At 47.9% G+C, this 60,000-nt stretch overlaps 2 protein-coding genes across 3 annotated transcripts in view; both read left to right on the forward strand.

The window, feature by feature from the left end:
* The first annotated feature begins 2,768 nt into the window (after positions 1–2,768).
* Positions 2,769–49,380, forward strand: ttc29 (tetratricopeptide repeat domain 29). The gene is given in 13 exon segments (XM_090183344.1): positions 2,769–3,089; positions 6,596–6,679; positions 8,128–8,187; positions 8,653–8,816; positions 19,913–20,098; positions 20,850–21,062; positions 21,184–21,254; positions 23,636–23,742; positions 29,527–29,546; positions 29,549–29,649; positions 30,482–30,571; positions 48,813–48,957; positions 49,259–49,380. Coding segments are annotated over 13 exon segments (1,344 nt in total). The 5' UTR covers positions 2,769–3,000; the 3' UTR covers positions 49,273–49,380.
* An 8,773-nt stretch (positions 49,381–58,153) lies between these two features.
* Positions 58,154–60,000, forward strand: part of slc10a7 (solute carrier family 10 member 7) — a 71,832-nt gene continuing 69,985 nt past the window's right edge. For both annotated transcript variants that reach the window (XM_090183345.1, XM_090183346.1), the window contains exon 1: positions 58,154–58,463. In XM_090183345.1, the coding sequence (XP_090039471.1) occupies positions 58,364–58,463 (100 nt within the window). In that variant the 5' untranslated portion in view covers positions 58,154–58,363. The remainder of the gene's footprint in view (positions 58,464–60,000) is intronic.

A 60,000-nucleotide genomic window follows, 5' to 3' on the forward strand; every position in this document is an offset into this window, starting at 1 on the left:
GCATGAATAAAAACCTAGCAAGGTATAGCTAGCTGGTAGCCTGGCTTTAGCTTGAATAAAAACCTAGCAAGGTATAGCTAGCCTTTTTACCTTCCCACATCTCCATGTGAAACAATCATATATATATATTTTGCATATATATATATATTTATACATACATATATGCCCTGGCAAATATTTTTCTACTTGCCGGTGTAACCTTAAACAATATACCAGTTTTAATATGATGATTGTGTCTTCATTCCCATATCAGCAATGGGGGGGGGGGGCACATGGCTATCATTTCACAATAGCCTGGAATCACTAGTTGTTACTTATCAACAAAATCTATCTTTTTTGGGGGGGTGGATTCTTGTTGTTTGGTTTAGTGTTTGAACAGTGATTATAGTTGGTTCTTAATGCAAAACAGGCTACTTTGATGAATTGAATCCCCCGAGCTGACAAGGTAAAAATCTGTCGTTCTGCCCCCTGAACAAGGCAGTTAACCCCACTGTTCCCCGGTAGGCCGTCATTGTAAATGAGAATTTGTTCTTAACTGACTTGTTAAATAAAGGTAAAACGTAATAGATCAGATTAAAGAACCAAGCGACATCACTCCCCCCCCCCCCCCCCCCCACACGGCTGTGGAAGGACTAACACGGCTGCGGAAGGACTAACACGGCTGTGGAAGGACTAACACGGCTGCAGAAGGACTAACACGGCTGCGGAAGTACTAACACGGCTGCGGAAGGACTAACACGGCTGCGGAAGGACTAACACGGCTGCGGAAGGACTAACACGGCTGCGGAAGGACTAACACGGCTGCGGAAAGACTAACACGGCTGCGGAAGGACTAACACGGCTCTTCTCAATTTTCAAGACGTATAAAAGTAGTCAAATGCCTGAGTGTATTACGACACTGTGCACCTATCTTTACAGTATCGTCAACCTTTCACCTTTAACCCCTGAGCTTCCAGTGCTTATCGACCATTGGCTGTTGACCCTCTGGGGGTCGCCTGCCATTTAAGTCATTTAGCAGACGCTCTTATCCAGAGCAACTTACAGGAACAATTAGGGTGACGTGCCTTGCTCAAGGGCACATCGACAGATTTTGTACCTAGTCAAGTCAGAGATTCGAACCAGAAATATTTTGGTTACTGCGCTATTAACCGCTAGGCTACCTGCCTTCCCTGTTCTACTCTGCTCTCCTCTGTTCTGTTCTGCTCTGTTCTGTTCTGTTCTGCTCTGCCCTGCTCTGCCCTGTTCTGCTCTGCTCTGTTCTGCTCTGTTCTGTTCTGTTCTGTTCTGCTCTGCCCTGCTCTGCCCTGCTCTGCTCTGCTCTGCCCTGCTCTGCCCTGCTCTGCTCTGCTCTGTTCTGTTCTGCTCTGCTCTGCCCTGTTCTGTTCTGTTATGTTCTACTCTGCTCTGCTCTGTTCTGTTCTGCTCTACTCTACTCTGCTCTATACTCTTCTGAAGACATGGTACCGATGAGGAAAATGTCTTAAATCAAATTAGGATTTTATATCAACCAGACAACTTCCCTTTTGATATAAATCTTATTGGCTTCCTTGAACAGCAACAAATTAGATTTATTTTAGGAAAATAACCAAAGCAGTCTGATTTCACTGCTAATTAAAAGCTAACAGGCTAACATATTACACCACTTCAATGGTGATCTCATGTCTTTGAGCTAGCAGCTGATCCACTATATAGGTTTCATTAGAGGAACCGCATCTGTTAGGTTGGTTCTTTTAGTTCCACCAGTGTGTGTGTGTGTGTGTGTGTGTGTGTGTGTGTGTGTGTGTGCGTGCGTGCGTGCGTGCGTGCGTGCGTGCGTGTGTGTTGTCCTTATTAGTTTTACCAGACTTAGTATGACTAATCATAAGCAGCATGTTTCCCATAGCAGACCTCAGCACCCCAAACCACCAGTGGAACCTACTTTCTGGTAGCAGTTCCCAGTCACACAGTTATAAAAAAAACAAACCACTTCATCTGTATAGTATTGAGTTGTGAATTAAAAAAAAAAAAATGTTTCTCTTCATCTAGTGTTTGTTATTAATATCATAAACTAGACTGGCGCCTGGTGATTTTCTGTTAGTGTGATGGTGGTGATGTTCTGAGAGTCTTACTGCATGCCAAATGGCAGCCGTTTGGACCTATGGGGCCCTGGTCCAAAGTAGTGAGCTAGATAGGGAGAACAGACAGCCGCTCACCCGTCAGACAACAAGTCACAGAAGTCTAGTTTACTGGTCTAAACACGGGGGGGGGGGGGGGGGGTGAAGATATATAAAAACACAAGTTGATTAAATTGGTTTCTAATTACATCCTGCTTTTGTTGTTTAAATTAACGAATTAAAATCTTGTTATTTTTTATTTGAAAGCACATTTATGTCTATTGTAACATCTATTTGAAGAAATTGCCAAATATTTATAGAATGTGCAGCTAAATTAATATACATGCCAATTTAATTTGAACACACACACACACACACACACACACAATGAGTGAGAGAGAGAAAACGAGAAAGAAAGAGTGTGAGAGAGAGACAGACAGAGACAGCCACACACACAGTTCCCCCAAAATAGAGTAGGCTTTTGTTACATTTGGCAGCCTGTAATAAACATACTCTCCCTCCCATGTCCCATGGGTCAACGTTTTGTAAGTGATTCGTCTTTCTATGTGATTTTTTTTTCAAAGAAGAAAACAATTAGGAAGAGATCGAGGAAGGCAGTTCAACAGTATTGGAACAAGGCCAAAAGTGTAGAACTTTCCTTGCGTTCCCGGAAGTGTTGCTATAGCGACTGCCTCGGCTGGATCAACGCACAGAGAAAAACCCGGATTTGATCAGGAAAGTTTTCGAACTTTTTTTTTGAAAAGTGTCCTAAACTACTTTTACAATATCGTTAACAGCTTAGGTTTCAATTTCCGAATTATAATGCAAAAGCGGTCTAATTTCAAAATTACAACATTGATTGGATAAATCCACGTTTTCATACTTTGGGCAAAATTAACTGGAGAGGATGAGTGCAGAATTCACACCGAGACAAAAAGTGACCTTCCTACCAGACATCAACAAACCGGGCCAAGAGCGGACCAGTCCAAGGTCCAGGTGGGTCGATATAACAATTAAACCTTTCATTTATTTATTTGTATCCTCAAATACACAAGTAGGCCTAACTATAATTAAAAAAAAAAAAAAAAAAAAAAAAATATATATATATATATATATATATATATATATATATATATATATAATACGTTTGATGCTTGCTGTAATCGATAAAAGCCTATTTAGAGAAGATCTAGTGGCCAGCTGCCTAAACTATAATCGATATCATAAACTGGGTGGTTCGAGCCCCTGAATGCTGATTGGCTGACTGTCATGGAATATCAGACCATATACCACTGGTATGACAAAACATGTATTTTGACTGGTCTAATTACGTTGGTAACCTGTTTATAATAGCAATAAAGCACCTCCCGGGTTTATGATTCATGGCCAATATACCACGGCTATGGGCTGTTTCCAGAAATAAGAACAGCCCTTAGCCTTTGGCCAGCCCTTGGCCATATACCACACCTCCTCGGGTGTACGCACACACCTTTAGGCGCAGCATGGGGGGGGGTCTAACTTGGCCACATCTACTCCATTCATAGATGCTAACTGCTTTAGCGCCTGACTGATAGTCAGAAGATGTGTCGTGAATCCGGATGGCCAGATGACTAGCAACAATGACAAGAAGCTGACATGAGGGGAATCGTAGGTGGTTTGTTTCAGCTAGTTGTCTCCAACAGAGGGGACTGTGGACCTTTCTCTCTCTCTCTCTCTCTCTCTCTCTCTCTCTCTCTCTCTCTCTCTCTCTCTCTCTCCCCCTCTCTCTCTCCCCCTCTCTCTCTCTCTCTCTCTCTCTCTCTCTCTATCTCCCCCTCTCTCTCTCTCTCTCTCTCTCTCTCTCTCTCTCTCTCTCTCTCCCCCCCTTAGTATGTTTGTACATTAGTCAGTCACATGTGATATCTCAGACAGCATTGGTCCAACCCATAGCCATAGAGAAATCCAATTTATCATAGAGATCCGGTGTTTACAACATGACCCTAATTGTCCCCAAGGGGATTAGCTATAGTCATTAACTGAAATGTGTTAGTCACACGCAATATCTCAATTGGCCCAAGGGGGAGAGGGGGCTGTGTCATTCGTGGGGAACGACATTACTGTTGCCTTGTTTTATCTTCTTTAATTATTATATTTTTTTCAATTAATAAAAATAATATCTTCTTCATTTATCTTCTTGTTCCTGTATTTAATTTTTTTTTTAAACTGATGTCACATCTCTGCTAATATGGCTCAAATTCTCAAACTAGCCAACAACTGTAATGATGTATTAGCTAGCCAACAACTGTAATGATGTTGTATTAGCTAGCCAACACCTGTAATGATGATGTATTAGCTAGCCAACCACTGTAATGATGATGTATTAGCTAGCCAACCACTGTAATGATGATGTATTAGCTAGCCAACCACTGTAATGATGATGTATTAGCTAGCCAACAACTGTAATGATGATGTATTAGCTAGCCAACCACTGTAATGATGATGTATTAGCTAGCCAACCACTGTAATGATGATGTATTAGCTAGCCAACCACTGTAATGATGATGTATTAGCTAGCCAACAACTGTAATGATGTATTAGCTAGCCAACCACTGTAATGATGATGTATTAGCTAGCCAACCACTGTAATGATGATGTATTAGCTAGCCAACAACTGTAATGATGTATTAGCTAGCCAACCACTGTAATGATGATGTATTAGCTAGCCAACCACTGTAATGATGATGTATTAGCTAGCCAACAACTGTAATGATGTATTAGCTAGCCAACAACTGAAATGATGTATTAGCTAGCCAACAACTGTAATGATGATGTATTAGCTAGCCAACAACTGTAATGATGTATTAGCTAGCCAACAACTGTAATGATGTATTAGCTAGCCAACACCTGTAATGATGATGTATTAGCTAGCCAACCACTGTAATGATGTATTAGCTAGCCAACACCTGTAATGATGATGTATTAGCTAGCCAACCACTGTAATGATGTATTAGCTAGCCAACCACTGTAATGATGATGTATTAGCTAGCCAACAACTGTAATGATGTATTAGCTAGCCAACAACTGTAATGATGTTGTATTAGCTAGCCAACAACTGTAATGATGTATGAGCTAGCCAACAACTGTAATGATGTATTAGCTAGCCAACAACTGTAATTATGATGTATTAGCTAGCCAACAGCTGTAATGATGTTGTATTAGCTAGCCAACAACTGTAATGATGTTGTATTAGCTAGCCAACAACTGTAATGATGTTGTATTAGCTAATAAAGTAGTTAGTTGATATCAGACATTACCTGTCTATAATAAAGTAGTTAGTTGATATCAGACATTACCTGTCTATAATAAAGTAGTTGATATCAAACATTACCTGTCTATAATAAAGTAGTTAGTTGATATCAGACATTACCTGTCTATAATAAAGTAGTTAGTTGATATCAGACATTACCTGTCTATAATAAAGTAGTTAGTTGATATCAGACATTACCTGTCTATAATAAAGTAGTTAGTTGATATCAGACATTACCTGTCTATAATAAAGTAGTTAGTTGATATCAGACATTACCCGTCTATAATAAAGTAGTTAGTTGATATCAGACATTACCTGTCTATAATAAAGTAGTTAGTTGATATCAGACATTACCTGTCTATAATAAAGTAGTTAGTTGATATCAGACATTACCTGTCTATAATAAAGTAGTTAGTTGATATCAGACATTACCTGTCTATAATAAAGTAGTTAGTTGATATCAGACATTACCTGTCTATAATAAAGTAGTTAGTTGATATCAGACATTACCTGTCTATAATAAAGTAGTTAGTTGATATCAGACATTACCTGTCTATAATAAAGTAGTTAGTTGATATCAGACATTACCTGTCTATAATAAAGTAGTTAGTTGATATCAGACATTACCTGTCTATAATAAAGTAGTTGATATCAGACATTACCCGTCTATAATAAAGTAGTTAGTTGATATCAGACATTACCCGTCTATAATAAAGTAGTTAGTTGATATCAGACATTACCCGTCTATAATAAAGTAGTTAGTTGACATCAGACATTACCTGTCTATAATAAAGTAGTTAGTTGATATCAGACATTACCTGTCTATAATAAAGTAGTTAGTTGATATCAGACATTACCTGTCTATAATAAAGTAGTTAGTTGATATCAGACATTACCCGTCTATAATAAAGTAGTTAGTTGATATCAGACATTACCTGTCTATAATAAAGTAGTTGATATCAGACATTACCTGTCTATAATAAAGTAGTTAGTTGATATAAGACATTACCTGTCTATAATAAAGTAGTTAGTTGATATCAGACATTACCTGTCTATAATAAAGTAGTTGATATCAGACATTACCTGTCTATAATAAAGTAGTTAGTTGATATCAGACATTACCTGTCTATAATAAAGTAGTTAGTTGATATCAGACATTACACTCTGAAAGTCATATCAGAGAACGATCTTGACCAAGGCCTACACATGTTTTTAGGATGCAGAAGAAGGGAAAAGAGACTGAAACAGCTCAGCCTGCAAGAAGCCAGACCCCAACAGTTTCCAAGGATGAAATCGCCCTGTAAGTCAATTAATTTGCCTTTAATCAGTTGAATCGCCCTGTAAGTCAATTAATTTGCCTTTAATCAGTTGAATCGCCCTGTAAGTCAATTCATTTGCCTTTAATCAGTTGAATCGCCCTGTAAGTCAATTCATTTGCCTTTAATCAGTTGAATCGCCCTGTAAGTCAATTCATTTGCCTTTAATCAGTTGAATCGCCCTGTAAGTCAATTCATTTGCCTTTAATCAGTTGAATCGCCCTGTAAGTCAATTCATTTGCCTTTAATCAGTTGAATCGTCTTGTAAGTCAATTCATTTGTTTATTATGTGTGTAGGTCTGAGCACTTCGCTGCTCAGCTCAATTCAGTGCAGTTTACACGTTCACCAGTAGAGGTCACCACAGACCAATGCTGGGTGATTGTCTACTTCACTTTAAAGCCATGTTCTTCTGTCTGTCCACGACTGCCATCAACTAAAGGTAGTGATGGGGGAAACAAAGCTTCCTGAAGCATTGAGGCTTTTCAGCCAATTGGGTAAAAAATAAAATAAAATAAAAGGTTTAATTTCCCTAGGTTTCATTATCCGGTTACAGTGCACTTTAGTGACATCTGCTGGTCAGCGATAAATAGCAACGTGTGATTCGTAGTTTTTTCCCCATGCTGATATTATCAAAACTCCGAAGCGCAGCGCTAAACTGTTGGTTTTAGTAGCCTGTAGTTAGTTGGATTGCCAGGTTAGTAGCCTGTAGTCTGTTGGATTACCAGGTTAGTAGCCTATAGTCAGTTGGATTACACTCTAACCACTAGGCTACCCTACCGCCTCTACACTCTAACCACTAGGCTACCCTGCCGCCTCTACACTCTAACCTCTAGGCTACCCTGCCGCCTATACACTCTAACCACTAGGCTACCCTGCCGCCTCTACACTCTAACCTCTAGGCTACCCTACCGCCTCTACACTCTAACCACTAGGCTACCCTACCGCCTCTACACTCTAACCTCTAGGCTACCCTACCGCCTCTACACTCTAACCACTAGGCTACCCTACCGCCTCTACACTCTAACCACTAGGCTACCCTGCCGCCTCTAAACTCTAACCACTAGGCTACCCTGCCGCCTCTACACTCTAACCACTAGGCCACCCTACCGCCTCTACACTCTAACCTCTAGGCTACCCTACCGCCTCTACACTCTAACCACTAGGCTACCCTACCGCCTCTACACTCTAACCTCTAGGCTACCCTGCCTTGAATTGAGATTCGACCTCACGTCCCTGAAAGTTCCAGAGTTGCCCACTCTACCTGCTGAGCTGTGTAGAAAATCCTAACTAGATGTATAAGTATGGTATCCAGTCACTAGGTAACTAGATTCCAGTACAGGTGGGTGTTTGAAAGCAGCAACAGGAAGTTGTTCTTCAATGTTTTTGTTGTTTTTTTTGTTCAGGTTTTAAATCTTCTCTGTCTGTTGTCAGGTTCCGTAACAGCGTGAGACAGAACGCCTGTGTAGAGATGCTGCGTGGAGGGTTCCACAGGTCAGAAACACACACAAGCACACACAAGCACACACACACACACACACACACACGCACACGCACGCACGCACGTACGCACACACACACACACACACTTCATAACTAATTTGACATACACATTTCATAACTAAACACAGGTACACACTTCATAACTAATTAAACACAGGTACACACTTCATAACTAAACTGTCTCCCTCTCTCTTTCTGTCTGTCTGTCTCTCTCTGTCTGTCTCTCTCTCTCTCTCTCTCTCTCTCTCTCTCTCTCTCTCTCTCTTTCTGTATCTCTCTTTCTCACTCTCTCTCCCTCTCTCTCTCTCATCCCTCTCCCTCGCTCTCTGTCATCCGTCTCCCTCTCTCTGTCATCCGTCTCCCTCTCTCTCATCCGTCTCCCTCTCTCCCTCTCTCTCTCTCTCTCTCTATCTCTCTCTCTCTCTCGCTCTCTCTCTCTCTCTCTCACTTCTCCAGGTCATTCTCTGAGCTATTCTCTCTGCTACAGCGCTGGAAGGAGATCAGGTTAGCAGCAGGTCCTGGATCAGCTATCTGGCAGCATAAATCACTGGAGGAGCAGCCAGCCAAACTACACACCCTACAACACTACCTGACTAAGGCTGAGACAGCTCTCAGAGCAGGTAGACACTACGACACTACCTGACTAAGGCTGAGACAGCTCTCAGAGCAGGTAGACACTACGACACTACCTGACTAAGGCTGAGACAGCTCTCAGAGCAGGTAGACACTACCTGACTAAGGCTGAGACAGCTCTCAGAGCAGGTAGACACTACGACACTACCTGACTAAGGCTGAGACAGCTCTCAGAGCAGGTAGATACTACGACACTACCTGACTAAGGCTGAGACAGCTCTCAGAGCAGGTAGACACTACGACACTACCTGACTAAGGCTGAGACAGCTCTCAGAGCAGGTAGACACTACGACACTACCTGACTAAGGCTGAGACAGCTCTCAGAGCAGGTAGATACTACGACACTACCTGACTAAGGCTGAGACAGCTCTCAGAGCAGGTAGACACTACGACACTACCTGACTAAGGCTGAGACAGCTCTCAGAGCAGGTAGACACTACGACACTACCTGACTAAGACTGAGACAGCTCTCAGAGCAGGTAGACACTACGACACTACCTGACTAAGGCTGAGACAGCTCTCAGAGCAGGTAGATACTACGACACTACCTGACTAAGGCTGAGACAGCTCTCAGAGCAGGTAGATACTACGACACTACCTGACTAAGGCTGAGACAGCTCTCAGAGCAGGTAGATACTACGACACTACCTGACTAAGGCTGAGACAGCTCTCAGAGCAGGTAGACACTACCTGACTAAGGCTGAGACAGCTCTCAGAGCAGGTAGATACTACGACACTACCTGACTAAGGCTGAGACAGCTCTCAGAGCAGGTAGACACTATCTGACTAAGGCTGAGACAGCTCTCAGAGCAGGTAGATACTACGACACTACCTGACTAAGGCTGAGACAGCTCTCAGAGCAGGTAGACACTACCTGACTAAGGCTGAGACAGCTCTCAGAGCAGGTAGACACTACGACACTACCTGACTAAGGCTGAGACAGCTCTCAGAGCAGGTAGATACTACGACACTACCTGACTAAGGCTGAGACAGCTCTCAGAGCAGGTAGACACTACGACACTACCTGACTAAGGCTGAGACAGCTCTCAGAGCAGGTAGACACAACGACACTACCTGACTAAGGCTGAGACAGCTCTCAGAGCAGGTAGATACTACCTGACTAAGGCTGAGACAGCTCTCAGAGCAGGTAGACACTACGACACTACCTGACTAAGGCTGAGACAGCTCTCAGAGCAGGTAGATACTACGACACTACCTGACTAAGGCTGAGACAGCTCTCAGAGCAGGTAGATACTACCTGACTAAGGCTGAGACAGCTCTCAGAGCAGGTAAACACTACGACACTACCTGACTAAGGCTGAGACAGCTCTCAGAGCAGGTAGACACTACGACACTACCTGACTAAGGCTGAGACAGCTCTCAGAGCAGGTAGACACTACGACACTACCTGACTAAGGCTGAGACAGCTCTCAGAGCAGGTAGACACTACCTGACTAAGGCTGAGACAGCTCTCAGAGCAGGTAGACACTACGACACTACCTGACTAAGACTGAGACAGCTCTCAGAGCAGGTAGACACTACGACACTACCTGACTAAGGCTGAGACAGCTCTCAGAGCAGGTAGACACTACCTGACTAAGGCTGAGACAGCTCTCAGAACAGGTAGACACTACGACACTACCTGACTAAGACTGAGACAGCTCTCAGAGCAGGTAGACACTACGACACTACCTGACTAAGGCTGAGACAGGTCTCAGAGCAGGTAGACACTACGACACTACCTGACTAAGACTGAGACAGCTCTCAGAGCAGGTAGACACTACGACACTACCTGACTAAGGCTGAGACAGCTCTCAGAGCAGGTAGACACTACGACACTACCTGACTAAGGCTGAGACAGCTCTCAGAGCAGGTAGATACTACGACACTACCTGACTAAGGCTGAGACAGCTCTCAGAGCAGGTAGATACTACGACACTACCTGACTAAGGCTGAGACAGCTCTCAGAGCAGGTAGATACTACGACACTACCTGACTAAGACTGAGACAGCTCTCAGAGCAGGTAGACACTACGACACTACCTGACTAAGGCTGAGACAGCTCTCAGAGCAGGTAGACACTACGACACTACCTGACTAAGGCTGAGACAGCTCTCAGAGCAGGTAGATACTACGACACTACCTGACTAAGGCTGAGACAGCTCTCAGAGCAGGTAGACACTACGATACTACCTGACCAAGGCTGAGACAGCTCTCAGAGCAGGTAGATACTACGACACTACCTGACTAAGGCTGAGACAGCTCTCAGAGCAGGTAGACACTACCTCACTAAGGCTGAGACAGCTCTCAGAGCAGGTAGATACTACGACACTACCTGACTAAGGCTGAGACAGCTCTCAGAGCAGGTTGATACTACGACACTACCTGACTAAGGCTGAGACAGCTCTCAGAGCAGGTAGACACTACGACACTACCTGACTAAGACTGAGACAGCTCTCAGAGCAGGTAGACACTACGACACTACCTGACTAAGGCTGAGACAGGTCTCAGAGCAGGTAGACACTACGACACTACCTGACTAAGACTGAGACAGCTCTCAGAGCAGGTAGACACTACGACACTACCTGACTAAGGCTGAGACAGCTCTCAGAGCAGGTAGATACTACGACACTACCTGACTAAGGCTGAGACAGCTCTCAGAGCAGGTAGATACTACGACACTACCTGACTAAGGCTGAGACAGCTCTCAGAGCAGGTAGACACTACGACACTACCTGACTAAGGCTGAGACAGCTCTCAGAGCAGGTAGATACTACGACACTACCTGACTAAGGCTGAGACAGCTCTCAGAGCAGGTAGATACTACCTGACTAAGGCTGAGACAGCTCTCAGAGCAGGTAAACACTACGACACTACCTGACTAAGGCTGAGACAGCTCTCAGAGCAGGTAGACACTACGACACTACCTGACTAAGGCTGAGACAGCTCTCAGAGCAGGTAGACACTACGACACTACCTGACTAAGGCTGAGACAGCTCTCAGAGCAGGTAGACACTACCTGACTAAGGCTGAGACAGCTCTCAGAGCAGGTAGACACTACGACACTACCTGACTAAGACTGAGACAGCTCTCAGAGCAGGTAGACACTACGACACTACCTGACTAAGGCTGAGACAGCTCTCAGAGCAGGTAGACACTACCTGACTAAGGCTGAGACAGCTCTCAGAGCAGGTAGACACTACGACACTACCTGACTAAGACTGAGACAGCTCTCAGAGCAGGTAGACACTACGACACTACCTGACTAAGGCTGAGACAGGTCTCAGAGCAGGTAGACACTACGACACTACCTGACTAAGACTGAGACAGCTCTCAGAGCAGGTAGACACTACGACACTACCTGACTAAGGCTGAGACAGCTCTCAGAGCAGGTAGATACTACGACACTACCTGACTAAGGCTGAGACAGCTCTCAGAGCAGGTAGATACTACGACACTACCTGACTAAGGCTGAGACAGCTCTCAGAGCAGGTAGATACTACGACACTACCTGACTAAGACTGAGACAGCTCTCAGAGCAGGTAGACACTACGACACTACCTGACTAAGGCTGAGACAGCTCTCAGAGCAGGTAGACACTACGACACTACCTGACTAAGGCTGAGACAGCTCTCAGAGCAGGTAGATACTACGACACTACCTGACTAAGGCTGAGACAGCTCTCAGAGCAGGTAGACACTACGATACTACCTGACCAAGGCTGAGACAGCTCTCAGAGCAGGTAGATACTACGACACTACCTGACTAAGGCTGAGACAGCTCTCAGAGCAGGTAGACACTACCTCACTAAGGCTGAGACAGCTCTCAGAGCAGGTAGATACTACGACACTACCTGACTAAGGCTGAGACAGCTCTCAGAGCAGGTTGATACTACGACACTACCTGACTAAGGCTGAGACAGCTCTCAGAGCAGGTAGACACTACGACACTACCTGACTAAGACTGAGACAGCTCTCAGAGCAGGTAGACACTACGACACTACCTGACTAAGGCTGAGACAGGTCTCAGAGCAGGTAGACACTACGACACTACCTGACTAAGACTGAGACAGCTCTCAGAGTAGGTAGACACTACGACACTACCTGACTAAGGCTGAGACAGCTCTCAGAGCAGGTAGATACTACGACACTACCTGACTAAGGCTGAGACAGCTCTCAGAACAGGTAGATACTACGACACTACCTGACTAAGGCTGAGACAGCTCTCAGAGCAGGTAGATACTACGACACTACCTGACTAAGGCTGAGACAGCTCTCAGAGCAGGTAGACACTACGACACTACCTGACTAAGGCTGAGACAGCTCTCAGAGCAGGTAGATACTACGACACTACCTGACTAAGGCTGAGACAGCTCTCAGAGCAGGTAGATACTACGACACTACCTGACTAAGGCTGAGACAGCTCTCAGAGCAGGTAGACACTACGATACTACCTGACCAAGGCTGAGACAGCTCTCAGAGCAGGTAGATACTACGACACTACCTGACTAAGGCTGAGACAGCTCTCAGAGCAGGTAGACACTACCTCACTAAGGCTGAGACAGCTCTCAGAGCAGGTAGATACTACGACACTACCTGACTAAGGCTGAGACAGCTCTCAGAGCAGGTAGATACTACGACACTACCTGACTAAGGCTGAGACAGCTCTCAGAGCAGGTAGACACTATCTGACTAAGGCTGAGACAGCTCTCAGAGCAGGTAGACACTACGACACTACCTGACTAAGGCTGAGACAGCTCTCAGAGCAGGTAGATACTACCTGACTAAGGCTGAGACAGCTCTCAGAGCAGGTAGACACTACGACACTACCTGACTAAGGCTGAGACAGCTCTCAGAGCAGGTAGACACTACGACACTACCTGACTAAGACTGAGACAGCTCTCAGATTAGGTAGATACTACGACACTACCTGACTAAGGCTGAGACAGCTCTCAGAGCAGGTAGATACTACCTGACTAAGACTGAGACAGCTCTCAGAACAGGTAGACACTACGACACTACCTCACTGAGGCTGAGACAGCTCTCAGAGCAGGTAGACACTACGACACTACCTGACTAAGGCTGAGACAGCTCTCAGAGCAGGTAGATACTACGACACTACCTGACTAAGGCTGAGACAGCTCTCAGAGCAGGTAGACACTACGACACTACCTGACTAAGGCTGAGACAGCTCTCAGAGCAGGTAGACACTACGACACTACCTGACTAAGGCTGAGACAGCTCTCAGAGCAGGTAGACACTACCTGACTAAGGCTGAGACAGCTCTCAGAGCAGGTAGACACTACGACACTACCTGACTAAGGCTGAGACAGCTCTCAGAGCAGGTAGATACTACGACACTACCTGACTAAGGCTGAGACAGCTCTCAGAGCAGGTAGACACTACCTCACTAAGGCTGAGACAGCTCTCAGAGCAGGTAGATACTACGACACTACCTGACTAAGGCTGAGACAGCTCTCAGAGCAGGTAGATACTACGACACTACCTGACTAAGGCTGAGACAGCTCTCAGAGCAGGTAGACACTATCTGACTAAGGCTGAGACAGCTCTCAGAGCAGGTAGACACTACGACACTACCTGACTAAGGCTGAGACAGCTCTCAGAGCAGGTAGATACTACCTGACTAAGGCTGAGACAGCTCTCAGAGCAGGTAGACACTACGACACTACCTGACTAAGGCTGAGACAGCTCTCAGAGCAGGTAGACACTACGACACTACCTGACTAAGACTGAGACAGCTCTCAGAGCAGGTAGATACTACGACACTACCTGACTAAGGCTGAGACAGCTCTCAGAGCAGGTAGATACTACCTGACTAAGACTGAGACAGCTCTCAGAACAGGTAGACACTACGACACTACCTCACTGAGGCTGAGACAGCTCTCAGAGCAGGTAGACACTACGACACTACCTGACTAAGGCTGAGACAGCTCTCAGAGCAGGTAGATACTACGACACTACCTGACTAAGGCTGAGACAGCTCTCAGAGCAGGTAGACACTACGACACTACCTGACTAAGGCTGAGACAGCTCTCAGAGCAGGTAGACACTACGACACTACCTGACTAAGGCTGAGACAGCTCTCAGAGCAGGTAGACACTACCTGACTAAGGCTGAGACAGCTCTCAGAGCAGGTAGACACTACGACACTACCTGACTAAGACTGAGACAGCTCTCAGAGCAGGTAGACAATACGACACTACCTGACTAAGGCTGAGACAGCTCTCAGAGCAGGTAGACACTATCTGACTAAGGCTGAGACAGCTCTCAGAGCAGGTAGACACTACGACACTACCTGACTAAGGCTGAGACAGCTCTCAGAGCAGGTAGATACTACCTGACTAAGGCTGAGACAGCTCTCAGAGCAGGTAGACACTACGACACTACCTGACTAAGGCTGAGACAGCTCTCAGAGCAGGTAGACACTACGACACTACCTGACTAAGACTGAGACAGCTCTCAGAGCAGGTAGATACTACGACACTACCTGACTAAGGCTGAGACAGCTCTCAGAGCAGGTAGATACTACCTGACTAAGACTGAGACAGCTCTCAGAACAGGTAGACACTACGACACTACCTCACTGAGGCTGAGACAGCTCTCAGAGCAGGTAGACACTACGACACTACCTGACTAAGGCTGAGACAGCTCTCAGAGCAGGTAGATACTACGACACTACCTGACTAAGGCTGAGACAGCTCTCAGAGCAGGTAGACACTACGACACTACCTGACTAAGGCTGAGACAGCTCTCAGAGCAGGTAGACACTACGACACTACCTGACTAAGGCTGAGACAGCTCTCAGAGCAGGTAGACACTACCTGACTAAGGCTGAGACAGCTCTCAGAGCAGGTAGACACTACGACACTACCTGACTAAGGCTGAGACAGCTCTCAGAGCAGGTAGATACTACGACACTACCTGACTAAGGCTGAGACAGCTCTCAGAGCAGGTAGACACTACCTCACTAAGGCTGAGACAGCTCTCAGAGCAGGTAGATACTACGACACTACCTGACTAAGGCTGAGACAGCTCTCAGAGCAGGTAGATACTACGACACTACCTGACTAAGGCTGAGACAGCTCTCAGAGCAGGTAGACACTATCTGACTAAGGCTGAGACAGCTCTCAGAGCAGGTAGACACTACGACACTACCTGACTAAGGCTGAGACAGCTCTCAGAGCAGGTAGATACTACCTGACTAAGGCTGAGACAGCTCTCAGAGCAGGTAGACACTACGACACTACCTGACTAAGGCTGAGACAGCTCTCAGAGCAGGTAGACACTACGACACTACCTGACTAAGACTGAGACAGCTCTCAGAGCAGGTAGATACTACGACACTACCTGACTAAGGCTGAGACAGCTCTCAGAGCAGGTAGATACTACGACACTACCTGACTAAGGCTGAGACAGCTCTCAGAGCAGGTAGACACTACGACACTACCTGACTAAGGCTGAGACAGCTCTCAGAGCAGGTAGACACTACGACACTACCTGACTAAGGCTGAGACAGCTCTCAGAGCAGGTAGACACTACCTGACTAAGGCTGAGACAGCTCTCAGAGCAGGTAGACACTACGACACTACCTGACTAAGACTGAGACAGCTCTCAGAGCAGGTAGACAATACGACACTACCTGACTAAGGCTGAGACAGGTCTCAGAGCAGGTAGACACTACGACACTACCTGACTAAGACTGAGACAGCTCTCAGAGCAGGTAGACACTACGACACTACCTGACTAAGGCTGAGACAGTTCTCAGAGCAGGTAGATACTACGACACTACCTGACTAAGGCTGAGACAGCTCTCAGAGCAGGTAGATACTACGACACTACCTGACTAAGGCTGAGACAGCTCTCAGAGCAGGTAGATACTACGACACTACCCGACTAAGGCTGAGACAGCTCTCAGAGCAGGTAGACACTACGACACTACCTGACTAAGGCTGAGACAGCTCTCAGAGCAGGTAGATACTACGACACTACCTGACTAAGGCTGAGACAGCTCTCAGAGCAGGTAGATACTACGACACTACCTGACTAAGGCTGAGAGAGCTCTCAGAGCAGGTAGACACTACGATACTACCTGACCAAGGCTGAGACAGCTCTCAGAGCAGGTAGATACTACGACACTACCTGACTAAGGCTGAGACAGCTCTCAGAGCAGGTAGACACTACCTCACTAAGGCTGAGACAGCTCTCAGAGCAGGTAGATACTACGACACTACCTGACTAAGGCTGAGACAGCTCTCAGAGCAGGTAGACACTACGGCACTACCTGACTAAGGCTGAGACAGCTCTCAGAGCAGGTAGATACTACCTGACTAAGGCTGAGACAGCTCTCAGAGCAGGTAGACACTACGACACTACCTGACTAAGGCTGAGACAGCTCTCAGAGCAGGTAGACACTACGACACTACCTGACTAAGGCTGAGACAGCTCTCAGAGCAGGTAGACACTACGACACTACCTGACTAAGGCTGAGACAGCTCTCAGAGCAGGTAGATACTACGACACTACCTGACTAAGGCTGAGACAGCTCTCAGAGCAGGTAGATACTACCTGACTAAGGCTGAGACAGCTCTCAGAGCAGGTAGACACTACGACACTACCTGACTAAGGCTGAGACAGCTCTCAGAGCAGGTAGACACTACCTGACTAAGGCTGAGACAGCTCTCAGAGCAGGTAGACACTACGACACTACCTGACTAAGGCTGAGACAGCTCTCAGAGCAGGTAGATACTACGACACTACCTGACTAAGGCTGAGACAGCTCTCAGAGCAGGTAGACACTACCTGACTAAGGCTGAGACAGCTCTCAGAGCAGGTAGATACTACGACACTACCTGACTAAAGCTGAGACAGCTCTCAGAGCAGGTAGACACTACAACACTACCTGACTAAGGCTGAGACAGCTCTCAGAGCAGGTAGACACTACGACACTACCTGACTAAGGCTGAGACAGCTCTCAGAGCAGGTAGACACTACGACACTACCTGACTAAGGCTGAGACAGCTCTCAGAGCAGGTAGATACTACGACACTACCTGACTAAGGCTGAGACAGCTCTCAGAGCAGGTAGACACTACGACACTACCTGACTAAGGCTGAGACAGCTCTCAGAGCAGGTAGACACTACGACACTACCTGACTAAGGCTGAGACAGCTCTCAGAGCAGGTAGACACTACGACACTACCTGACTAAGGCTGAGACAGCTCTCAGAGCAGGTAGATACTACGACACTACCTGACTAAGGCTGAGACAGCTCTCAGAGCAGGTAGACACTACCTGACTAAGGCTGAGACAGCTCTCAGAGCAGGTAGACACTACGACACTACCTGACTAAGGCTGAGACAGCTCTCAGAGCAGGTAGACACTACGACACTACCTGACTAAGGCTGAGACAGCTCTCAGAGCAGGTAGACACTACCTGACTAAGGCTGAGACAGCTCTCAGAGCAGGTAGACACTACGACACTACCTGACTAAGGCTGAGACAGCTCTCAGAGCAGGTAGACACTACGACACTACCTGACTAAGACTGAGACAGCTCTCAGAGCAGGTAGACACTACGACACTACCTGACTAAGGCTGAGACAGGTCTCAGAGCAGGTAGACACTACGACACTACCTGACTAAGGCTGAGACAGCTCTCAGAGCAGGTAGACACTACGACACTACCTGACTAAGGCTGAGACAGCTCTCAGAGCAGGTAGATACTACCTGACTAAGGCTGAGACAGCTCTCAGAGCAGGTAGACACTACGACACTACCTGACTAAGGCTGAGACAGCTCTCAGAGCAGGTAGACACTACGACACTACCTGACTAAGGCTGAGACAGCTCTCAGAGCAGGTAGACACTACGACACTACCTGACTAAGGCTGAGACAGCTCTCAGAGCAGGTAGATACTACGACACTACCTGACTAAGGCTGAGACAGCTCTCAGAGCAGGTAGATACTACCTGACTAAGGCTGAGACAGCTCTCAGAGCAGGTAGACACTACGACACTACCTGACTAAGGCTGAGACAGCTCTCAGAGCAGGTAGACACTACCTGACTAAGGCTGAGACAGCTCTCAGAGCAGGTAGACACTACGACACTACCTGACTAAGGCTGAGACAGCTCTCAGAGCAGGTAGATAGTACGACACTACCTGACTAAGGCTGAGACAGCTCTCAGAGCAGGTAGACACTACCTGACTAAGGCTGAGACAGCTCTCAGAGCAGGTAGATACTACGACACTACCTGACTAAGGCTGAGACAGCTCTCAGAGCAGGTAGACACTACTACACTACCTGACTAAGGCTGAGACAGCTCTCAGAGCAGGTAGACACTACGACACTACCTGACTAAGGCTGAGACAGCTCTCAGAGCAGGTAGATACTACGACACTACCTGACTAAGGCTGAGACAGCTCTCAGAGCAGGTAGACACTATCTGACTAAGGCTGAGACAGCTCTCAGAGCAGGTAGACACTACGACACTACCTGACTAAGGCTGAGACAGCTCTCAGAGCAGGTAGACACTACGACACTACCTGACTAAGGCTGAGACAGCTCTCAGAGCAGGTAGACACTACGACACTACCTGACTAAGGCTGAGACAGCTCTCAGAGCAGGTAGATACTACCTGACTAAGGCTGAGACAGCTCTCAGAGCAGGTAGACACTACGACACTACCTGACTAAGGCTGAGACAGCTCTCAGAGCAGGTAGACACTACCTGACTAAGGCTGAGACAGCTCTCAGAGCAGGTAGACACTACCTGACTAAGGCTGAGACAGCTCTCAGAGCAGGTAGACACTACGACACTACCTGACTAAGGCTGAGACAGCTCTCAGAGCAGGTAGATACTACGACACTACCTGACTAAGGCTGAGACAGCTCTCAGAGCAGGTAGACACTACGACACTACCTGACTAAGGCTGAGACGGCTCTCAGAGCAGGTAGACACTACGACACTACCTGACCCAACGCTGGTAACCTCTAGGCTACCTGGTGCAGATTGAACCCGTAAGTCACCGTTCAGACTAAACGTGTGTGTATCTCTACTCTGCCAGGTGCGTGGAGTGCTGTGTACGACCAGCAGGTGTTTTTGGCCCAGTACTTCAGAGAGCCAGAGGACAGGTGGTTGTCCTGCCACTTCTACCAGACCAGCCTGAACTCGGCCCGCAGGGTCAAGATAGATGGAGGGAGGAAGGAGGCTGAGGCTTTAGCTAACATGGGACAAGTCTACATGGAGCAAGGTAACACACACACACACACATGGAACAAGATAATACACACACACACACACACACACATGGAACAAGGTAATACACACACACACACACACACACACATACACATGGAACAAGATAATACACACATGGAACAAGATAATACACACATGCAGGGTGTAGATACTGTAGCTGGAGGAAGGAGGCTGAGACAGGTCTAAATGGACATTAATGTCTCATCTCCGTCTCTCTCTCCCCCTTTCCCCCTCTCTCTCTCTCTCTCTCTCCCCCCTTCTCTCTCTCTCTCTCTCTCTCCCCCTTCTCTCTCTCTCTCTCTCTCTCTCTCTCTCTCTCCCCCCTTCTCTCTCTCTCCCTCCCCCCTCTCCCCCCTCTCTCTCCCCCCTCTCTCCCTCTCCCCCCCTCTCTCTCTCCCCCCTCTCTCTCCTCCCCCCCCTCTCTCCCTCTCCCCCCCCCTCTCTCTCCCCCCCTCTCTCTCTCCTCCCCCCTCTCTCCCTCCCCCTCTCTCCCTCTCCCCCCCTCTCTCCCTCTCCCCCCCTCTCTCTCCCTCTCCCCCTCCTCTCTCTCCTCCCCCCTCTCTCCCTCTCCCCCCTCTCTCCTCCCTCCCCCCCTCTCTCCCTCTCCCCCCCTCTCCCTCTCCCCCCCTCTCTCTCCCCCCTCTCTCTCTCTCTCTCTCCCCCCTCTCTCTCCTCCCACCCTCTCTCTCCCTCTCCCCCCTTCTCCCCCTCCCCCCCCCCCCCCTCCCCCTCTCTCCCTCTAGGTCAGTTAGACAGTGCCAGGGAGCAGTATGAGTGTTTCTACCAGCTGACAGCAGGGCGGGCATGGCGCAGCGAGGGGGGCAGGTCTCTCCACTGCCAGGCCTGTGAGGGTCTCTGGAGGGTGTACACCCAGCTGGCAGACAGACCACTACAGGCTAACGACTACAGAGCTGCTATAGACACGCTGAGCAAGGCCTTCCAGATGGCCAAGGAAGGTGAGGGAGACCAGTGTGTGGCTTTACAAATAAAACTCACTAAATGTTCTCATTCAATCAATACATGTCTGTCTGTCTGTCTGTCTGTCTGTCTGTCTGTCTGTCTGTCTGTCTCCTCTAGCTGGAGACCATAGAATCGAGGGGGAGGCGGCCTACCGTGTGGGTCTGGCCTATCAGTGTGTCGGCGACCAGGTACCTCTAAATCAGTGTTTCCCAACTCCAGTCCTCACGTCCTCCCAACAGCCCAACTCCAGTCTTACCAACAGCCCAACTCCAGTCCCCCCAACAGCCCAACTCCAGTCCTCCCAACAGCCCAACTCCAGTCCTCCAGGCCTCCAGTCATCCAGTCCTCCCAACTGCCCAACTCCAGGTCTCCAGTCCTCCAGGCCTCCAGTCCTCCCAACAGCCTAACTCTAGTCCTCCAGGCCTCCAGTCCTCCAGTCCTCTTGTTGGGGGGACTGGAGGACTGGAGTTGGGCTGTTGGGTGGACTGGAGTTGGGCTGTTGGGTGGACTGGAGTTGGGCTGTTGGGTGGACTGGAGTTGGGCTGTTGGGTGGACTGGAGTTGGGCTGTTGGGAAGACTGGAGTTGGGCTGTTGGGTGGACTGGAGGACTGGAGTTGGGCTTTTGGGGGAACTGGAGGACTGGAGTTGGGCTGTTGGGTGGACTGGAGTTGGGCTGTTGGGTGGACTGGAGTTGGGCTGTTGGTAAGACTGGAGTTGGGCTGTTGGGTGGACTGGAGTTGGGCTGTTGGGGGGACTGGAGTTGGGCTGTTGGGTGGACTGGAGTTGGGCTGTTGGGAAGACTGGAGTTGGGCTGTTGGGAAGACTGGAGTTGGGCTGTTGGGGGACTGGAGTTGGGCTGTTGGGAAGACTGGAGTTGGGCTGTTGGGAAGACTGGAGTTGGGCTTTTGGGGGGACTGGAGTTGGGCTGTTGGGTGGACTGGAGTTGGTCTGTTAGGGGGACTGGAGTTGGGCTGTTGGGAGGACTGGAGTTGGGCTGTTGGGGGGACTGGAGTTGGGCTGTTGGGGGGACTGGAGTTGGGCTGTTGGGGGGACTGGAGTTGGGCTGTTGGGAAGACTGGAGTTGGGCTGTTGGGGGACTGGAGTTGGGCTGTTGGGAAGACTGGAGTTGGGCTGTTGGGAAGACTGGAGTTGGGCTTTTGGGGGGACTGGAGTTGGGCTGTTGGGTGGACTGGAGTTGGGCTGTTGGGGGGACTGGAGTTGGGCTGTTGGGGGGACTGGAGTTGTGCTGTTGGGGGGACTGGAGTTGGGCTGTTGGGAAGACTGGAGTTGGGCTGTTGGGGGACTGGAGTTGGGCTGTTGGGAAGACTGGAGTTGGGCTGTTGGGAAGACTGGAGTTGGGCTTTTGGGGGGACTGGAGTTGGGCTGTTGGGTGGACTGGAGTTGGGCTGTTGGGGGGACTGGAGTTGGGCTGTTGGGGGGACTGGAGTTGTGCTGTTGGGAGGACTGGAGTTGGGCTGTTGGGGGGACTGGAGTTGGGCTGTTGGGGGGACTGGAGTTGGGCTGTTGGGGGACTGGAGTTGGGAAACACTGCTCTAAATGAATTAAGTGTTTTTGTTTTGTTGCTTTGTTTTTTAATCATTAGATGTTAGTTTTTACCATTACCAGGAGGACCACTTTGGAAAGTGTTTTAATTATACGTGCTCTCTTCTGGGATCTCTCCTCTGGGATCTCTCCTCTGGGATCTCTTCTGGGATCTCTCCTCTGGGATCTCTCCTCTGGCATCTCTCCTCTTGGATCTGGGATCTCTCCTCTTGGATCTCTCCTCTGGGATCTCTCCTCTTGGATCTCTCCTCTGGCATCTCTTCTGGGATCTCTCCTCTGGGATCTCTCTTCTGGGATCTGTCCTCTGGGATTGGTCCTCTGGGATCTGTCCTCTGGGATCTGTCCTCTGGGATCTGTCCTCTGGGATTGGTCCTCTGGGATCTGTCCTCTGGGATTGGTCCTCTGGGATCTGTCCTCTGGGATATATTCTCTGGGATCTGTCCTCTGGGATCTATTCTCTGGGATCTATTCTCTGGGATCTGTCGTCTGGGATCTATTCTCTGGGATCTATTCTCTGGGATATATTCTCTGGGATCTGTCCTCTGGGACCTATTCTCTGGGATCTGTCGTCTGGGATCTATTCTCTGGGATCTGTCCTCTGGGATCTCTCCTCTGGGATCTCTCCTCTGGGATCTATTCTCTGGGATCTGTCCTCTGGGATCTGTCCTCTGGGATCTGTCCTCTGGGATCTGTCCTCTGGGATCTATTCTCTGGGATCTGTCCTCTGGGATCTATTCTCTGGGATCTGTCCTCTGGGATCTGTCCTCTGGGATCTGTTCTCTGGGATCTGTCCTCTGGGATCTATTCTCTGGGATCTGTCCTCTGGGATCTATTCTCTGGGATCTATTCTCTGGGATCTGTTCTCTGGGATCTGTCCTCTGGGATCTGTCCTCTGGGATCTATTCTCTGGGATCTATTCTCTGGGATCTATTCTCTGGGATCTATCCTCTGGGAGCAAATGTTCATCTGGTGTATTATTTTCCCAAATAAATTCTACTAATTTCAGGTGACAGCCAAGCGCTTCCTGAACATGTACATGGAGATGTCAACAGCCCTGGGGGACGCAGGAGGACTGGGGAAGGCCTATAAAGCCATAGCCAAGTCCCTGGAGAGGTAGACTGGTAGTGCTGAGCCATTAACCACATTCGGTTATTATCAACGTCGGTTCAATGACTTCAATTCCATTTAGCTCTGTATTGTTTTATGTGCGCCCAACGTGCCGTTTCTCTAGAGAGAAATCAAGTCCAGCACTATGTGAGACGCTGGGCTGAAGGGAGTTGTAGTTTTCATTAAGCAAATATTCAACCTAGTCCAGCGCCAAAACATGATAATTAACTACATTGACCATAATCCATTGCGGCAGTTTTTTTTGGGGGGGGGGGGGGGGGGGGGTTTAGACAGACCAGAGAGGAAGATGTGAATCGAGAGGTTTCACTCTCTCCAAAATCTGTCCAAAATCTGTACGATTAGTTTCTATGGATTAATTTTGGCTCCCATTGTTAGGGAGGAAACATGAGCATCTTGTCATTACATACAGATCTCTGGATGGATCCACTTTTACCCCTGTTAGGTTAGATACACACAGACCAGATATACCATCTAACAACAAGAGAGAGTGATCCACTGTTATGTTAGATACACACAGACAAGATACACCATATAACAACAAGAGAGAGGAATACAGAGTTACTACAGACAGGTGATTACTACAGACATGTGATTACTACAGACAGGTGATTACTACAGACAGGTGATAGCTACAGACAGGTGAATACTACAGACAGGTGATTACTACAGACAGGTGATTACTACAGACAGGTGATTACTACAGACGTGATTACTACAGACAGGTGATTACTACAGACAGGTGATAGCTACAGACGTGATTACTACAGACAGGTGATTACTACAGACAGGTGATAGCTACAGACAGGTGAATACTACAGACAGGTGATTACTACAGACAGGTGATTACTACAGACAGGTGATTACAGGTGATAGCAACAGACATGTGATTACTACAGACAGGTGATTACTACAGACAGGTGATTACTACAGACAGGTGACTATACAGACAGGTGATAGCAACAGACAGGTGATTACTACAGACAGGTGATTACTACAGACAGGTGATTACTGCAGACAGGTGATTACTACAGACAGGTGAATACTACAGACAGGTGATTACTACAGACAGGTGATTACTACAGACAGGTGACTACTACAGACAGGTGATAGCAACAGACAGGTGATTACTACCGACAGGTGCTTACTACAGACAGGTGATTACTACAGACAGGTGATTACTACAGACAGGTGAATACTACCGACAGGTGATTACTACAGACAGGTGATTACTACCGACAGGTGCTTACTACAGACAGGTGATTACTACAGACAGGTGAATACTACCGACAGGTGATTACTACAGACAGGTGATTACTACAGACAGGTGATTACTACAGACAGGTGATTACTACAGACAGGTGCTTACTACAGACAGGTGAATACTACAGACAGGTGATTACTACAGACAGGTGATTACTACAGACAGGTGATTACTACAGACAGGTGATTACTTTGAGGAATGATAAATAAGAAAGTCACCCAATATAAACTAAGTAATAATCACGATTGAAATATGTTTTTATTTCATAGTAGTTTCCTATGTTTCTATTGATGCCGACCCAATATGAACCTGACAGAGACAATGGAATGTTGATGCCGACCCAATATGAACCTGACAGAGACAATGGAATGTTGATGCCGACCCAATATGAACCTGACAGAGACAATGGAATGTTGATGCCGACCCAATATGAACCTGACAGAGACAATGGAATGTTGATGCCGACCCAATATGAACCTGACAGAGACAATGGAATGTTGATGCCGACCCAATATGAACCTGACAGAGACAATGGAATGTTGATGCCGACCCAATATGAACCTGACAGAGACAATGGAATGTTGATGCCGACCCAATATGAACCTGACAGAGACAATGGAATGTTGATGCCGACCCAATATGAACCTGACAGAGACAATGGAATGTTGATGCCGACCCAATATGAACCTGACAGAGACAATGGAATGTTGATGCCGACCCAATATGAACCTGACAGAGACAATGGAATGTTGATGCCGACCCAATATGAACCTGACAGAGACAATGGAATGTGACGCCGACCCAATATGAATTGACAGAGACAATGGAATGTTGATGCCGAACCCAATATGAACCCGACAGAGACAATGGAATGTTGACGCCGACCCAATATGAACCCGACAGAGACATTGAATGTTGATTCCGACCCAATATGAACCTGACAGAGACAATGGAATGTTGATGCCGACACAATATGAACCTGACAGAGACAATGGAATGTTGATGCCGACCCAATATGAACCTGACAGAGACAATGGAATGTTGATGCCGATCCAATATGAACCTGACAGAGACAATGGAATGTTGACGCCGACCCAATATGAACCTGACAGAGACAACGGAATGTTGATGCCGACCCATATGAACCCGACAGAGACAATGGAATGTTGATGCCGACCCAATATGAACCCGACAGAGACAATGGAATGTTGATGCCGACCCAATATGAACCCGACAGAGACAATGGAATGTTGATGCCGACCCAATATGAACCCGACAGAGACAATGGAATGTTGATGCCGACCCAATATGAACCTGACAGAGACAATGGAATGTTGATGCCGACCCAATACGAACCTGACAGAGACAATTGAATGTTGATGCCGACCCAATAGAACCTGACAGAGACAATGAATGTTGATGCCGACCCAATATGAACCTGACAGAGACAATGGAATGTTGATGCCGACCCATACGAACCTGACAGAGACAATGGAATGTTGATGCCGACCCAATATGAACCTGACAGAGACAATGGAATGTTGATGCCGACCCAATACGAACCCGACAGAGACAATGGAATGTTGATGCCGACCCAATATGAACCCGACAGAGACAATGGAATGTTGATGCCGACCCAATACGAACCCACAGAGACAATGGAATGTTTGATGCCGACCCAATATGAACCCGACAGAGACAATGGAATGTTGATGCCGACCCAATATGAACCCGACAGAGACAATGGAATGTTGATGCCGACCCAATATGAACCCGACAGAGACATGAATGTTGATGCCGACCCAATATGAACCTGACAGAGACAATGGAATGTTGATGCCGACCCAATATGAACCTGACAGAGACAATGGAATGTTGATGCCGAACCAATATGAACCCGACAGAGACAATGGAATGTTGATGCCGACCCAATATGAACCTGACAGAGACAATGGAGATGTTGATGCCGACCCAATATGAACCTGACAGAGACAATGGAATGTTGATGCCGACCCAATACGAACCTGACAGAGACAATGGAATGTTGATGCCGACCCAATACGAACCTGACAGAGACAATGGAATGTTGATGCCGACCCAATATGAACTGACAGAGACAATGGAATGTTGATGCCGACCCAATATGAACCTGACAGAGACAATGGAATGTTGATGCCGACCCAATATGAACCTGACAGAGACAATGGAATGTTGATGCCGACCCAATACGAACCTGACAGAGACAATGGAATGTTGATGCCGACCCAATATGAACCTGACAGAGACAATGGAATGTTGATGCCGACCCAATATGAACCTGACAGAGACAATGGAATGTTGATGCCGACCCCAATACGAACCTGACAGAGACCAATGGAATGTTGATGCCGACCCAATACGAACCTGACAGAGACAATGGAATGTTGATGCCGACCCAATACGAACCCGACAGAGACAATGGAATGTTGATGCCGACCCAATATGAACCCGACAGAGACAATGGAATGTTGATGCCGACCCAATATGAACCTGACAGAGACAATGGAATGTTGATGCCGACCCAATATGAACCTGACGGAGACAATGGAATGTTGATGCCGACCCAATACGAACCTGACAGAGACAATGGAATGTTGATGCCGACCCAATACGAACCTGACAGAGACAATGGAATGTTGATGCCGACCCAATATGAACCCGACAGAGACAATGGAATGTTGATGCCGACCCAATATGAACCTGACAGAGACAATGGAATGTTGATGCCGACCCAATATGAACCTGACAGAGACAATGGAATGTTGATGCCGACCCAATATGAACCCGACAGAGACAATGGAATGTTGATGCCGACCCAATATGAACCCGACAGAGACAATGGAATGTTGATGCCGACCCAATATGAACCCGACAGAGACAATGGAATGTTGATGCCGACCCAATATGAACCTGACAGAGACAATGGAATGTTGATGCCGACCCAATATGAACCCGACAGAGACGATGGAATGTTGATGCCGACCCAATATGAACCCGACAGAGACAATGAATGTTGATGCCGACCCAATATGAACCTGTCAGAGACAATGGAATGTTGATGCCGACCCAATATGAACCCGACAGAGACAATGGAATGTTGATGCCGACCCAATACGAACCTGACAGAGACAATGGAATGTTGATGCCGACCCAAATATGAACCTGACAGAGACAATGGAATGTTGATGCCGACCCAATATGAACCTGACAGAGACAATGGAATGTTGATGCCGACCCAATACGAACCTGACAGAGACAATGGAATGTTGATGCCGACCCAATATGAACCCGACAGAGACAATGGAATGTTGATGCCGACCAATATGAACCTGACAGAGACAATGGAACGTTGACTATTTTAGGTTTTAGAATTTCCATTAACAAGCTCTAAATCATTGTATTGAATTATTTATAATTATATTATAATTCATAATTAATTTAATTTTGAAAAACTATATTGAAACCGAAAATCTAAAACTGATTTTAAATGTTTACATTTTATTTTACACCCCTTTTCGTGGTATCCAATTGTTAGTAATTACTGTCTTGTCTCATCGCTACAACTCCCGTACGGGCTCGGGAGAGACGAAGGTTGAAAGTCAAGCGTCCTCCGATACACAACCCAACCAAGCCGCACTGCTTCTTTAACACAGCGGGCCTCCAACCCGGAAGCCAGCCGCACCAATGTGCCGAGGAAACACCGTGCACCTGGCGACCTTAGTTAGCGCGCACAGCGCCCGGCCCGCCACAGGAGTCGCTGGTGCGCGATGAGACAAGGATTTCCCTACCGGCCAAACCCTCCCTAACCCGGACGACGCTAGGCCAATTGTACGTCGCCCCACGGACCTCCCGGTCGCGGCCGGCTGCGACAGAGCCTGGGCGCAAACGCAGAGTCTCTGGTGGCACAGCTAACCGAACCGACCTCATAAAGCACTAATCGCTCAGCACTATTTTACACACAAAGACACACACACAGAAGGACGGACAGACACACACAGACACACACAAAAGGACGGACAGACACACACAGACACACACAGAAGACGGACAGACACACACAGACACACACTGAAGGACGGACAGACACACACAGATACACACACACACACACAGACACACACTTAAGAACGGACGGACACACACAGACACACACTGAAGGACAGACACACACAGACACTCTGAAGGACAGACACACACAGACACACTGAAGGACAGACACACACAGACACACTGAAGGACAGACACACACAGACACACTGAAGAACAGACACACACAGACACACTGAAGGACAGACACACACAGACACACTGAAGGACAGACACACACAGACACACTGAAGGACAGACACACACAGACACGCTGAAGGACAGACACACACAGACACGCTGAAGGACAGACACACACCTGACAGTTTGTGTTGTTGGACCTTCGGTGGAAGGTTCCTATACAGTTTGTGTGTGTGTCCTAGTGAGGGGAAGCTGAGTGAAACGTCCAGTATCTGGAGAAGTTTGCAGAGGTTTCCCAGGGCAACAACCAATACCACAACCTAGAGGAAGCATGCATGTGTCTAGGAGTCATCTTCAACTCTAGAGTAAGAGAGGGAGGGAGGGAGGGAGGGAGGGGGGGGGGGAGATAGGGAGGGAGGGAGGGGGGAGAGTGGGAGGGAGGGAGGGAGGGTGGGAGGAGATAGGGAGGGAGGGAGGGGTGGGGGGAGATAGGAGGGAGAGAGCATGTGTCTAGGAGTTATCTCAAGTCTAGAGGGGGGGAGGGAGGGAGAGAGCATGTGTCTAGCTAGGGAGTTATCTTCAACTCTAGAGTAAGAGAGGGAGGGAGGGGGAGGGAGGGAGGTGGAGGTAGGGGACAAAATAAGAATCAGAGAGATGGATCGACATTTTACAATTTGACAACATGCATTTATTCCACTTTTCAAATTAAGCATTTTCCCCTCTCTGTCTCTCTGTCTATCCCCTCTCTCTCTGTCTATCCCCCTCTCTCTCTTTCTATCCCCCTCTCTCTCTGTCTATCTTTTCTCTCTCTCTCTCTGTCTATCCCCCCTCTCTTTCTTCCCTCTCTCTCTCTCTCGCTCTCTCTCTCTCTCTCTCTTCTCTCTCTCTCTCTCTCTCTCTCGCTCTCTCTCTCTCTCTCTCTGTCTCTCTATCTCTCTCTCTCTCTCTCTGTCTCTCTCTCTCCGTCTCCCTCTCTCTCTCTGTCTCTCTCTCTCTCTCCGTCTCTCTCTCTCTCTCTGTCTCTCTCTCTCTCTCTGTCTCTCTCTCTCTCTGTCTCTCTCTCTCTGTCTCTCTCTCTCTCTGTCTCTCTCTGTCTCTCTCTGTCTATCCCCCTCTCTTTTCTTCCCTCTCTCTCTCTCTCTCTCTCTCTCTCTCTCTCTCTCTCTCTCTCTCTCACCCCTCACACTCTCTCCTCAGGGTCAGTACGAAAGAGGCTGTACGTACTTTGAACGGGGGTACGAGATCGCCCGTGACCTGGAGGAGGTCCCCCTGCTCCAGAGGGCTCAGGTATGAATGAGGCTCTTTCTATAAATAATGGGGCCCAGTCTGTGACATTGGGATCAACATCTCAAGTAATGCAAAGTGTCCCATAACTCCACAACAACAGGACTATACATCCTATAAGCAGGGGTCATACTAACATTGACAAGTCAAATTCAATTACTTTCAGGGACTTTTTCAAGCAGTTAAAGGTAATTTTCAATGTTATACAATTGTATAATTTATATAATTGTACATATAGGGTCTAATATAAAATAACATGTAAAAGTGTTTTAAAAAGTGGCATTATCACTTTAAGAATACTTCTTTAGGCCTTGACATTCTAATTGATATTCTAATGTATATTCTAATTGACATTCTAATTGATTTTCTATGTATATTCTAATTGACATTCTAATTGATATTCTAATGTATATTCTAATTGACATTCTAATTGATATTCTAATGTATATTCTAATGACATTCTAATTGATATTCGGAATGTATATTCTAATTGACATTCTAATTGATATTCTAATGTATATTCTAATTGACATTCTAATTGACATTCTAATTGATATTCTAATTGATATTCTAGTTGATATTCTAGTTGATATTCTAATTGATATTCTAATTGATATTCTAATTGATATTCTAGTTGACAGTCTAATTGATATTCTGGTTGTTCTTACATTCTAAAACTATGAGGGAATAATGTGGACGTTGCCACTTAAGAATACTTCTTTAGACCTTGACATTCTAATTGACATTCTAATTGATATTCTAATTGACATTCTAATTGACATTCTAATTGACATTCTAATTACTCTACCAACTCACCTTACACTCATTACCCTTCCAACTAACACTACTCTCATTAAAACTCACCACCTCCATTACCCTACCAACTAACCCACCACCTCATTACCCTTCCAACTAACCCTACACTCATTAAAACTCACCACCTCATTACCCTACCAACTAACCCACCACCTCATTACCCTACCAACTAACCCACCACGTCATTACCCTACCCAACTAACCCACCACCTCATTACCCTACCAACTAACCCACCACCTCATTACCCTACCAACTAACCCACCACCTCATTACCCTACCACTAACCCACACCTCATTACCCTTCCAACTAACCCCACCACCTCATTACCCTACCAACTAACCCACCACGTCATTACCCTACCACTAACCCACCACCTCATTACCCTTCCAACTAACCCTACACTCATAAAACTCACCACCTCATTACCCTACCAACTAACCCAACCACCTCATTACCCTACCAACTAAACCCTCCACGTCATTACCCTACCACTAACCCACCACCTCATTACCCTACCAACTAACCCACCACCTCATTACCCTACCAACTAACCCACCACCTCATTACCCTACCAACTAACCCTACACTCATTAAAACCCCCCACCTCATTACCCTACCAACTATACCCACCACGTCATTACCCTACCAACTAACCCACCACGTCATTACGCTTCCAACTAACCCACCACGTCATTACCCTACCAACTAACCCCCCACTTCATTACCCTACCAACTAACCCTACACTCATTACCCTTCCAACTAGACCCTACACTCATTACCCTACCAACTAACCCACCACCTCATTACCCTACCAACTACCCACCACCTCATTACCCTACCAACTAACCCACCACGTCATTACCCTTCCAACTAACCCACCACGTCATTACCCTACCAACTAACCCACCACGTCATTACCCTTCCAACTAACCCACCACGTCATTACCCTACCAACTAACCCACCACGTCATTGCCCTACCAACTAACCCACCACCTCATACCCTACCAACTAACCCACCACGTCATTAACTACCAACTTAACCACCACGTCATTACCCTACCAACTAACCCACCACCTCATTACCCTACCAACTAACCCACCACCTCATGACCCTACCAACTAACCCCCCACTTCATTACCCTACCAACTAACCCACCACCTCATTTCCCTACCAACTAACCCTACACTCATTACCCTACCTACTAACCACCACCTCATTACCCTACCAACTAACCCACCACGTCATTACCCTACCAACTAACCCTACACTCATTACCCTTCCAACTAACAACTACACTCATTAAAACTCACCACCTCATTACCCTACCAACTAACCCACCACCTCATTACCCTTCCAACTAACCCTACACTCATTAAAACTCACCACCTCATTACCCTACCAACTAACCCACCACCTCATTACCCTACCAACTAACCCACCACGTCATTACCCTACCAACTAACCCACCACCTCATTACCCTACCAACTAACCCACCACCTCATTACCCTACCAACTAACCCACCACCTCATTACCCTACCAACTAACCCACCACCTCATTACCCTTCCAACTAACCCACCACCTCATTACCCTACCAACTAACCCACCACGTCATTACCCTACCAACTAACCCACCACCTCATTACCCTTCCAACTAACCCTACATCATTAAAACTCACCACCTCATTACCCTACCAACTAACCCACCACCTCATTACCCTACCAACTAACCCACCACGTCATTACCCTACCAACTAACCTCCACCTCATTACCCTACCAACTAACCCACCACCTCATTACCCTACCAACTAACCCACCACCTCATTACCCTACCAACTAACCCTACACTCATTAAAACCCCCCACCTCATTACCCTACCAACTAACCCACCACGTCATTACCCTACCAACTTACCCACCACGTCATTACGCTTCCAACTACCCCAGTCATTACCCTACCAACTAACCCCCCACTTCATTACCCTACCAACTAACCCTACACTCATAGCCTTCCAACTAACCTACATCATTACTCTACCAACTACCACCACCTAGTACCCTACCAACTAACCCACCACCTCATTACCCTACCAACTAACCCACCACGTCATTACCCTTCCAACTAACCCTCCACGTCATTACCCTACCAACTACCCACCACGTCATTACCCTTCCAACTAACCCACCACGTCATTACCCTACCAACTAACCACCACGTCATTGCCCTACCAACTAACCCACCACCTCATTACCCTACCAACTAACCCCACCACGTCATTACCCTACCAACTACCCACCACGTCATTACCCTACCAACTAACCCACCACCTCATTTACCCTACCAACTAACCCACCACCTCATTACCCTACCAACTAACCCCCCACTTCATTAACCCTACCAACTAACCCACCACCTCATTTCCCACCAACTAACCCTACACTCATTACCCTACCAACTAACCACCACCTCATTACCCTACCAACTAACCCACCACGTCATTACCCTACCAACTAACCCTACACTCATTACCCTTCAGACTAACCCTACACTCATTACCCTTCCAACTAACCCACCACGTCATTACCCTACCAACTAATCCACCACGTCATTACCCTACCAACTAACCCTACACTCATTACCCTTCCAACTAACCCACCACGTCATGACCCTACCAACTAACCCACCACCTCATTACCCTACCAACTAACCCTACACTCATTACCCTTCCAACTAACCCTACACTCATTATCCTACCAACTAACCCACCACCTCATTACCCTACCAACTAACCCACCACTCATTACCCTACCAACTAACCCACCACGTCATTACCCTTCCAACTACCCACCACGTCATTACCCTACCAACTAACCCACCACCTCATTACCCTACCAACTAACCCACCACCTCATTACCCTACCAACTAACCACCACATCATTACCCTACCAACTAACCCACCACGTCATTACCCTACCAACTAACCCACCACGCTCATTACCCTACCAACTAACCCACCACCTCATTACCCTACCAACTAACCCACCACCTCATTACCCTACCAACTAATTACACTCATTACCCTTCCAACTACCCTACACTCATTAAAACTACCCACCTCATTACCCTACCCACTAACCCACCACGTCATTACCCTACCAACTAACCCACCACCTCATTACCCTGCCAACTAACCCACCACCTCATTACCCTACCAACTAACCTTACCCTCATTACCCTACCAACTAACCCTACACTCATTACCCTACCAACTAACCCACCACGTCATTACCCTACCAACTAACCCACCACCTCATTACCCTACCAACTAACCCACCACCTCATTACCCTACCAACTAATTACACTCATTACCCTTCCAACTAACCCTACACTCATTAAAACTCACCACCTCATTACCCTACCAACTAACCCACCATCTCATTACCCTACCAACTAACCCACCACCTCATTACCCTACCAACTAACCCTACACTCATTACCCTTCCAACTAACCCTACACTCATTATCCTACCAACTAACCCACCACCTCATTACCCTACCAACTAACCCACCACGTCATTACCCTACCAACTAACCCACCACGTCATTACCCTTCCAACTAACCCACCACGTCATTACCCTACCAACTAACCCACCACCTCATTACCCTACCAACTAACCCACCACCTCATTACCCTACCAACTAACCCACCACATCATTACCCTACCAACTAACCCACCACGTCATTACCCTACCAACTAACCCACCACGTCATTACCCTACCAACTAACCCACCACCTCATTACCCTGCCAACTAACCCACCACCTCATTACCCTACCAACTAACCTTACACTCATTACCCTACCAACTAACCCTACACTCATTACCCTACCAACTAACCCACCACGTCATTACCCTACCAACTAACCCACCACCTCATTACCCTACCAACTAACCCACCACCTCATTACCCTACCAACTAACCCACCACCTCATTACCCTACCAACTAATTACACTCATTACCCTTACAACTAACCCTACACTCATTAAAACTCACCACCTCATTACCCTACCAACTAACCCACCATCTCATTACCCTACCAACTAACCCACCACCTCATTACCCTACCAACTAACCCTACACTCATTACCCTACCAACTAACCCACCACCTCATTACCCTACCAACTAACCCACCGCCTCATTACCCTACCAACTAACCCACCACCTCATTATCCTACCAACTAACCCACCACCTCATTATCCTACCAACTAACCCTACACTCATTAACCACCACCTCATTATCCTACCAACTAACCCACCACCTCATTACCCTACCAACTAACCCTACACTCATTAACCACCACCTCATTATCCTACCAACTAACCCGATTTTGGACAAAATCTGTCAAGACACCAACCATGAGGTTGGTGGAAGTAGGTTTTAAATCATGTCGTGAAACCAACCATGAGACTGTAGGTTTTAAATCATGTCGTGAAACCAACCATGAGACTGTAGGTTTTAAATCATGTCGTGAAACCAACCATGAGACTGTAGGTTTTAAATCATGTGGTGAAACCAACCATGAGACTGTAGGTTTTAAATCATGTGGTGAAACCAACCATGAGACTGTAGGTTTTAAATCATGTGGTGAAACCAACCATGAGACTGTAGGTTTTAAATCATGTGGTGAAACCAACCATGAGACTGTAGGTTTTAAATCATGTGGTGAAACCAACCACGAGACTGTAGGTTTTAAATCATGTGGTGAAACCAACCACGAGACTGTAGGTTTTAAATCATGTTGTGAAACCAACCACGAGACTGTAGGTTTCAAATCATGTGGTGAAACCAACCATGAGACTGTAGGTTTTAAATCATGTGGTGAAACCAACCACGAGACTGTAGGTTTTAAATCATGTGGTGAAACCAACCACGAGACTGTAGGTTTTAAATCATGTTGTGAAACCAACCACGAGACTGTAGGTTTCAAATCATGTCGTGAAACCAACCATGAGACTGTAGGTTTTAAATCATGTGGTGAAACCAACCACGAGACTGTAGGTTTCAAATCATGTGGTGAAACCAACCACGAGACTGTAGGTTTCAAATCATGTGGTGAAACCAACCACGAGACTGTAGGTTTTAAATCATGTCGTGAAACCAACCATGAGACTGTAGGTTTCAAATCATGTGGTGAATGTTACTGAGCACAGAGCCTTCAGTGTGTATATTCACACCCCTTGCCTTCTTCCATGCTGTTCTGTTACAGACGGAATTTAAAATGGATTCAATTGAGATTTTGTATCACTGTCCTAACCACAATACCCCATAATATCAAAGTGCTATTATGTTTATAGAAATCTTTACGAATTAATGAAAAATGTATAGCTGAAATGTCTTGAGTCAATAAGTATTCAAGTCCTTTGTTATGGTAAGAAGTCTAAATAAGTTCAGGAGTAAAAATGTGCTTAACAAGTCACATAATAAGTTGCATGGACTCACTCTGTGTTTAATAATAGTGTTTAACATGATGTTATTAATGACATCCTCATCTCTGTACCCCCACACATACAATTATCTGTAAAGGTCCCTCAGTAGAGCAGGGAATTTCAAACACAGATTCAACCACAAAGACCAGGGAGGTTTTCCAATGCCTCACAAAGAAGGGCCCCTATTGGTAGATGGGTAAAAAAATAAAAAGCAGACATTGAATATCCCTTTGAGCACGGTGAAGTTATTAATTATACTTTGGATGGTGTATCAATACACCCAGTCACTACAAAGATACAGGCTTCCTCCTTAGTTGCTGGAGAGGAAGGAAACCACTCAGGGATTGCACTGTGATGCCAATTGTGACTTTAAAACAGTTACAGAGTTTAATGGCTGTGATAGGTAGAAAACCGAGGATGGATCAACAACATTGTAGTTACTCCACAATACGAACCTAAATGACAGAGTGAAAACAATGAAGCCTGTACAGAATTGTGCATCTTGTTTGCTATAAGGCACTAAAGTAAAAAATGTGGCACAGAAATGAACTTTATGTCCTGAATACAAAGCTTTATGTTTGGCACAAATCCAACACAACACATCACTGAGTAACACATCTCATATTTTCACGCATGGTGGTGGCTGCATCATGTTATGGGTATGCTTGTCATCGACAATACCCATAACATGGATAAAAATAAATGGGATACAGCTATAAGCACAGGCAAAATCCTAGAGGAAAACCTGACTCAGTCTGCTTTCAGACAGACAATGGGGGACAAATTCACCTTTCAGCAGGACAATAACCTAAAACGCAAGGCCAAATATATCCTGGAGTTGCTTACCAAGATGACATTGAATGTTCCTGAGTGGCCTAGTTACAGTTTTGACTTAAATCCACTTTAAAATCTATGGCAAAACTTAACTACCAACATGACAGAACTTAAAGAATTAAAAAAAAGAATAATGTGCAAATATTGTACACAGCTCTAAGACTTACCCAGAAAGCCTCACAGCTGTCACCCCACCACCCACTAGAGAAATAGACAACTCATATATGGATTGTGAGAAAGGTCCCTTACCTCTTAGTTTTGGCGCAGGACTTGTCTTGTTTCCCAGCGGGCGATATGGGTTCGGGTCCTGCTGTAGCGATCCGGGGTCACGGCACCAAAAATTGTGGTGGGAAAAATGACTCAGAAGGCAATCCGATCTCAATATTCAAAAGCTTTATGACGAGCATGTACGCAAGGGGAAACTAGAGTCTCTCTTTGTTCTCACAGACATTTATACAGACCCAGGATGGGGGTGTTTCACATGCCCTTGGATTGAGTCGGGTGCTTCTGCTTATCACCACAGTTGGCCTAGAGAAAGACTAATCATACCAGGGACATGTCCACTCCCCCACACGTCCTGGGACAACAGGAACCATTACAGATCGTTTCACAGAAAGTTAGAACAGGACAGTTTAGAAACAGTTATATAACAGGCTGATTATATTACAACTAAACTCAGTAAAAAAAAAGAAAACGTCCTTCTCCACTGTCAACTGCGTTTATTTTCAGCAAACTTAAAATGTGTAAATATTTGTATGAACATAACAAGATTCAACAACTGAGACATAAACTGAACAAGTTCCACAGACATGTAACTCATTCCTTCGATGATAAACGTGAATCCGACCATCACCCCTGCTGAGACTAAACCGCTACTCGTCAGTAAACAGCACTTTTTGCCAGTCCTGTCTGGTCCAGCGACGGTGGGTTTGTGCCCATAGGTGACGTTGTTGCCAGTGATGTCTAGTGAGGACCTGACTTACAACAGGCCTACAAGCCCTCAGTCCAGCCTCTCTCAGCCAATTGCAGACAGTCTTAGCACTGATGGAGGGATTGTGCATTCCTGGTGTAACTCGGGCAGTTGTTGTTGCCATCCTGTACCTGTCCCGCAGGTGTGATGTTCCGATGTATCAATCCTGTGCAGGTGTTGTTACACGTGGTCTGCCACTGCGCGTACGATCAGCTGTCCGTCCTGTCTCCCTGTAGTGCTGTCTTAGGCATCTCACAGTACAGACATTGCCATTTATTTCCCTGGCCACATCTGCAGTCCTCATGCCTCCTTGCAGCATGCCTAAGGTACGTTCACGCAGATGAGCAGGGACCCTGGGCAGAAGACCCTGAGTCAGGAGAAAGGCCTCTTTAGTGTCCTAAACGTTCAAATCAAATCAAATTTATTTATATAGCCCTTCGTACATCAGCTGATATCTCAAAGTGCTGTACAGAAACCCAGCCTAAAACCCCAAACAGCAAGCAATGCAAGTGTAGTAGCACGGTGGCTAGGAAAAACTCCCTAGAAAGGCCAGAACCTAGGAAGAAACCTAGAGAGGAACCAGGCTATGTGGGGTGGCCTGTCCTCTTCTGGCTGTGCCGGGTGGAGATTATAAACCTAGAGAGGAACCAGGCTATGTGGGGTGGCCAGTCCTCTTCTGGCTGTGCCGGGTGGAGATTATAACAGAACATGGCCAAGATGTTCAAATGTTCATAAATGACCAGCAAGGTCAAATAATAATAAGGCAGAACAGTTCATAACTGTGACCTTGATTGCCTAATGTCTGTAAGCTGTTAGTGTCTTAATGACCGTTCCACAGGTGCATGTTCATTAATTGTTTATGGCTCATTGAACAAGCATGGGAAACGGTGTTTAAACCCTTTAGATCTGTGAAGTTATTTGGATTTTTACGAATTATCTTTGAAAAACAGGGTCCTGAAAAAGGGCCGTTTCTTTTTTTTGCAGAGTTTAGAAACAGAGCAACCTTACAGACAAGAGACCCTTCTTCAGGTCATATAAGATAACAGGTGATTCTAACATGTATTATAAACTGTGTGGGTCAAGCCCTGAATGCTGATTGGCTGACAGCCGTGGTATATCAGACCGTATGACAAAACATTTAGTTTTACTGCTCTAATTATGTTGGTAACCAGTTTATTATAGCAATAAGGCACCTCGGGGGTTTATGGTATATGGCCAATACACCACGGCTAAGGGCTGTGCCCAGGCACTCCGCCTTGCATCGTGCCTAAGAACAGCCCTTAGCCTTATACCACACCCGCTTGTGCCTTATTGCTTATTTCACTCAGGGGTGTGAATACTTCTGTAAATTCGATTTCTTTATTTAATTTTCAATGAATTAGCAAACCTTTTCTAAAACCATGTTTTCACTTTGTCATTATGGAGTGTTGTGATGTCATTGTGGAGTGTTTTGATGTCATTGTGGAGTGTTGTGATGTCATTATGGAGTGTTGTGATGTCATTGTGGAGTGTTTTGATGTCATTGTGGAGTGTTGTGATGTCATTATGGAGTGTTGTGATGTCATTGTGGAGTGTTGTGATGTCATTGTGGAGTGTTGTGATGTCATTATGGAGTGTTATGTGTGGATGGGTGTGAGCGAAACAATTTAATCCATTTTGAATTCAGGCTGTAACACAACAAAATGTGGAAGAAGTCAATGGGTATGAATACATTCTGAAGGGGACTTATCAACAGCTGTAACAAGTTGTCCAGCGTAGGACACCCACACTGGCACCCTAGTTTATAGATAGACTCATATACATTATGAATGGGTCCCACACTGGCACCCTAGTTTATAGATAGACCCATATACATTATGGATGGGTCCCACACTGGCACCCTAGTTTATAGATAGACCCATATACATTTTGGATGAATCCCAAATGGCACACTAGTTTATAGATAGACCCATGATCCTTCTTATATAGTGGAAACAGCCTGTGTGACCAGGGCTGATAGGGGACAAAGCCTGTGTGACCAGGGATGATAGGGGACACAGCCTGTGTGACCAGGGCTGATCGGGGACACAGGCTGTGTGACCAGGGCTGATAGGGGACACAGCCTATGTGACCAGGGCTGATAGGGGACACAGTCTGTGTGACCAGGGCTGATAGGGGACACAGCCTATGTGACCAGGGCTGATAGGGGACACAGGCTATGTGACCAGGGCTGATAGGGGACACAGGCTGTGTGACCAGGGCTGATAGGGGACACAGGCTGTGTGACCAGGGCTGATAGGGGACACAGGCTGTGTGACCAGGGCTGATAGGGGCCACAGCCTGTGTGACCAGGGCTGATAGGGGACACAGCCTATGTGACCAGGGCTGATAGGGGCCACAGCCTGTGTGACCAGGGCTGATAGGGGACACAGGCTGTGTGACCAGGGCTGATAGGGGCCACAGCCTATGTGACCAGGGCTGATAGGGGACACAGCCTGTGTGACCAGGTCTGATCGGGGACACATAGGGGCCACAGCCTATGTGACCAGGGCTGATAGGGGCCACAGCCTATGTGACCAGGGCTGATAGGGGACACAGCCTATGTGACCAGGCTGATAGGGGACACATAGGGGACACAGCCTATGTGACCAGGGCTGATAGGGGACACAGTCTGTGTGACCAGGGCTGATAGGGGCCACAGCCTGTGTGACCAGGGCTGATAGGGGACACAGGCTGTGTGACCAGGGCTGATAGGGGCCACAGCCTATGTGACCAGGGCTGATAGGGGACACAGCCTATGTGACCAGGGCTGATAGGGGCAACAGCCTGTGTGACCAGGGCTGATAGGGGACACAGGCTGTGTGACCAGGGCTGATAGGGGCCACAGCCTATGTGACCAGGGCTGATAGGGGACACAGCCTGTGTGACCAGGTCTGATCGGGGACACATAGGGGCCACAGCCTATGTGACCAGGGCTGATAGGGGCCACAGCCTATGTGACCAGGGCTGATAGGGGACACAGCCTATGTGACCAGGCTGATAGGGGACACATAGGGGACACAGCCTATGTGACCAGGGCTGATAGGGGACACAGTCTGTGTGACCAGGGCTGATAGGGGCCACAGCCTGTGTGACCAGGGCTGATAGGGGACACAGGCTGTGTGACCAGGGCTGATAGGGGTCACAGCCTATGTGACCAGGGCTGATAGGGGACACAGCCTATGTGACCAGGGCTGATAGGGGCCACAGCCTGTGTGACCAGGGCTGATAGGGGACACAGGCTGTGTGACCAGGGCTGATAGGGGCCACAGCCTATGTGACCAGGGCTGATAGGGGACACAGCCTGTGTGACCAGGCTGATAGGGGACACATAGGGGACACAGCCTATGTGACCAGGGCTGATAGGGGACACAGTCTGTGTGACCAGGGCTGATAGGGGCCACAGCCTGTGTGACCAGGGCTGATAGGGGACACAGGCTGTGTGACCAGGGCTGATAGGGGCCACAGCCTATGTGACCAGGGCTGATAGGGGACACAGCCTATGTGACCAGGGCTGATAGGGGCCACAGCCTGTGTGACCAGGGCTGATAGGGGACACAGGCTGTTTGACCAGGGCTGATAGGGGACACAGCCTGTGTGACCAGGTCTGATCGGGGACACATAGGGGCCACAGCCTATGTGACCAGGGCTGATAGGGGCCACAGCCTATGTGACCAGGGCTGATAGGGGACACAGCCTATGTGACCAGGCTGATAGGGGACACATAGGGGACACAGCCTATGTGACCAGGGCTGATAGGGGACACAGGCTGTGTGACCAGGGCTGATAGGGGCCACAGCCTATGTGACCAGGGCTGATAGGGGACACAGCCTATGTGACCAGGGCTGATAGGGGCCACAGCCTGTGTGACCAGGGCTGATAGGGGACACAGGCTGTGTGACCAGGGCTGATAGGGGCCACAGCCTATGTGACCAGGGCTGATAGGGGACACAGCCTGTGTGACCAGGTCTGATCGGGGACACAGCCTATGTGACCAGGGCTGATAGGGGACACAGCCTATGTGACCAGGCTGATAGGGGACACATAGGGGACACAGCCTATGTGACCAGGGCTGATAGGGGACACAGTCTGTGTGACCAGGGCTGATAGGGGCCACAGCCTGTGTGACCAGGGCTGATAGGGGACACAGGCTGTGTGACCAGGGCTGATAGGGGCCACAGCCTATGTGACCAGGGCTGATAGGGGACACAGCCTATGTGACCAGGGCTGATAGGGGACACAGCCTGTGTGACCAGGGCTGATAGGGGACACAGGCTGTGTGACCAGGGCTGATAGGGGCCACAGCCTATGTGACCAGGGCTGATAGGGGACACAGCCTGTGTGACCAGGTCTGATCGGGGACACATAGGGGCCACAGCCTATGTGACCAGGGCTGATAGGGGCCACAGCCTATGTGACCAGGGCTGATAGGGGACACAGCCTATGTGACCAGGCTGATAGGGGACACATAGGGGACACAGCCTATGTGACCAGGGCTGATAGGGGACACAGTCTGTGTGACCAGGGCTGATAGGGGACACAGCCTGTGTGACCAGGTCTGATCGGGGACACAGCCTATGTGACCAGGGCTGATAGGGGACACAGCCTATGTGACCAGGCTGATAGGGGACACATAGGGGACACAGCCTATGTGACCAGGGCTGATAGGGGACACAGTCTGTGTGACCAGGGCTGATAGGGGCCACAGCCTGTGTGACCAGGGCTGATAGGGGACACAGGCTGTGTGACCAGGGCTGATAGGGGCCACAGCCTATGTGACCAGGGCTGATAGGGGACACAGCCTATGTGACCAGGGCTGATAGGGGACACAGCCTGTGTGACCAGGGCTGATAGGGGACACAGGCTGTGTGACCAGGGCTGATAGGGGCCACAGCCTATGTGACCAGGGCTGATAGGGGACACAGCCTGTGTGACCAGGTCTGATCGGGGACACATAGGGGCCACAGCCTATGTGACCAGGGCTGATAGGGGCCACAGCCTATGTGACCAGGGCTGATAGGGGACACAGCCTATGTGACCAGGCTGATAGGGGACACATAGGGGACACAGCCTATGTGACCAGGGCTGATAGGGGACACAGTCTGTGTGACCAGGGCTGATAGGGGCCACAGCCTGTGTGACCAGGGCTGATAGGGGACACAGGCTGTGTGACCAGGGCTGATAGGGGCCACAGCCTATGTGACCAGGGCTGATAGGGGACACAGCCTATGTGACCAGGGCTGATAGGGGACACAGCCTGTGTGACCAGGGCTGATAGGGGACACAGGCTGTGTGACCAGGGCTGATAGGGGCCACAGCCTATGTGACCAGGGCTGATAGGGGACACAGCCTGTGTGACCAGGTCTGATCGGGGACACATAGGGGCCACAGCCTATGTGACCAGGGCTGATAGGGGCCACAGCCTATGTGACCAGGGCTGATAGGGGACACAGCCTATGTGACCAGGCTGATAGGGGACACATAGGGGACACAGCCTATGTGACCAGGGCTGATAGGGGACACAGTCTGTGTGACCAGGGCTGATAGGGGCCACAGCCTGTGTGACCAGGGCTGATAGGGGACACAGCCTATGTGACCAGGCTGATAGGGGACACATAGGGGACACAGCCTATGTGACCAGGGCTGATAGGGGCCACAGCCTATGTGACCAGGCTGATAGGGGACACATAGGGGACACAGCCTATGTGACCAGGGCTGATAGGGGACACAGTCTGTGTGACCAGGGCTGATAGGGGCCACAGCCTGTGTTACCAGGGCTGATAGGGGACACAGTCTGTCTGATCGGGGACACATAGGGGCCACAGCCTATGTGACCAGGGCTGATAGGGGCCACAGCCTATGTGACCAGGCTGATAGGGGACACATAGGGGACACAGCCTATGTGACCAGGGCTGATAGGGGACACAGTCTGTGTGACCAGGGCTGATAGGGGCCACAGCCTGTGTTACCAGGGCTGATAGGGGACACAGTCTGTGTGACCAGGGCTGATAGGGGCCACAGCCTGTGTTACCAGGGCTGATAGGGGACACACCCTATGTGACCAGGGCTGATAGGGGATACATAGAGGACACAGCCTATGTGACCAGGGCTGATAGGGGACACAGGCTGTGTGACCAGGGCTGATAGGGGCCACAGCCTATGTGACCAGGGCTGATAGGGGCCACAGCCTGTGTGACCAGGGCTGATAGGGGACACAGGCTGTGTGACCAGGGCTGATAGGGGACACAGCCTGTGTGACCAGGGCTGATAGGGGACACAGGCTGTGTGACCAGGGCTGATAGGGGCCACAGCCTATGTGACCAGGGCTGATAGGGGACACAGCCTGTGTGACCAGGTCTGATCGGGGACACATAGGGGCCACAGCCTATGTGACCAGGGCTGATAGGGGCCACAGCCTATGTGACCAGGGCTGATAGGGGACACAGCCTATGTGACCAGGCTGATAGGGGACACATAGGGGACACAGCCTATGTGACCAGGGCTGATAGGGGACACAGTCTGTGTGACCAGGGCTGATAGGGGACACAGCCTGTGTGACCAGGTCTGATCGGGGACACAGGCTATGTGACCAGGGCTGATAGGGGACACAGCCTATGTGACCAGGCTGATAGGGGACACATAGGGGACACAGCCTATGTGACCAGGGCTGATAGGGGACACAGTCTGTGTGACCAGGGCTGATAGGGGCCACAGCCTGTGTGACCAGGGCTGATAGGGGACACAGGCTGTGTGACCAGGGCTGATAGGGGCCACAGCCTATGTGACCAGGGCTGATAGGGGACACAGCCTATGTGACCAGGGCTGATAGGGGACACAGCCTGTGTGACCAGGGCTGATAGGGGATACAGGCTGTGTGACCAGGGCTGATAGGGGCCACAGCCTATGTGACCAGGGCTGATAGGGGACACAGCCTGTGTGACCAGGTCTGATCGGGGACACATAGGGGCCACAGCCTATGTGACCAGGGCTGATAGGGGCCACAGCCTATGTGACCAGGGCTGATAGGGGACACAGGCTATGTGACCAGGCTGATAGGGGACACATAGGGGACACAGCCTATGTGACCAGGGCTGATAGGGGACACAGTCTGTGTGACCAGGGCTGATAGGGGCCACAGCCTGTGTGACCAGGGCTGATAGGGGACACAGCCTATGTGACCAGGCTGATAGGGGACACATAGGGGACACAGCCTATGTGACCAGGGCTGATAGGGGACACAGCCTGTGTGACCAGGTCTGATCGGGGACACATAGGGGCCACAGCCTATGTGACCAGGGCTGATAGGGGCCACAGCCTATGTGACCAGGCTGATAGGGGACACATAGGGGACACAGCCTATGTGACCAGGGCTGATAGGGGACACAGTCTGTGTGACCAGGGCTGATAGGGGCCACAGCCTGTGTTACCAGGGCTGATAGGGGACACAGTCTGTGTGACCAGGGCTGATAGGGGCCACAGCCTGTGTTACCAGGGCTGATAGGGGACACACCCTATGTGACCAGGGCTGATAGGGGATACATAGAGGACACAGCCTATGTGACCAGGGCTGATAGGGGACACAGGCTGTGTGACCAGGGCTGATAGGGGCCACAGCCTATGTGACCAGGGCTGATAGGGGCCACAGCCTGTGTGACCAGGGCTGATAGGGGACACAGGCTGTGTGACCAGGGCTGATAGGGGCCACAGCCTATGTGACCAGGGCTGATAGGGGACACAGCCTGTGTGACCAGGTCTGATCGGGGACACATAGGGGCCACAGCCTATGTGACCAGGGCTGATAGGGGCCACAGCCTATGTGACCAGGGCTGATAGGGGACACAGCCTATGTGACCTGGCTGATAGGGGACACATAGGGGACACAGCCTATGTGACCACTGCTGATAGGGGACACAGTCTGTGTGACCAGGGCTGATAGGGGCCACAGCCTGTGTGACCAGGGCTGATAGGGGACACAGGCTGTGTGACCAGGGCTGATAGGGGCCACAGCCTATGTGACCAGGGTTGATAGGGGACACAGCCTATGTGACCAGGGCTGATAGGGGCCACAGCCTGTGTGACCAGGGCTGATAGGGGACACAGGCTGTGTGACCAGGGCTGATAGGGGCCACAGCCTATGTGACCAGGGCTGATAGGGGACACAGCCTGTGTGACCATGCTGATAGGGGACACATAGGGGACACAGCCTATGTGACCAGGGCTGATAGGGGACACAGTCTGTGTGACCAGGGCTGATAGGGGCCACAGCCTGTGTGACCAGGGCTGATAGGGGACACAGGCTGTGTGACCATGGCTGATAGGGGCCACAGCCTATGTGACCAGGGCTGATAGGGGACACAGCCTATGTGACCAGGGCTGATAGGGGCCACAGCCTGTGTGACCAGGGCTGATAGGGGACACAGGCTGTGTGACCAGGGCTGATAGGGGCCACAGCCTATGTGACCAGGGCTGATAGGGGACACAGCCTGTGTGACCAGGTCTAATCGGGGACACATAGGGGCCACAGCCTATGTGACCAGGGCTGATAGGGGCCACAGCCTATGTGACCAGGGCTGATAGGGGACACAGTCTGTGTGACCAGGGCTGATAGGGGCCACAGCCTGTGTGACCAGGGCTGATAGGGGACACAGGCTGTGTGACCAGGGCTGATAGGGGCCACAGCCTATGTGACCAGGGCTGATAGGGGACACAGCCTATGTGACCAGGGCTGATAGGGGCCACAGCCTGTGTGACCAGGGCTGATAGGGGACACAGGCTGTGTGACCAGGGCTGATAGGGGCCACCGCCTATGTGACCAGGGCTGATAGGGGACACAGCCTGTGTGACCAGGTCTGATCGGGGACACATAGGGGCCACAGCCTATGTGACCAGGGCTGATAGCGGCCACAGCCTATGTGACCAGGGCTGATAGGGGACACAGCCTATGTGACCAGGCTGATAGGGGACACATAGGGGACACAGCCTATGTGACCAGGGCTGATAGGGGACACAGTCTGTGTGACCAGGGCTGATAGGGGCCACAGCCTGTGTGACCAGGGCTGATAGGGGACACATCCTATGTGACCAGGCTGATAGGGGACACATAGGGGACACAGCCTATGTGACCAGGGCTGATAGGGGCCACAGCCTATGTGATCAGGGCTGATAGGGGACACAGCCTGTGTGACCAGGTCTGATCGGGGACACATAGGGGCCACAGCCTATGTGACCAGGGCTGATAGGGGCCACAGCCTATGTGACCAGGCTGATAGGGGACACATAGGGGACACAGCCTATGTGACCAGGGCTGATAGGGGACACAGTCTGTGTGACCAGGGCTGATAGGGGCCACAGCCTGTGTGACCAGGGCTGATAGGGGACACAGGCTGTGTGACCAGGGCTGATAGGGGCCACAGCCTATGTGACCAGGGCTGATAGGGGACACAGCCTATGTGACCAGGGCTGATAGGGGCCACAACCTGTGTGACCAGGGCTGATAGGGGACACAGGCTGTGTGACCAGGGCTGATAGGGGCCACAGCCTATGTGACCAGGGCTGATAGGGGACACAGTCTGTGTGACCAGGGCTGATAGGGGCCACAGCCTATGTGACCAGGGCTGATAGGGGACACAGCCTGTGTGACCAGGGCTGATAGGGGCCACAGCCTGTGTGACCAGGGCTGATAGGGGACACACCCTATGTGACCAGGGCTGATAAGGGATACATAGAGGACACAGCCTGTGTGACCAGGGCTGATAGATTCTTCTGTCTTGTATATTCTATGTAATGTCGTCACCATGGTTACATGGAAATGTACTTGGCATGTAAAGGCGATCCCGTCTGGGCCTGGTTCCTCCTCTAGGTTCCTCCTCTAGGTTCCTCCTCTAGGTTTCTTCCTAGGTTCCTGCCTTCTAGGGAGTTGTTCCTAGCCGCTGTCCTTCTGCCAACCTCTGCATTGCTGTCTCTCTTGGGGTGTTTTTTTTTTGGGGGGGGGGGGGGGGGCTGGGTATCTGTAAAAACAGTTTGTGAAAACTGCTGACGTAAAATAAAAGGAATTTATAAAAATAAAAACAACTTTTTTTTATTTTTTTCCCGTTGTGATTGTCAGGTGTTTGTGGGTAGTGCCCGTGCCTACAGTATGATCAGGAAGTACAGTCGTTCCATTGAGACGGCGTCACACAGTGACCTGCTACTCCTGACCGGCTGGAAGGAGAGCAGGCAGAACGTATTTACTGATACAACAGGATCAGCAGGTGAGTCTGGTTACGGGGGGGGGGGGGTATTGTCTGCTTCTTGAAATAGTGTAACGGATGTGAAACGGCTAGCTTAGTTAGCGATGCTAGCGTTTCAATCGGGGACGTCACTTGCTTTGCATGTATCATCTGTGTCGGTGCCATTTAAGGAAACGGCATATAGTGGAGGTCTTCAGAATAGAACGTTTTAATCCCTGTTGTCACTGGAGATAGTTTATATAGGCTAGTAGCATGTTCTACATTTCAAAACGTTTTCTACTGTTTTGCTCCCAACTGAACGTGACCCTGTTGTTTCAAACAGAGGGAAAGATATGAGGAGGAGGAGGAGGAGGAAGAGGAGGACCAGAGGAGGACCAGAGGAGAAGATGAAGTGCATGCTCTTATCACCGCGTTGATAATAATAATAAAACAAATCTAACTCTCTTCATAGCGAAGGTGTTTTATCTTTCATTTTACAATCTGTAGAAACTATGAGAATAGAAAGGTTCAGAACTTTTGTGAAACATTCACAGCACAGTTGGGGGAAAAAATATGGAAATTAGAAATCAAAACTGGATGGTGTTCGGAGATGGGGCGGCAGGTAGCCTAGTGGTTAGAGTGTAGTGGTTAGAGTGTAGTGGTTAGAGGGTAGTGGTTAGAGTGTAGTGGTTAGAGTGTAGTGGTTAGAGTGTAGAGGTGGCAGGTAGCCTAGTGGTTAGAGTGTAGTGGTTAGAGTGTAGGGGCGGCAGGTAGCCTAGTGGTTAGAGTGTAGAGGCGGTATAGTAGCCTAGTGGTTAGAGTGTAGGGACGGCAGGTAGCCTAGTGGTTAGAGTGTAGGGGCGGCAGGTAGCCTAGTGGTTAGAGTGTAGGGACGGCAGGTAGCCTAGTGGTTAGAGTGTAGAGGCGGTATAGTAGCCTAGTGGTTAGAGTGTAGGGACGGCAGGTAGCCTAGTGGTTAGAGTGTAGGGGCGGCAGGTAGCCTAGTGGTTAGAGTGTAGGGACGGCAGGGTGGCCTAGTGGTTAGAGTGTAGGGGCGGCAGGGTGGCCTAGTGGTTAGAGTGTCTGGGCGGCAGGTAGCCTAGTGGTTAGAGTGTAGGGACGGCAGGTAGCCTAGTGGTTAGAGTGTAGGGGCGACAGGGTAACCTAGTGGTTAGAGTGTAGGGGCGGCAGGTAGCCTAGTGGTTAGAGTGTAGGGGCGGTAGGTAGCCTAGTGGTTAGAGTGTAGGGGCGGTAGGTAGCCTAGTGGTTAGAGTGTAGGGGCGACAGGGTATCCTAGTGGTTAGAGTGTAGGGGCGGTATGGTAGCCTAGTGGTTAGAGTGTAGGGGCGGCAGGTAGCCTAGTGGTTAGAGTGTAGGGGCGGCAGGTAGCCTAGTGGTTAGAGTGTAGGGGCGGCAGGGTATCCTAGTGGTTAGAGCGTAGGGGCGGTAGGAAGCCTAGTGGTTAGAGTGTAGTGGCGGCAGGTAGCCTAGTGGTTAGAGCGTAGGGGCGGTAGGAACCCTAGTGGTTAGAGCGTTGGACTAGTAACCGGAAGGTTACAAGATCAAATCCCCGAGTGGGACAAGGTAAAAAATCTGTCCCTGAACAAGGCAGTTAACCCACTGTTCCTAGGCCGTCATTGAAAATAAGGATTTGTTTTTAACTGACTGAGATGGGAGGGGTTGAGGGGAGCTGAAGGATTGGACTGGATGGTGTTCAGAGATAGATGGGAGGGGTTGAGGGGAGCTGAAGGATGGGACTGGGTGGTGGTCAGAGATAGATGGGAGGGGTTGAGGGGAGCTGAAGGATTGGACTGGATGGTGTTCAGAGATAGATGGGAGGGGTTGAGGGGAGCTGAAGGATGGGACTGGGTGGTGGTCAGAGATAGATGGGAGGGGTTGAGGGGAGCTGAAGGATTGGACTGGATGGTGTTCAGAGATAGATGGGAGGGGTTGAGGGGAGCTGAAGGATGGGACTGGGTGGTGGTCAGAGATAGATGTGAGGGGTTGAGGGGAGCTGAAGGACTGGATGGTGTTCAGAGATAGATGGGAGGGGTTGAGGGGAGCTGAAGGATGGGACTGGGTGGTGGTCAGAGATAGATGGGAGGGGTTGAGGAGAGCTGGGACTGGATGGTGTTCAGAGATAGATGGGAGGGGTTGAGGGGAGCTGAAGGATGGGACTGGATGGTGTTCAGAGATAGATGGGAGGGGGTTGAGTAGAGCTGGGTGGGACCAAAAACAAACTAAATATACCTATTGTAAAATAGATTGTGTCTGTAAAATGTATATAGTAGAAGCTGGAAGTGGAAGCCTAAGTGTTGTTGTCCATTAGTTTACTCCAATCAGGGGTGGTGGTAGAGAGTGAGTAGATTACTTTTAAAACTACGGGTGGACATCTTGGATGTGTTATATAAATATTCATACACATAGCTCATATAAACAAAGACATTCCGTCGTAAGAACACATACACCCAGCCATAAGACTGACCCCCTCTTCCTTATATAAACACACATCTCATCTCCCTCTAACTGGCCGGTCCCAAGAGCAAAGCACTTTTGCTGTGCACCAATGGGGCCCGCTCTGGCTAGAGCAAGGCCCGCCTCCAACCCTCCGACCAGTCAAGAAGACCGAAACGACAAGACTCCACCTACTTTATTCTATGTATAAAAATGTATGTAACCATTGTATAGGCCTCTTTTTCACCTGGCTCCTTGCCGAGTTATGTGAACTAGGTCCGTGCACGTAAAACTGCGGGACAAGATATCTCTGACTCATTAAAACTGTCTTTTGTTACAACTGAAATCCACTCTGTCCAGCGTCCGTGATTTGGTCTCAACTCTCCAGTATTTGAACACTAACAAAATTGGTAGCAGAGTTTGGTTGTTCTTGAATTCGATCTATTATAAGTTAGTGTGAGAGGACGAGACTGATCACGGCTAAAAAATCAGACGGAAGAGTGACTTCCCCAGCCATTCATCTTGCCTCAGGAAATCTGATCGGAGCGCTCTATATAAAGGTGAGCAGAGCCCGTTATATCGAAATCTGCATATTGTATTATAGCCTAAACCAAATTTTGATCAGAAAGTACTGGGCGTGAGTATGAATCGGTGCCCAATTTTTTACATAAGAACCTAAGACATTGATCGGGGAGATCTTGTTTTGCTCGTTTTTATTTTTTATTTGTATTTTTATTTTTTATCAATTGGCCTATTATTAGAAGTGTAGTATGCATGTAAAATATCCTATTAAATAAGTGCTTACTGTTTAATTGGTTTTGTTTAGAAGTGTAGTATGCACGTAAAAGTTCCTATTGAATAAGTTCTAAACTGTTTAATTGGTTGTGTTTAGAGATTTAGTTAATTAATAGATCGACTGAATCTGCATGTAAAAGATCCTATTGAATGAGTTGTAAACTGTTTAATTGGTTATGTTAGAGGTGTAGTCGAATAGATATAGGATATGTAAGTTTGGCCTTCCACAAGACAGAGATCGGGAATGATGTGGCTATTGCACATCAAACAATAAACATAATATGAACCAGAGTTGACATTCCATGATTTGGAGATGGGGGAAATTAAATTGACAGAAACGTTTGTCGCGGAGTAGGTTGGGATACGTAACTGGGCTATTAGGCACACAAAGCCACCTTAGTATCGAATGGCCGTGCAATTTTGATTGACATCAGCCGGGCTGGAATACTGATTTTCGTTTTTTTCATTCCTGTTGATATTGCCTAAAGTTTAAAATTATTCTGACAATTGCTATAGAATCGCTGGAATTTACTGATATAAGTTCATAAAGGAACTTACTGAATTGTTTACAGAAAGTATTTAAATAATTCACTGAACAACTCTTAGTTGTCTAGAAATTCTATCTATATTTCCTAAAGAGCTAGAATTACTCTGAAAATTGTTATAGAACCGCATATATTCACTGATATATTGTTCCAAAAGGAAATCGCAGAATCATTTATAGAAAATACCTAAACGAATCGCTGAACAAATTCAAATAAAATACGGGAGAAACAGACACGTGGCGGGCGTCACATACTGATAACCCCCTTTGTCTCGACCAGGGACAGGCTAAGCATACAACGATAGAAATAAACACCACATAGTAAGGATTGAATATACCTAAATAACGCATTATACACATTATCAGACGAACTTAGATAAAATGTCTGCAGCCATCACGCCCAAACAAATGATTGCAGTAGAAACTCAAGACCAAGGGGAGCAGCCAGATAACACTCAGATCGTGGCACAGACTGTCTCTCAGATGATCCAACAGCAGGCAGCCCCACCACCCCATTACCCTCCCCCACAGCGGTATATCCTGCAACGGCAACGGGCTCAACGAGGCCCCTACACTGGACCATACAGAGGGGGAAACTACCAGTGTTTTAACTACGGAATTACCGGTCATTTTGCTAGAGATTGCATGAAACCACTCTCCCCGCAGCAACAGCAATGGAGAGCAAGAGGAAGTGGGGGAAACCCACCTCTGCAACATCAGCAACCAGGACCCACACCCATGCATCAGCAACAGCCAGCATACAACCACCCAGAATCTAGCCACATGCAGCAGGAGCAGCAAGATTACAACCAACCCTCCCACTTCAACACCTGATCACCCAGTAAGAATGATGAGGATGCCACTCCTGCCGATGACCACACTGTCTGAAGCCCAAGAAGTGTACTGGCTAAAATGCCTACCCACAGGGCCTGCCACCCCTCACATCCAGTTTAAGTTCAACCAACTGAAAGCTCAAATCTACACTCTGCACCCATATAAGACTCCCCAAGCTGAGATCCATTGCACACTCAATGCAACAGAAACTGATGACTGCCTCTACACTGCAGACTGGGACGAAGACATGATGCACCTGACCCCACCTATCAGGTGTTGTACCATTGGGTGTGGCCCAGAGGGGGTGGCAGCACCGGTCATCCTACGATCAAGGAACCTCCATGCACCCCTGGCCTGGACGGCTGAAGCATCAACAGCCATAGCACTCCTGAAAACAGATCTATCAGCGGCAGCAGCTCTGACTGCACCTGACTACAAGAACAAGTTCCATTTGGATGTTTCTGGAAGGGAAGGATTCACCTCATCCGTCGTATTCCAGAAACAAGAGGGGGAGAGAAGGGTCTTGATGCACTACTCTTCTAAACTTGACCACATTGAGGTAGAACAGACAACATGCTCCAGATACGTTGCTGCAGTAGCAAAAGCTATTGAAAAAACAGCTCACAGCCATCATCCCTCAACCAGCATCGGCCCAATTAGCTGAAATCATCGGATTGACGCAGGTCCTCATCAGAGGAAAAGGAAAGACTGAATATCTATACAGACTCAGCCCATGCCCATGAAGCAGGCCACACTGATGGACCCAGAACTTTTATGAGAAACACATGGCCCCACACACGAAGGCAAACTAAAGACCCTCCAAAAAGGCCTCGCACATCTGGTGGCACCCTCACATAAAAAATATGACTGACTTATTTTATGACGATGATTTATTTTGTGACGAATGCAATGGTTGTGACAGACACAACCCAAAGAAACCATATCAAACACCAATGGGCTCATACGTAATACCTAATGCATGTTTTCAGGATATTAGTATAGACTACACCGACATGGGCCCCGAAAATTTATCTAAAGGCAAACTCTATCTCCTAGTCATAGTAGATAGGTTCTCCAAATGGGTAGAGGCAATACTAACAAAAGGGGAGGATGCTAGGTCAGTCTTTGAGTGGCTACAAACCAAACTAATACCCAGGTATGGCATCCTAAGACAAATCAAATTTGACAAATGGCTTACATTTAACAAACACCTGAGACAGGTGGAAGAAAGATTTGGCATAACCCACAGTTTTGGATCTGTGTACAGGCCCCAATCCCAAAATCTGGTGGAACGTCAAACCAAAAGCAAAAGCTAAGATAGCTAAAGTATGTGCCTCATGGGATAATGACTGGTAGAGTCATGCATGGTCCACCAAGGGAGGGAGGTCATATGCCCGCCCTTGATGTACAACAAATTGTAATGTCTAATTATGTGAAAAAACTGACGGTTCTCTCTGCAGCACTCTCTACCCAGGTTCACAAGGTCCAGGAGGGGGAGCTGCCGGGGGACACGCCACTACTGAAGGTAAAGGTTGGTGACGGGGTGAGGGTTACAGTCCACAAGAGAAAGTGGCTGGAACCCAGGTGGACTGGACCGTACGAAGTGAAGGAGGTTACTTCACACTCAGTCCAGGTCAAAGGTAAATCAGGCACACCTTGGCACCGCCTTACACATTGCACCCCAGCCCCAATTCCTTCTAGAACACTGACTGAAGTCAGAGCTGATTTGAGCGGCCTAAATTCGATTCCAAATGAAGACACTCCTTCCTCAGGTGATGCGGCATCAAACTCCGCCTCCCCTGAGAAGGGAACCTCGCCCAGTTAGAGGGAAATTTCTCCCTCTCTGGGTGAGGCTGGGGATATCTGGTCCCTTATTTGTGATATTCCTACTGATATTTGGAGTAACCCTAGGACTTTCACATGGTTAATTGAACAACTTTTTCACCCTGCCACATCACATACACCAACCCCTACACATGTCCCTAACTCCTTTCCTGATATCACTCCCTCCAATCACTCCCGTCCCAAACGTAGCACTACACCTACAGACCCACCATGCAAACCAGACAAGGTTAGGAGCACCACCTTATGTATACCCACGATTGCAACCGCCACCTTTCTGCTATAGTTTTCACGTCTAATAGACGTGAAGAGGGGGATTTGTTATATAAATATTCATACACATAGCTCATATAAACAAAGACATTCCGTCATAAGAACACATACACCCAGCCATAAGACTGACCCCCTCTTCCTTATATAAACACACATCTCATCTCCCTCTAACTGGCCGGTCCCAAGAGCAAAGCACTTTTGCTGTGCACCAATGGGGCCCGCTCTGGCTAGAGCAAGGCCCGCCTCCAACCCTCCGACCAGTCAAGAAGACCGAAACGACAAGACTCCACCTACTTTATTCTATGTATAAAAATGTATGTAACCATTGTATAGGCCTCTTTTTCACCTGGCTCCTTGCCGAGTTATGTGAACTAGGTCCGTGCACGTAAAACTGCGGGACAAGATATCTCTGACTCATTAAAACTGTCTTTCGTTACAACTGAAATCCACTCTGTCCAGCGTCCGTGATTTGGTCTCAACTCTCCAGTATTTGAACACTAACAGATGCAATGCTCAGTTCCTGTCATACCTCAGATATTCCTATAACAGAGGTACAGTAAATGACTGTAAACTGCTTATTGGGACTGTAAAAGCGTAACACCCATAATAGATGAACCATTCTCATTTCAAATAGCTAATCAAGGATACTAACATGGGAATCAAACGAGTGATAAGTCTGTTGTACGTAGTTGACTGTTATTTAAATAATAACTTTCAGAGGGAGATTTGAACTGCGTTTTTATTACACTGTGGTGGACAGCCATTCAACGCAGATTAAAAAGTAGTACACGTTTACTACGGTGTTTACGCCAACGATGTGATCATGTGTCAGGAAGTAAACGAGAGTTACGGTGTTTGCACTAGTTAACGCAGCCACAAAGTCAAAATTGACTCTATCGTCAAAATTCATAAAACAAAAATTATTGTTCTTAATTGAAGGTTAGGCATAAGGTTAGTAGTGTGGTTAATGTTATGGTTGAGGTTAGGGGTTCAAATCAGATTTTAAGAAGATAAACGGTAGAAATAGGCGGGGTTTATGACGTTGTGGCTGTAGTAACTAGTGACGAACACGTTACCGATCCGATTTCCGTTCTCCCGGCAGCAGGATAACATGCTGGCCACACAGCCGCGGATTTTTTTCTTTTTCAAAATAAGAGTCCTCTATTGACGGGTTGGTTGTTTAGCAACAAAACTGACTGTACAACTATGGGGTAGCCTAGTGGTTAGAGCGTTGGGCCAGTAACCAAATGGTTGCTGGATCGACATCCCTGAGCTGACAAAATACAAATCTGTTGTTCTGCCCCTGAACAAGGCTGTCATGAACAAGGTAGGCTGTCATTGTAAATAATAATTTGTTCTTAACTGACTTGCCTAGTTAAATAAATAAAATAAAAACAGATGGGGTTGGCTTAGATTGTTGACAACATGTAAACTATGTTTATTGAACACTGCCAGTAACCAGTGGTGGACCTCTGTGTTCTCATAGTCAGGGCCCTGCCAGTAACCAGTGGTGGACCTCTGTGTTCTCATAGGGCCCTGCCAGTAACCAGTGGTGGACCTCTGTGTTCTCATAGGGCCCTGCCAGCAACCAGTGGTAGACCTCTGTGTCCTCATAGGGCCCTGCCAGTAACCAGTGGTGGACCTCTGTGTCCTCATAGGGCCCTGCCAGTAACCAGTGGTGGACCTCTGTGTTCTCATAGGGCCCTGCCAGTAACCAGTGGTAGACCTCTGTGTCCTCATAGGGCCCTGCCAGTAACCAGTGGTAGACCTCTGTGTTCTCATAGGGCCCTGCCAGTAACCAGTGGTGGAAAAAGTACCCAATTATCATTCTGGAGTAAAAGTAAAGATCCCTTAATAGAAAATGACTCAAGTAAAAGTGAAAGTCACCCAGTAAAATACTACTTGAGTAAAAGTCTAAAGGTATTTCGGTTTTAAATATACCGAAGTACCAAATTAAATATAATTGATACATATTAAGTATCAAAGTAAAATATACTGAAGTGTGTGAGGAAACATGTATTGATTAAAAAATAACATTATTTTCTTTAGAAATGTAGTGAAGTAAATGTAAAAGTTGTCAAAAAATATAAATTGTAAAGTAACAGATACCCCCCAAAAACTACTTAAGTAGTACTTTAAAGTGTTTGGCCCTGAGTATTTTACACCACTGGCAGCAACACTCCGTATTATTCCGTTTCCCATGAAATGACACTATATGTAGATTCTACAGCCTCTACCGAGTACTCCCAACCTCACTGTTTCACATCTGTACAAATGATCGTGTTTCTTTTCTCTAGAAAGCCCAACATTGTCACCATACCAGTCTGAACATTGTATTTTTCAATAGTGGTCTTTTTTTTTTTAAACAACAGAAATTCCTTCTTGCATTTGCTTATAAGCACAATAAATAAATAAAATATCGATATTGATTTTTTTTTTAAATGTTATATCATTGGAATGAGTTTATCCACTGTTACAAGGTTTTGAAATGCGGGCTTTTATTTTGAAGATTTCCTCATTGCAATAGGTTAAGTGACGTCATCGTCAGTGCTGCTAGCAGAATATTAGTACGGATATGAAATCGTGTGTCTCTTTTATCCTTCTTCAAAAGTACAATCTGACAAAGTTTCTGTCGCTATTGGGGCTTGTCCGGACGGGACAGGGAAGTCAGGTTCGGCCCGGGGAGCCGTGTAGAGGCTCGGTAATATGGGCCTGTTGGCTAGAGTACGGAAAGAATGGTTTATTATCGGTATAGTGGCAGCGATCGTGTCTGCGAAACTACAGCCTGCAGTTGGACTGAAAGGAGGTAAGTTCCAGTTGACACTGATCTGATGGTCTTCAATAGTCATGTCAACACTGTTTTTTTTAGCTAAACAGTTGATTCAACACATAAGTTAGATCTTGTGATTTGCCATAATGGTTCGGACAAGAATGGTAGGTAAAAACTACATGAGCAGAAAGTGTTTGCAAATTGGGACAGTGATATCTGTTGAGCTGTCAGACCCCACTCAGGCAGGTGAGCTAACATATCCCATGATCATCACTCCATTACACTCTAGTCATTGGACGAAGGCATCTTCTGTGTGGGTGTTAAGAGCCCCTGATGCTTGGTCTGAACATTAACAGGCATCTTCTGTGTGGGTGTTAAGATGCTTGGTCTGAACATTAACAGACATCTTCTGTGTGGGTGTTAAGAGTCCCGATGCTTGGTCTGAACATTAACAGGCATCTTCTGTGTGGGTGTTAAGAGTCCTGATGCTTGGTCTGAACATTAACAGGCATCTTCTGTGTGGGTGTTAAGAGTCCCGATGCTTGGTCTGAACATTAACAGGCATCTTCTGTGTGGGTGTTAAGAGTCCTGATGCTTGGTCTGAACATTAACAGGCATCTTCTGTGTGGGTGTTAAGATGCTTGGTCTAAACATTAACAGACATCTTCTGTGTGGGTGTTAAGATGCTTGGTCTAAACATTAACAGACATCTTCTGTGTGGGTGTTAAGATGCTTGGTCTAAACATTAACAGACATCTTCTGTGTGGGTGTTAAGATGCTTGGTCTAAACATTAACAGGCATCTTCTGTGTGGATGTTAAGAGCCCTGATGCTTGGTGTGAACATTAACAGGCATCTTCTGTGTGGGTGTTAAGATGCTTGGTCTAAACATTAGCAGACATCTTCTGTGTGGGTGTTAAGAGCCCCGATGCTTGGTCTGAACATTAACAGGCATCACTTGCGGTAGGGACCTTTTCATATCAGCGAGAAATAAAATAATATCTCCACGTTACAGCGCGTTTATTGAAGACATACTGAAGACAGAAGACTAATTAGCTACCCAGTTATTAGCTATCTAGCAATTCTCCAAACCCCTGTGTGTGGGGACCAGCAGAAACGTCACTGAAAAATACTGTCCACCGAGACTTTGATAAAAGCCGGTTTAAAAAAAGTGTAGAGAAAGTGCGTATTTTTCATTTAGAAATTATTTTGATATGAAAGTAAAAGGCTATATCATATCGCAAAATCTGAGAATCGATTCACGCTTAGATGGTGTTTTTGGCTGCAAGAGTCAGTCTACCTCAGAAAATAACACCATTAGGTCGTTGAACCTAAGGGGTAACGAGAGACTCCTTAAGAGTACATATTGGTGGGCTAACCTAACTAACCGCCAACAACACACCTCTCTGATTCACAGGGGTTGGGATAAATGCGGAAGACGCATTTCAATTGAATGCATTCAGTTGTACAACTGACCAGCTTTCCCCGTTTCCCAACAACCGTCAGCTAGTTGCTCCCACCCGATTTCAAACTATTTCAGCTACTGTTTCAGCCTTCAGTGTCATATTCATAGT

Source organism: Oncorhynchus mykiss, chromosome 9 (assembly GCF_057628025.1).
Source record: "Oncorhynchus mykiss isolate SJ-2025 chromosome 9, ASM5762802v1, whole genome shotgun sequence".
Taxonomy (NCBI): Eukaryota; Metazoa; Chordata; class Actinopteri; order Salmoniformes; family Salmonidae; genus Oncorhynchus; species Oncorhynchus mykiss.